Source organism: Lithobates pipiens, unplaced genomic scaffold (genome assembly GCF_037356315.1).
Source record: "Lithobates pipiens isolate NorthernLeopardFrog02 unplaced genomic scaffold, aLitPip1_a1.2 Scaffold_8, whole genome shotgun sequence".
Classification (NCBI taxonomy): domain Eukaryota; kingdom Metazoa; phylum Chordata; class Amphibia; order Anura; family Ranidae; genus Lithobates; species Lithobates pipiens.
Genome location: NW_027507903.1, coordinates 419414608 through 419486696, shown reverse-complemented (window position 1 = coordinate 419486696; position 72089 = coordinate 419414608).

The window sequence follows — 72089 nt, the reverse complement described above, 5'->3', positions numbered from 1 at the left end:
ACCCCGTTTACCCAGGAAGAAGTGTTACGTACAATAAGCTCCTTGAAAACAGGCTCTTCCCCCGGTCCAGATGGTTTTTCTACGGGTTACTATAAGAAGTTTAGCTCCACCTTAGCACCTCATCTGGTCTCCCTTTTCAACTCCCTTAGGAAGGGGTCACCTCTGAGTGTGGACCTTAATTCGGCTTATATTTCGGTAATACCCAAGCCAGGAAAGGACGTCAGTGAAGTGGGAAACTATCGTCCTATATCTCTCATTAATAATGACATTAAAATTATGACTAAGATATTGGCCAATAGGATAGCGAGCTTTATTCCCTCATACATACATAGAGACCAGGTGGGTTTTATTCCCGGGAGACAGGGTCCGGACCAGATAAGACGATCCATCGATGTCATTTCTCTCCTCAATTCCCAATGGGATGGAGGTCCCCACCAGGAAGGGTTCCTTCTTTCAATCGATCTACACAAAGCGTTTGACTCGATCGACTGGGATTATTTATCAGATATACTGCACAGATGGGGATTTGGCCCTTCTTTCCTTAACTTAATCAATTCACTTTACTCCACTCCTTCAGCACAAATACGATTGATGGGGAGATATTCTGCTCCATGCCACATTAGAAGAGGTACCAGACAGGGTTGTCCACTATCCCCCCCTGCTGTTTGCAATTGCAATAGAAACTTTGGCGATAGCTATTCGGACGAACCCTGACATTCGGGGGGTGGTATGTGGGGACCAGATTCATAAATGTGTATTATATGCAGATGATCTTCTTCTGTATATTACCTCTCCCCTAATTTCTTTACCGATGATCTACAAGGTGTTGGGTAAGTTTAGTGGGATTTCTGGACTTAGAGTTAACATGCATAAATCAATGGCATTGAACGTGAACATTCCTCCGGACCGCCTGCTGCAGCTAGTTAGAAACTTTGATTTTGTATGGGCTCCCAAAGAAATCTCTTATCTGGGGATCAAACTGACTCCTAACATCAAAGATCTGTTTAATGCAAATTATCCCCCTATGTTAACCAACTGCAGGAGAGATCTGGAACAGTGGTCGAAGTGTGGTCTGTCCTGGCTAGGTAGGGTACATGCTGTTAAAATGACGCTCCTTCCCCGTACTCTGTACTTGTTTCGCTCTCTTCCCATTCCGATTCGAAAACAGTTCCTTAACAAATTACAATCTGAGATCATTCGCTTTGTCTGGGGGAAAAAGGGTTACCGATGCCCATCTGGAAATTTGATTCGCTTAAAATCTCAAGGAGGGTTGGGTCTCCCTGATCTTTGGAACTATTATTTGGCAGCACAATTGTCGCAGATTTCTATGGTCTTCTCTAAAGGTACAAAACCGGATTGGCTCTCTATGGAGAGGAAAGCAGTCCCACTTCACACTATAGACTTCCTTCTTTGGTGCGATCCGAAGGTGCGACCAGCCATCATGTCACCTACACTATCCCACTCTGTAGCCCTCTGTGCAAAGCTATTCAAACGTAATACTCTGACCTCTCCACTGAAACCGCTGGCCCACATATTTAACAACTCCAATTTCCCTCCTGGGTTGAACATTCAGGCTTTTAAATGGTGGACTGACAAGGGGCTATTTCGCATAAGCCACTTTCTTTCTCCGGGGGGTCCCCTGACCCTTTCTCACTGTAGAAAGAAACTGGAAATGCCGGATACAGAACTATTCAGATTTTCCCAAATATCTCATTTTTTAAAATCAATGTGGTCTGATCAACGGACACCCCCCTCCATCACGCCTTACGAACACTGGTGTGTCAATACTACAGACCAGAAAGGCGGCATTTCTCTGATTTACACTGCGCTCCTGACGAGGATGGGAAAGCCGACCTACGCTCGGGCATGGGAGGAAGACACGGGAAGCTCATGGTCCCTAACTGAGTGGTCTCAGGCAGCCACACGCTCTTTTACAGGTATTTACAATATTTCATTAATAGAAGCCAGCCTCAAAATTTTATTCCGTTGGTATTATGTTCCAGCTAGATTGGCACGGATGTTCCCAGGTACATCATCTCTATGCTTTAGAGGCTGTGAGCTGGAGGGCACTATGATACATATATGGTGGTCCTGCCCACATATCCGTTCTTTTTGGCAGAAAATTTTTCGAACCATCAACATAGTATCCGAAACCAATGTACATCCTAATCCAAACGTAGCTCTTTTCAATCAATTCATACCCAACCTATCCAAACATAAACAGAAACTTGCCTTCTTCATACCATGATCGAGGGTGTTCATGAACAGGTTAAGTTTTGCTTTTTGTATGGCTCTCTCATGATATACGTTTTTTCTCAATTACAAGTATTTCATTTGTTTAATGGTACATGTCTAATGGTCGCCTTCCTTGCTGTTCTATGTATCTTTCTGGCATTGGAGACAATGTTATTCTGTTTAACTATGAAAATACAATAAAACTTTCTTGAATAAAAAAAAAAATAAAAAAAAAAAATAAAAACTATCCCTATTTTGTAAACGCTATAACTTTTGCGCAAACCAATCAATAATCGCTTATTGCGATTTTTTTTACCAAAAATATGTAGAAGAATACGTATGGGCCTAAACTGAGGGAAAAAAATGTTTTTTTTATATTTTTGGGGGATATTTATTATAACAAAAAGTAAAAAATAATGCGTTTTTTTCAAAATTGTCGCTCTATTTTTGGTTATAGCGCAAAAAATAAAAACCGCAGGGGTGATCAAATACCACCAAAAGAAAGCTCTATTTGTGGGAAAAAAAGGACGTCAATTTTGTTTGGGAGCCACGTCGCACGACCGCGCAATTGTCAGTTAAAGCGACGCAGTGCCGAATCGCAAAAAGTGGTCTGGTCTTTGACCAGCAAAATGGTCCGGTCTGCAAGTGGTTAAAAACATTTTAGGCATTGACCCATGTGTCCTGGGGCAGGAGCCAGGTCCCCAAACCCTTTTTAGGACAGTATCTTGCATATTAGCCGTTAAAAGTAGCACTTTTAATTTCGAACGTTCGAGTCCCATAGACTTCAATGGGGTTCTAAAGTTCGTACGAATTTGGGGTCCGTTCGAAAGTTCTGGTGCGAACCGAACCGGGGGGTGTTCGGCTCATCCCTATTTACTAACAACAGAAGCCACCCCTCTATTATAGACCAAGTAGAAATCATTAACAACCTTGGGATCCATGGTTTGTGCAATGCAAGGGATTTGCTGCTGGTGAGGTGGGTTTCTTGCAATAATATAATGTAACATTATTATAATAAATTAAGTAACTTCAAATACTAAAAAAAACTGTTCTCTTAATTTTTTTCAACCCTCTGTCATTCCAGGAATAAGATTGATAAAATTTGTCATCCCTGACCTTTCCAATCAAATAATGCCAGCAGTGAGTGTAGAAACATGACCTATGCAACCAGTATTACACCCCTTTCCCATAAACCATCCAACTTTCTACCCATTCCCTTTTACCTTTCCCTTTCTTTCTTTTTTTTTTTTATAAATGTATTTTTATTGAGAAAAAGATTTCTTTCACAGAACAAGGTATATATGCTTCCGATACATACAATCAAAATTAATATTGCAACTGTAACAGCAAGTACCGCCGCAGGCGGGATATCAAATGTCGGTAACTTAAAATATCACATTAGAGGGGAAGGAACAGGATACACCACGGATTCGCATATAAAGATGCATAGTTAAACCAAGTACCGTATTTTATAGAGGTAACACAGGGGTAGGATCTCGGGAGTGAGCCGTGGGAACAATTTCCTGGAAGCTCATGTCTATACATCGGGGTGTTGCCTCAGGATTCGATGTAGAGTTGTCCCATCTGTCCCATATTTTAGAAAATTTAGGTAGAGAGTCTTGTACCAAAGCAGTCATATGTTCCATTCTACGAATGTTTGCAATAGCGGAAATCAACTGAGAGTGGGTTGGGGGGGAGGAGGACAACCAAAGAGCAGGTATCACTCTCTTGGCAGCTAGGAGGACATATGCTGTCAGCTTCTTAGCGCTTTTTGAAAGCGTCGCAACAGGCAGGCCCAGCAAGTAATGCCTCGGGTCTAAAGGGATGGTGATCCCCAACACGGTATGGAGTAGGGATTGGACCATAGACCAAAAAGGTACAATTAAGGGGCAACTCCAAAAAATGTGATAATGAGTGCCCTCATGTCGTAGGCACCTCCAGCACATCTTAGATATAGAGGGGTCATATTTGTGTAGCATTTCAGGAGTTTTGTACCAAAACATCAGTACCTTGTAGGCTGTCTCTCTCTGCTCCACGCACCTAGAAACCTTGGAGGTGGACAACCAAACATCTTGCCATTGAGAGAGGGTTAAGGGAGTCTGTAAAATAGTGGCCCATTTCCTCATATAGAGGTGAGCCTCCGCGGTGGGAGCAGTAGAATTGTGAAGAATGCTGTATATGACGGATATGAGGCCCTTCTGGCAAGGACCCTGGGAACATAAAGTTTCAAAGGTGGTAGGATTGACCAGAGCCAGGTCAGGGGATCTGGAATGAAAATAGTGTTTAAATTGGAGGTATGAAAATAGGAGTTGGCTCGGGATATCATACTTATTCTGAAGTTCTAAAAAGGATAGAAATTTACGAGATATCGGGTTTACTAGGTGGCGAAGTTGGAAGATACCCGAACTGAACCAGGGGTACATATTCTTCAAGGAGAGACTATCAGGTATGTCTGGATTGAAAACGACATTTAACATAGGTGAGCATGGAGAAGAGAGAGAGTACCTCCCATAACATTTTTTCCATATGGATAGAGTAAATAACATCGGCCCAAGGAGTATGCGTCTAAGCTGAGCCATAGAGGAGGGCAGATCTGACCACAGCATGGAGCAAGGGTGAACAGGACCAATGACACTCATTTCAAGTTCCGACCATCTACTGGTAGCGAAATAGGACGACCAGGAGATAGCCGGCAGAAGGTGAGTCGCATAAAAGTACTTCACTATATCAGGAGCTCCCAACCCCCCATGAGACCAGCAAAGACCACGGTCTGGGCGATTCTGTGCATTTTATTTCCCCATATAAATTTAGTGAAGGCCCATTGAATATTCCGAAGCTGAGACATGGAAATAGCAATTGGTAACGTTTCAAAGAGATACAAAAATTTAGGGAGTATGGCCATTTTTAATACATTAATCCTACCCAGGAGGGACGGAGGGCAAGTTGACCAGCTTCTGAGCAGACTATGTGTTTCCGCTATCAGAGAGACAAAGTTAGCTTCGTATAAGGAATTATATGTAGCGGTCAAATTAATGCCAAGGTATTTAAGGGAGACCGGGCACCAATGGTAGGGGAAGTCATTCTTTAAAGAAGCCAGAAGTGGAGGAGGAATGTGGATGGGGAGCGCTTCAGTTTTAGTCGTGTTAACCCTATACCCCGAGAGTTTACTGAATGTATCCAGGAGTGTATGAAGTTTGGGGAGGGAAATTTGAGGTTTCGTCAAGGTGAGGAGGATATCATCTGCAAAAAGGGACAACTTATATTCCTTCAGTTTGAGAGAAATCCCGCTTATATCTGAGTCTTCCCTTATAGCTGCGGCCAAGGGCTCAAGGCATAATATAAACAACAGGGGGGATAGGGGACATCCCTGTCTAGTGCCGTTACTATGCGTAAAGAGTGGGGATCTATAAGATGCCAATTGGACCTGGGACGTGGGAAGTGAGTACAAGGCCTGCAGGGCTGATAGGAAAGAACCAGAAAAACCAAAACGCTGGAGCGTGGCAAACATGTACGGCCATCCCAGCCTATCAAAGGCTTTTTGTGCGTCTAAACTCAAAATAATGGCAGGGCGGGATGTCTTGTCGAGCAGGTCTATAAGATCGATAGTGCGTCTAGTGTTATCACCGGCACGTCTACCCAGGACAAATCCCACCTGGTCATTATGGACCAGGGCGGGAATCATCGAGGAAAGTCTATTAGCTAAAATTTTGGTGAAGATCTTATAATCGGAGTTAAGTAAGGCTATGGGTCTGTAATTGTCCGGTAGGGTAGGGGATTTACCCGGCTTCGGGATAACCGTTATGTGCGCATGTAGGAATTGGAAATGAGGCACTCTACCTTTCTGTAAAGAGGAAAAAAGATTTAGCAAATGAGGGCTCAGAGTCGGAAGGAAAGATTTATAATAGATATAGGGAAGTCCGTCTGGGCCTGGGGATTTATGGGATGGGAGAGCTTTTACTACCGCAGCCAATTCCTCTGGCGTGACGGCAGCGTTCAGGATATTCACCTGGGAAGAGGATAAGACTGGTAGTTTCAATGAGGTGCAGAAGTCATTAAAGTTATCTTGGGAGAAAGCGTGGTTGGGATCGGAGGTTAGGCAGTTATATAGTTTCTTATAGAAAGCACCAAAAACTTTAGACATTGATAAGGGGCAATAGGTTGGTGTGCCATCCGACTGAATAAGAAGATCGGGGTAGGAGTGGAATGGGCGGGGTTTGAGCTTATTCACCAACATCCTATGAGGCTTGTTAGCGAACTCATAAAATTTCTGTTTTGCCCAGAGTAGGGCTTTGGAGCATCTATGCAAATCTAATGATTTTAACCGTTCGCGTAGGGAGGTCACTGCGCGGAGACGAGACACCGAAGGGGAGGACAGGAGCAGAGCTTCAGCTTTTTGCAACTGAGAAAGAATATCTAGTCTCTGCGCTGCCGAGTCCCGCTTAAGGCGGGAGCCGGCTGAGATACATTCTCCTCTAAAGAAGGCCTTGTGCACCTCCCAAAGGGTGGATACGTCCCGCACAGATCCCACGTTAAATCGGAAAAAGTCAGTTAAACTTTGAGATAAATGAGCCTTAGTGACCGGATCCCGGAGAAGGAAGTCATTAAGTCTCCAATGACAGGTCCTGGGTGTAGAGGAGGAGAGGGTAAGGTCGAGCTGGACCGAGGCATGATCCGACCACGTCATGGGATTCAACTCTGAGGCTACTGCCGACGTCAGTAGAGGTGCCGTTACAAAAATATAATCCAATCTAGAGTACATTTTATGTGGGGGGGAATAAAAAGAAAATTGGCGGTGTGTGGGGTGTTTAATCCTCCAAATATCTAGCAGGTGATGGGATCTAATAAGCTTGCGAAACGCAGTGGATTGACGTTCAGTTTTGGAAGAGGGGTTACCTGGGAAAAGGGTTTGTCTGTCCCTCTTAGCGGACATGGTCATATTAAAGTCCCCGCCAATGATCATGAATGGCTGGGCATAGGAGCCCAGAGCATCCAAGACCCCAGAGAGGAACTGAACCTGGCCCGAATTTGGGGCGTAAATATTAACTATAGTAAGTGAACGGGATAAGTAGTCGCAGTCCAGGAGAATGTATCTACCCTGAGGGTCAAGGAATGAGGACTTCACCCGCAACGGGCAGGTTTTTTTAATCAGTATCGCGACCCCTGCTTTACCAGAGGGATCGGAAGCCATAAAAGAAACCGGAAAATGTTTAGCAGCAAATTTAAGAGAGCCTCCTGGGCGGAAGTGAGTCTCCTGGACTAGGACCACATCTGCGTTGGAGGACTTGAACTCCTTCAGAGCCAACCATCGCTTATGAATAGAGTTCAAGCCTTTAACATTGTATGTAAGTACCCTTAAAGACATTGTGCACCAAGTAGTTGAAGCTTAAAGTACCCATAACCAACATACAATAAACAAATATACCTGAGTAAACCAAGGAAATACTGGGAGCCGTGGTGTATCCTAGGAATGAAAAGCGAGTAGAAACATATAATAACAACAATAATGCATCTAGAGATTGAAAAAGACAACAGCCAAAATGGGCAAGAAATGAAAAAAAGGCCAAAAAAAAGGCCTAAAAAGTAAAAAAGTAAACTATAAGTAATAGCAAAAAGGCCTGGGGGGTAAAAACCACCCAGGAGTCCGCAGCCGCAGCCGCGGAACAAAAGGAGGCACATCAGGGGTACCTGCTCATCTAGAGGGACCCCGCCACCTTCCAGAAAAAAGCTATAGGCAGCGTGAACAATATACCATAGTCCCAATCAACAAAAACAAAAAGAAAAGTCACAACCCGTAAATAGGGGTGCGAATACCCCCTGTCAAGAGGGGAAAAAAAAAAAAAAAAACACAAACATGGCGAAATAGGGTCCGAAGCCAAGATAAACCAAACACAGCACTTAAATGTTCTCTTCAAGGAGGTAGTCTGGGATGCAAGTTCCGCTGGGGAGTAGAGAAGGATTTCTGCGATCTCTGACGAGCTGGGGTCCAAATCCGTGTCGGGATGGCCGTGGGTCTGGGTGTCGTTGGAAGCGGGACAGGATCTTCGTCAGGCAGTGGTGGCAAACCCAGACTGCGTATGAAAGCTTCACTTTCCTGAAGGTCCCTCATGGAGTATTGAATCCCATCTTTAGTAGCCGAAAGACGAAAGGGGAAACCCCAGCGATACGGAAACTGGTGAGTCTGCAGATGGGCAGTTACAGGGCGGAAGCTGCGACGTTTAGCCAAGGTAATGGGGGATAGGTCACTGAAAATTTGTATCTTGGCCCCTTTAAATTCCAGATGAGACTTGTTACGGGTGGCCACAGTCAGAGCTTCTTTGCTGTCGTAGTAGTGGAAGCGTACAATGATGTCTCTAGGGTTGGCCCCGGCTGGGGGCTTTGGGGCTAAAGACCTGTGGGCCCTATCCAATCTCCAATCAATGTCCGGGATTTTAGGGGCGACAACATTGAAGAGGCTGAGAAGGTAAGGTTTAATCTCCCCCTCACTAACGGTCTCGGGGACTCCTCTGATGCGTAGGTTTTGGCGGCGTTCCCTGTTCTCCAAGTCCTCCTGTTGGGACTGGAGCTGTGAGACAGACTGCTTCAAACCGGCATTATCCTCCTCCAAGACGTGTACATATTGCAATAAATCGTCAAATTTGGTTTCCAGGACGTCAGTCCGTTCCCCAATCTGGGCCAGCTCCCCCCGCAGTTCATGGACGAGTTTGCCCATTTCCTTCGAAACATTACTGGTCAAGTCTTGCAGGAGAACTCGCAGTTTATCATCGAGTACTTCAACTGTAACAGGGGCGGACATCGTGTCAAAGTGGCCCTTTGACAAAGGGTTCGGATTATCTTGTACGGACAGTTGGGAAGCCACTTGTGCGTATGTGGAAGAACCCGGAGTTGGAACAGGGGAGGCCGGCCTGCTTAGGAAGCGATCTAAAGTCTGTGAGGGCCGCAGTTCAGGAGACAGGGATTGAGGGAGGTGTTTCGGACCGTATTTCACCATGAGGCGTTGGGACTAGGCATACATTCAGTTACACGTGGAGCTCCCCATGTAAAGGTAGCGACTGTGAGCTGTAGGGGAACATTGAAAGGCGGCTAGGGCTCGTAGAGAGTGATCACATGTCTGTCAAGTAAAGGGACCCGGGGTGTGACCCCAGAATAGGACGTTGCAGATTAGGGGGTAGTGGGGGGGTTGGAGCCCAGGTAACACTATATCACTGGAGTATGAGAAGAGTCTAGGCATAAACCAGGATGCGGCTGAGAGAGATGTAGGCCTCAGGAGGGTGGGTGGAGGGACTGGGTGCACCAAGATGGCCGCTGGTGGGGCCTAGGGCGTGTGTGCAGGACTCAGAGAGGCACCAGAACCAAGTGGGCAGCGATCCAGTGGGGGACAGGCTGAATTGAGAGTGGGGGCAATGTTCTCCCTGCAGGAATTTGTGGAGCAGCTGCCAAAAGGGGTTTTCAGGAGGACTGCTTTAGGCCTCGGGTGTACCAAGATGGCCGCCGGGTCTCACCTCTCAGGGCGCAGCTCTGGATCCTCTCCGGGCCTCCGGCGGGCGCTCATCCGGCTCCTGTCTCAGGCGAGGGGGTCCGGTGGGTCCAGTAGGGAGATGTGCCGTGGGATCAGTCTCTGGATACGCCTCGAGAGCCGCCGTCCGGAGGTCTCGAGGCACGGAGTAGGCCGCAAGATGGCGGCGGAGACCGGCCTGTCTCGCCGCTCGCAGCCCCGGGGTCCGTTTCGGCGATGGATCGGCCGAAAATAGCAGCTCCGCCCGGAGCTCGGATGGTCCCTGGGATGGATGGATAGCCTGGAAGGGCGAAAAAATGCCCGGCGGGCACGGATGGCTATAGATGCTGAGAGGTCTCTGCGGAGCTCAGCCAAGGCACATCCGTCCGTCTCCACTTCCGGTCACGCCCCTCCCTTTCTTTCACCCCCCCCAAATAAATAGACCACGCTAGAGTTTGGAGTATAAAATGGCCACAGCAGCCTTTATTTTAACCAATCTTCAACCAAAATAAAATAAATAGAATAAATAACTTTTATTAACTTTTATAACTCTAATAAAATACTATATTGCAACAGCAATTACAACTCCCAGCCATTTGGTCTTTGACGGTGCCTCAGTTGTCCTTTTAACTTTTTGTTTCACCAATACACTGCGGGACCAAATTTTACCATACCAGGCCTCCGGCCGTTTATCAGCCCGGAGACAACCCCCTTTTCCGCAGTGCCACCAAAAACCCGTATCCCAGCCTACCCTTCCGCTGGGATACACCAAAAAGGGGGCACATACCACATATGAGTCCCCCCACCACTTCCATCACCTCCGTTTCTTTACCCCGTCAAAGACCAAAGGCACCGCCACAGCCCGCAAGGATGACCCCCTTAGCCTTAAGGGCCCCTCCACACCCGCAGGGCACGCTCAATCCCATCCTGCACCCCCAGAGCCCACAGGTCAGTCCCCACTGCCGTAAGATGCACCCCATCCCCCCGAAGGTACATGCCCACGTTCACCTCCAACTCCGTGTGCCTCACCACCAACCCACCATTCCGCTTAATAAACCTCCCCAGGGCCTTGTTTACTTTAATCCTGGCCTTATTGATCCGGGTTACCGATCTGGCCATCCGCCAGGCAGTCCTTGCCACGATGTCGGACCAGACCAGCACCATGTCCGGAAAGTCCCTGCGAAGCATCAAAAAATCCCTTTTGACATCCGCCACAAGATCCCTGGTTGACCGAATCCCCAAGTCATTGCCCCCCACATGTAATACTAGCACATCCGGGGGCCTATCTAGTCCGGCGTACCGATAAACTTCCGGCACCACCCTGCTCCATTTCATCCCAGGGATCCCTAGCCACCGTACACACGCCTCCCTCCGAGAAAACCCCAGTTGCCTTCCGTCCGGCCTGACATCAGCTCTCCTGGCACCCCAAAAAACGTAGGAGTGTCCCAATATCCAGACGAGGCGTTCGCGACCTCCTTCTGAAATGACAAAGCGAAATACTAAAATAACATAGGAACCCCCCTCCGAATAACCATGGCCAACCACACCCGTGTAGCCCCACCCTTGCACACCCCGGAAAAACACACCCGAGGAAAAAACCCCTCCAAGCTCCCACTTACACCAGATGCGGCCTCACATAGGACTTAAACCGCCTCGATTCCCATCTCCCAATTTTCTTGACCGCTGCCTCATCCAACCCACATCTGGCGGCCTCCGTGGCCGCCCCAATGCGGAAGGAGTGGGAGGCAAATTGCGACTCGTCAAACCCCCCAGCCCGGAGACATTTTCGGAACACGGCCACAAACTGAAACCTAGACAAAAAGGACCCATCCTCGTGCATCAACAAAGGACCCTCCCCCCGAGGCCTACATTCCAAAAATTCCGAAACCACTCTCACCGGGCACAACCCGGAACCCGGCAACGTGAACAACCAGATATCCACCCCTCTGCCCCTCTGATCCGTTTACGATCTACGCAAGGTCAAACGCACCCTGTCCGCCCGCAGAGCCACATCCTGCCCCAGCAAGCCTCCCCCAACCGTCCTCGCCGGACTCACCAATTCCCCCACCCGAAAAGCCCCAAAAAACGCCAATGAAAAAGCAGCGCGGAACAACCGGGCCTCATAACGCGAAGCACATTGTTCCTCCAATCGCTCACAAATGACCTGTAAAACCCCGAAGGTCACCGGTCTCCTCCCATCCTTGTGAGGATTACCCTTGCGATACCCCTTGAGGGCCTGTTTCACCCCAAAACCTTTCGTCCAATCCTCCTCACCCCGCAGTTTGAACCAAAAGGCCAACGCCGCCAACTTCTGCTCAATAGAGGCCACCAACCCCAATTGCTCCATCACCCGGGAAATGAAATACACCACCAACAAGCCCCGTTCCCTTCCCCCACCCAGCTCGGCGTCTGCCAGCCGTGTAAAGTCCAACCATTCCTTCCACACCTTACTGTATGCCACCCACGTTGCACCGCTCACCGACCTCCGGATCCATCCCGCAGCTACTCCAACGCAACTTCCTAGAGCCACCCGGGCAGGGGATCCCCTCTCTCGCCGCATCTGGAGCCAAAGCCCGAAACCTCGGCCACTGAAATCGAGACAAAGCATCGGCCACATTATTGTCCACTCCCGGAATATGGACAGCATATAAGAAAATGTTCATCTGCAAGCAGCGGAGCACCAGGTGACGCAGCAGCCTGACCACCGGCTGCGAGGATGCCGAAATCCGATTGATCACCTGCACCACGCCCATGTTGTCGCAATGCAACCGGACCTTCAGATCCCGGAATGCCTCCCCCCAAACCTCCACCGCAAACACCACCGGAAACAATTCCAGTAGCACCAGGTTTCTCGTATACTCCGCCTCAACCCACGTCCGGGGCCAAGCTTCCGCACTCCACTGGCCCTGAAAGAAGGCTCCATAGCCAGTGGACCCAGCTGCGTCCGTCAGCAATTCCAGGTCGAAGTTACTCACCGGCCCTTTCATCCAAACTGACCTTCCGTTGAATCCCTCCAAAAACGTCTGCCAAATCCGTATGTCCGCCCTATGCTCCCTAGTCAACCGAATGAAATGTGTCGGAACCTGCGTCCCAGCCGTAGCTGCCGACAACCGCCGGCAAAAAACCCTGCCCATTGGTATGATTCGGCAGGCAAAATTCAACTTACCTAAAACCGACTGCAGCTTCCGCAGCTGCACCTTCCGCAGGCCCACCAACTCCCTCAACTCCCTTTTCAGCCCCTCCACCTTGTCCGCCGGTAGCCGACATTCCATCATGTCGGCATCTATCTCAATGCCCAAGAAACACATAACCGAATCCGGCCCCTCCATCTTGTCCGCCGCCAATGGCACCCCGAATCGATCCGCAATGTGCTGCAACGTGGCCAACAGGATCGCACACACATTGGAACCAGGAGGCCCAACCACGAGGAAATCATCAAGGTAATGAATCACCGACGCCCATCCCGACACGTCGCGCACCACCCATTCCTCTCCGGGTGCAACATCAACAGCCGAAAAGCCGCCTCGATGTCGGACTTAGCCATAAGGGCCCCCTTCCCGTACCGCCGAACCCAACCCACCGCGGCGTCAAACGACGTGTACGACACCGAGCAGGCTTCGGGATCAATAGCATCGTTCACCGAGCCCCCTCTGGGAAAAGAAAGGTGGTGAATAAGCCGAAACTTGTTAGGTTCCTTCTTAGGCACCACCCCCAATAACCCCGGGATTCCTCAAGGCCGACCGCAAGTTCCTCGCCATCGGCGGAACCACGTCCAAAGAACACGGAATCCGGAAACCCACCGAAAACCCCTCCCCCAACACCCGCGCAGTCTCCCTGTCCGGATACCTATTTAGGAAAGGACGCATCCTTTCCACTCTCACCGGGGTTGTCCCTCTTGAAACCAGGCTCGCCGGCACGCTTGCCCTTCTTAAAACAACGGGAGAGCGAGTGACCACCCCCGCACCCGGAACACTCGTGCCGAAAACGACAGGACTCCCGAACTTGCAGGACCCTTCGTTAAACTGCCAGCACACCCCTGATTTCTTTCCGGTCGGAAGTCCAGAGGTGGAAGTTCCCCCGGCCCCCCCATGAAAAAACGGCTGAGGAGCCCTCGCCGTCGACATCAAGCGCATCCAGAGGCTGATATCCTTGTGGTCCCACCGAATATCCGGACGCACAGCCCTCCGCTGCCGAAACTGCTCGTCATAACGCAGCCAAGCAGAACCCCCATACACCCGGTGCGCTTCCCCAATGGCGTCCATATAACAAAACAGAGCCGAGCAGTGCTCCGGCGCCGTGTCCCCAATCACGCTCGCCAATATGGCAAACGCCTGCAGCCAATTAGAAAAAGTCCTCGGTATTAAACGATACCTCCTCTTCTCCTCATCATCCTTCTTAGAACTATCCGGTTTGACCCGATCCAAATTAAATTTCTCCAGGCGCAGCAGCGAAAATATCTCCACATACTCACCCTTCTTGATCTTGTCCCTCACGTCCTACTTGAGATGCGCCCCCAAGGGACCCTCGTAGCAAACATACACCTCACATCTGGCAGCGTCCGCCAAACGCACCACATCCTCCCGCGCTGTCACCTCCTTTGCCGACTTGTCTTCCCCCGAGGTCGTTCCAGCCACCGGCGCCCCCGCCCCCAGCTCGGAACTCACCTCCAGCACAGTGGCCGCAGCCGCCGACACAGGACCCACCCGCACCGCACCCAGTGCCTGCAACTCAGTACTCACCTGTATCGGCCCCAGCCCCACGCCAGCCCCCGGTAGTGCCCCGACCCCCCGAGACACCCCCCCCCTCGTGCGGAGAACCCATCCCCGCCCCCAGGTCCCCAACCCAGGGCGCAATCTGCGGGGGCCCCCCAGCATCACCAGCAGCGAAGCGCTGAATCAAATCCTGCAAACCCCTCAGCAACGCCTGCAACGACTCTCGGGTCCCACCGGAGGCGGGTAGGACACCCGCCCCCTGCGGCACCGCGGAACCCCCAACCCCCCCCCCCTCCAGGCCAGCCCCAAACGCCCCTTGGAAAACAGTAGAAGAAGATGAAGGCAAACTCTTACCTGGCTGCCTGGGTCTGCTCCCTCCAGCCGTCTCACCGGATGCTCCAGCCGCCTCCTCTCGATCGTGGACTTCCGCCTCCGAACCCGACAGTTCAGCTTCAGAGCGCACTTCTGCCGCAGGTAGCACAGGCGTGGAAAACCCTCCGGTCGCCGAGCGGCCCGGGGGCGTGTCTGCATTGCTGGTTGTCGCTCCGCCGTCGCCATAGGCCCGACCGTCCGCCATCCCGCTGTGCAAGGCACCCGCACTGCGTCCCCGCGCGGGCCCCGCTGGCCTCCCTCTGTGTCCAGGCGTGGCTCCACTTCCTGCCCTCCCCGGCCTCCCAGCAGCGTCTGGTAGCTGCCGCGCAGGCGTGGCGCTGCCCCTCCTGCGACGGGTCTCCCCCTGCGGTGACAACACTGTCGCGGCCGGGGGAACCGTGCTCCTTCCTCCCTCTGCCCGCGCCAGTGGGGAGGGGGTGTCCCCAGACTGCAAACCCCCACTCCCCGAGCCCTGCCCAAGAAGAGGATTCCGCCCGGACCCCTCGTGCCCCAGCAGAAGACCGTTTAGCTGGGGGGGGCGGCGGGTCCGCTATCAGGCTCCTAGGCTGGCGCAGGGCTCTGGCAGATGGCCCAGGCGAGAAGCGCTCCGGCGGCCTGGACCGCCGAGCACGTGGCGTGGAATCCCCCCCGAAGCAGGCCCCCCCGCCGCCTCCCGCGTGATGGCGGTAACCTGCCATTGGAGCCAGTCTGTCCCCCTCGTGGTGGCCGCCGCACGCAGCCGCTCCAACAGTTCAGTAACGTCCGCCATCCCTAAAAACAGTTCCGCCCGTACCCGAGCACCGCACCGCAATCTCCGTAGAAAAGCCGACCCCCCCGCACCGCTCACCGCTCCCGCCGCGTGACCACTCCGTCCCAGCAGAACAAACGATCCGGCAGCGCGTCCAGCAACTTCCAACTGCTGTGACCAACGCTTGCCGTTCTTGACTCCTCCCCCTTTTAAATAAGGTTCCGCCCCTCTCCTCGGCTTACAGCTCCGCCCCCTCCTTCCCTCCTCTCCTTTCTTATTAACCCTATAGGGGTTTTCCTAGTGCCTAGGTCATGCCAGCCCTGCACCTACGTTCCTACGTCTCCGTGCTTTCCTGGAGAGTAAATTGTACATTTGAGGCCTGGTACTCCTCTTTGGCAGCTATAGTACAAAAACAGCAAAGTACTGTTTCACCCAAGCACAAAACACTAAAGTGGAGATAACATGCAAAACAAAGGGGGCCCTGAAGAGCTCAGAACAAACACCACAAATTAATGACCATGTTAATCATTACTGGGGTCCTAACAGGGACACTGTGAATCTCCAGGTGGAATGGGATGCTTTTAAAGCCTCCATAAGAAGTCAATACATGTATTTGATTAACCACTTCAAGTCTAGACACTTTTTCTTTTTTTCTTTTTTTTTTTTTACTTTAACTTTTTATTAGGCATTACATTAAGTGATAGCTGTCATTGTCAGTATAGATACAGTTTGATAGTTCACTTGCAAAGTTGAACATTGTAAAAATACAACAGCAAATCATAGTAACAATGGTGATTTGTAGGATAAGCACAGATCTTAGTAGCTTAAAAAGGAAGTAGAATGCAAAAACCCTTTCCTGAGTACTGTCACATTTTCAGTTCACAATTATGCAGGCATGCAACAATGTACCCAAATGACATTTTTGTAATTTTTTTAGACAGACAGAGCTCTTTTGGTGGCATGTAATCACCACTAGGTATTTTATTTTTTGATATATAAGCGAAAAAAAATTACCAAACATCTTGAAAAAAAAAATTATTTTTGTAATAAAAAATTTCAAACAAATAATCTTAAAAATTAGGCCAAAATGTATTCTGCAACATTATTTTAGTAAAAATAACCCGAAACAGTGTGTATTATTTAGACCGCTGGCTGCTATCCCTCCGGTAACTTCAGCCAGTGGTCTGACATGTCCCCTTGTAGTCCTTTGAAAACAAGCAGGGAGGAAGCAGACATGTAGTGGGTGGAGGGGGTCTCACAGCCCCTGGTCTGTGCCACCCATGGAGGAGGTGTCCACCTTCTCCTCTTTCCTCCCTCCTCTGCTCCCTGACAGTCACCACCCCTCCACTCCATCCCCACAGCACTGCCGACCCTCCGCCTGCTATCAGTGCAGAGCAGGGATTATTATCAGAAATCACTTGTATGACACAGCGGGGATCTCCCACTGTGTCAGGTATTGTATATGAGAACACTGATCGCTGATGTCCTGCCTCCTGCCTGTATAGGAGCAGTGCGCTGTCAATAACAATACAGGTGGAACATCAGCGATTGGTGTTCTCCTATACAATATAGCACACAATAGGAGATCCCTGCTGTGTTCTACAAGTGATTTCTGATAATAATCCTGCTCTACACTGGTGGTCCCTGACATGGTGGTCCCTGACAAGCAGCACCGGTGGTCTCTGTTATGGTGGTCCCTGACATTGTCTTCCCTAAAAAAAAGCGGCACTGATGCACCCTGGCAATCAGCACTGGTGGTCCCTGACTGGTGGTCCCTGACTGGTGATCCCTGTCAGGATGGTCTCTGACAAGCGGCACTGGTGGTCCCTGATTGGTAGTCCCTGACACGGTGGTCCCTGACATGGTTGTTCGTGACATGGTGGTCCCTGACATGCGGCACTAGTTGTCCCTGACAAGTGGCACTGGTGGTTCCTGACATGATGGTCCCTGACAAGGTTGTCTCTGACATGGTGGTCCCTGACAAGCAGCACTGGTGGTCCCTGACATGGTGGTCCCTGACTGGTGGTCCCTGACATGGTGGTCCCTGACATTCGGCACTGGTGGTCCCTGACATGGTGGTCCCTAACATTTGGCACAGGTGGTCCCTGACGTTGTGGTCTCTGACATTCGGCACTGGTGGTCCCTAACATAGTGGTTCCTGACATGGTGGTCCCTTACTGGTATTTCCTGAGATGGTGGTCCCTGACAAATGACACTGGTGGTCCCTGACATGGTGGTCCCTGACAAGCGGCACTGATGGTCCCTGACATGGTGGTCCCTGACTGATGATCCCTGACATGGTGGTCCCTGATATTCGGCACTGGTGGTCCCTGCTGACATGTAGCACTAGTGGTCCCTGACATTCGGCACCAGTGGACACTGATAAGCTGTACGGGTTTGCATTTATATTAAATGCATTAAATGTATTCATTTAATTAGAATGTATTTATTAAATTTCATTAATATTTTTATATGCATTTATATTAAAATGCTTTGCATTTATAAGGCTGTAACCCACCATACCATGGGTATAACTTTGACAGTAAAACAACTCCCTGAATTCTACTGCAGCTAACCACATGTTCTTGTTTTTCTTTACATGAGGGTAATAAATGGCTATTTTAACAATCAGGACTCCCCTAAACAAGCATTTTACATCCTTTTGAAATGTTGAAGAAATCAACTTTAACATGCCAACCTATTATCTAACCAACCACGACCACCTCTGTCATGAAACACCTCGGTCCCATACCAATAGAGACATAGAGGGGAAGATTAAACCGGTTTTATTTCAGACTGAGCTGTTTACATGTGCATGGTGAACAGCTGACTATCTAGGAGTATTAGAACTCCAATCCCTTTTGTGATTATATAGCTCATTGAGTGTAAAAGTGGAAATCAATTGAACTGGGTTCTGTTAGGACAAAAATTTGGTAACTGCTATTGACATCTTTAATTCTGCTTTGCTAACTAGATAGTCACTGACCTAGAACAAGCATAGATCTTTCAAAAAAGCATAAGCATGGCAGCCCTGGGTCATACACCACCAAAAACATGTCAACAATAGCAGCTCCAATTTTACTTACCAAATCATTTTCTTTATGGAAACACTCTAGGCACACCTCCAAAGCTGAAAAATCAAACTGGATATAAACCAAAGGAAACAATATTCACTTATTTATTACAGGTATTAATATAGCACCAACAATTTAGACAGCAGTTTACATATACATTGTACATTCACAACAGCCCCTGCCCTCAAAGAGCTTACAATCTAAGGTCCCTAAGCCCACGTACACACGATCAGAGATTTTGCCAACCAAATCCGTTGGATTTTGCCCGTCGGATTTAGTCCGACGGATTGTGTCCGAAACTGTTGCATACACACGGTCGGGCCAAGTTGGCGAAAAATCCGATCTTTCAAAACGTGATGACGTAATTTCATTACAATGGGACTACATTCAGGCTAGTAGCCAATAGCTTTGATGTAGGAATTTGATCTGAGCATGCGTGGCACTTGGTCCGATGAAAATGCTCTACACATGATCGGATTAGGTCCGTCCGGCCCAGTTGGTCGGGAAATATTTCCAATATGTTGGAAAATTGGGTCGGACGGAGATTCGGACGGAATCAGTCCAATGCATACCACACACAGTCGGATTATCTGACGACACGGTCCGATAAGACTCATTCCGACAGATTCTCTGACCGTGTGTACAAGGGCTTACTCACATTCAGAAATGCATATACTAGGATCAATTTATAGGGAATCAATTAACCTAGCAGCATGTCTTTGGAGTGTGGAAGGAAATCAGGTATTTACTCACTATTGGTGCACTTATAGAGAGAATTTGAATGCTACCGTATTTTCTGTTGATTTTATTATTTGCTGTTCTTATTATTATAAAGTTTTTATGATTGCTTGGCAAGCAGCTATTTGTATTTTTTTAGGTGTTTTGTGCACAGTTCTGGGCTATATAATAAATTAAGAATGCTGGTTGAAAAACAATATTTAAAAGATAAGGGAAACTGAATCAGGTTAAGGATCACTACAGATAAAAAAACATTGTGAATTGTTTTTAACCACTTCAGCCCCCGAAGAATTTACCCCCTTCCTGACCAGAGCACTTTTTCCGATTCGGCACTGCGCCGCTTTAACTGACAACTGCGCGGCCGTGCGGCGTGGCTCCCAAACAAAAGTGACGTCCTTTTTTCCCACAAATAGAGCTTTCTTTTGGTAGTATTTGATCACCTCTGTGTTTTTTATTTCTTGCGCTATAAACAAAAAAAGAGCGACAATTTAGAAAAAAATCATTATTTCTTACTTTATGCTATAATAAATATCCCCTAAAAATGTATAAAAAAAAAACTATTTTTTTCCTCAGTTTAGGCCGATGCGTATTCTTCTACATATTTTTTGTAAAAAAAATCACAATAAGCGATTATTGATTGGTTTGCGCAAAAGTTATAGCGTTTACAAAATAGGGAATAATTTTAGGGCATTTTTATTTTTTTTTTTTAAATGATGGCGATCCGCGATTTTTATCATGACTGCGACATTATGGCGGACACATCAGACATTTTTGACACATTTTTGGGACCATTGTCATCTATACAGCAATCAGTGCTATACAAATGCACTGATTCCTGTGTAAATCACACTAAAAGTGAAGGAGTTAACCAGTAGGTGGCACTGTAGGGGTTAAGTGTGTCCTGGGGTGTGTTTCTAACTGTGGAGGGCATGGCTGTGTGTGACACATCACTGATCTCTCCTCCTGATCACAGGGAGCAGAGATCAGTGACACTGTCACTAGGCAGAACGGGGAGATTCTTGTTTACCTTAGCATTTCCCTTTTCTTTCTCCCCATGAGGCGATCACGGGTATCCCCATGGCAATCAACTGCACAGGACTTGTGACCTGACTCACGGAGCTTGCCGGTGGCAGGCGAACGCCCGCTGGCCGCCTCTTAAAGGGCAGCATACAGGTACGTGATTCTGCCTGCATGAGCCCTTCTGACGACATATATAGGCATGAGGCGGTCGGCAAGCGGTTAACTTAAAACTGAACTTCTGCCTTAGGCCGACCATACACAGTTCGAACTGGAAATGGGCAGACTGAATGTACCAAGCTGATCGATCTATCAACTTGGGTACAACCAGCCTGCCAGCTTCTTTTACAATTGTCGCTAGTGTCTGCTATAGTCACTAGCGATAATCACTGTCTTTTCCCGGTGGGGAAGACAATTTCTGATTCCTCTGTCAGCACTGTCTGTGTTGATGTTGGGATCGTGTTAATTTTTTTTCTGCAATCACAGTTGCATCGTGTATGGCCAGCCTCACCTTTGGTCTTCCACAACTGTACAAGTGTCTCCCGTGTACTTAAAATGCTTAGTCTGATTTCAATGCGGCAAGTCAGACACATTCTATCTTTTTTTGGCCTTAAGAAGCCCAGTATAATCTAGCACTTTTCTTCCTAAACTTTCTTCTGCATCTTGTCCCTCCACTTTCTTATTAGAATTCAGTTCATATAATCATGGAGGCTCAGCATTATCATGTGAGCATTATCTATGAAGGTATGCAAATGTAGTTTGACAAAAATGGCACTTCTTCATAGTGACACCCACCCAAAAAGACCTTTTGATATTTTTCTAACTATTCCCAAGGGCAAGCCGCCCATTGATTACATCAGGACTGAGGGCTCTTGAGAGGTGTACTAAGGCAGGGGGCTGAGATGTTTTCAGGAAGCTATGTATCACACCATGCTGACCGCTCCCATCTTCCATATTCTGCCTGCATTGATAATTACAGAGACCCAGTGCTGACATCACTGAGTCTAAACTTATGTATATAATGGAAATGGAAAAATGTATTCAAACGTTTCTTTAGCTTGTTGATGAAGGAGGGGGAATGCAACATATAAGTAGATAAGACTTCAAATTAAAATTTTCAGATACCCGGTACTTGAATTAATACCCGTACACACTATCATATTGTCGGACGAATGATCGTCCATTTATTTTTTTTGCATGCTAATCTCACGTCGAATCTGATGAGTTTAATAAAGTCACAAAAATTCCCACACGACAGAAAAAAAATTCATAAGTAATGTCATGTGTTGTAATGCATTTGTATTGAACGATAGCTGTACTGACTAAATGAAAATCATACGATCTGGCATCGTACGAAAAAAAAATTCCATGCATGTCCGATAGAATAATATCAGATGACCTGTCCGATTATCGTATGATCGATTCGAATGCAGCATTTTTCGTACAATTTTCGGATCGTGTGTCGTGCTTTAGACTGTAAGTGTGGACAATAAGTGCACCTTTTGTTGCTCATATACTATACATACTGAATGATATTCTAACAAAATACTTTGTGTGCATGATAAATATGTTGTAGAAACTCCATAGATTATAGTATTTAACATGAATTACAACCTTGCCCTTTAGAAAGGATGTATTATCACTTCCGTCAAAAAATTGAAAACAAGGGTTTGTTTCTACAGTAAGTTTAACGGGAGGCATTCAAATAATTTCTTTTTATGTCCATTCAGCTTAAACACCAATATAAATTAACACCTTTCATATATGTATCATCTTTTCACGTGTAAGCAAAAAAGATCATTGCTGTGAATTCACTTTTTTGTTAATTTCAACTGCCAGTGAGTGGCATGAAAAATGTACAGTATTCCACATCAAATTACATTACTTTGAATGCAAATGAGATTGCAACACTAATTTTACAACATTTTGTCTTTCTTGCACAGTTGACTTAAAACTTGATGTATGTAACACAGATTTGAGGAATTTCTTTTATTTCAAACATTATGACTGGCAGTTCAATTATTATGCAAAGCAATGCCATATTGTTTCACACAATGGAGACTTGTCTAAGTGCCAGATCATTTTATGCTATTGTTTTAACAAGCCTTTTCCTAAAGATGATTGGACAGTCATCGTGCCTGTTGAAAGTAGTTTGAGAACTTAACTCGATGCAGAACGTTTCATCAGGACTTTAAAAATTAGCAAGTTTGGCATTTAAGTGCTTAACTACTGTCAGGAACAGTGAACTTTAAAATGCGTTACATTTTATTGTTGAAAAACTGGAGTTGTGAGACTGAATATTAACAAAATTATTTAAAGAGCATTATTCAATGTCCCATAGCAACCAATATATTTGAACAATTTATTGTACCTATTCCATCATTTAATGGTTCTTGTGGCTTACTTTACTTACTGCAATTGCACATACTGTACATATTCTGGTAACTGTCAAAATTTAGCAAACAGTAATTTTTGCTGACTAGATACACCTCTGAACATATTTTCAAGTTTGTCCTCATTACAGGGATACCAAAGTGAATATTTTAGTCAACTTGCTTCTCATGTGTTGTGTTTATTTTATGACCTCATATTTCAGTTTCAATTTATACACTACTTATATTTGCAGCATATATGGAAAGGCTCTACTTCACAAATTGCAGAATTATGATAGAGTACTAAATGTGCTTCATTTGTAATTGTGGACACCCAAAAACCTTTTTTTTTTCTTAGCTGACACTCTGGATTCATGCAGTATTCTGAGAGACCCTGAGGTATCCATCTAGAAAATCATTACAATGTGGATGCGATATGCTTCAATGCATCTAACCTACCAGGCACACAACCAAACTATATTTCTTGTTATTAAAATAGTGTCTGCCCCCCAGTTTTTACACCATATGTGGCAATTTTTGAAACCGGTTATACAGTTTCTGCAAAGTACATCATTTTTGAGACTGGCGTGATCTCTTTTTTCATTTTAATATCTTACTCACAGTGATATATTTTCTTGACATGCTTAACGTGTAGAAATGGTATTGCTGGTTTTAAGTATCACAAATTATGCAAAAAAAAACAGGTAGAAAATGTTTCAATAAAAAAAATAAAAGTTGGCATTCATTGTGCCTAGTGGGTTAGATGCCCGAAGCAGTGAATCACATTACACCCACATTGTAATAAATGTGGAAGTTCCCACATAAAGACAAAATAAATAAAGATAACAAAAAAACAATTGTGTAGCCTATATATTGTTGAACAAGTCACAATTCTGGTCAATTTCAAAGCTAATAGGCAAAGCATTGTAAAACAAATGGCATAGGGAGCTGCACACTGCCATGGGAAACATGTGGTAATGCAAATAACATTTAAATAGAATACAGCAGGGAGAGTGTTGTCGTTTTTACGTGACTGCAAGGGCAAAATGGGAAAAACACCATTCCTTTCTAATACATGTTTGAGAAATACCCAATAAGCTGTGTGAAGCTCAAAAAAGTATGATTCTCACTGACAACATCAGTGATACTGTATTCTGGCATCACATATTTTACAAATACATATGTGTAATTGAATTTTCAAATGTTACATTTACTTTGCTTAACTGGTTCCCGACCAGCCTCCACAGTTATACTGCGGCAGGTTGGCTCCCTTGGGCCAGCTGTTGTAGCTGTACATTGGCTCTTTAAGATACTGTAGGAGTTGCGTTCATGCGTGCACCCGCATTGTATTCCCGGAGCTGATGCAAGTGCGGTCCCAATAAAATCGCTGATCACCACCATTACTAGTAAAAAATATATATATTTTTTTTAAAAATCCAGAAAATTATCCCCTGTTTTGTAGATGTTATAACTTTTGCGCAAACGAATCAATATACACTTATTGCGATTTTTTTACCAAAAATATGTAGAAGAATACATATTGGCCTAAACTGCCAAAAATATTTTTATTTTTTTAATTGAGATATTTATTATAGCAAAAACTAAAAGATATTATGTTTTTTTTTTCAAAATTGTCGCTCTTCTTTTGTTTATAGCGCCAAAAATTTAAAAATGCATTGGTGATCAAATACCACCAAAAAAATTTAAAAATGCATTGGTGATCAAATACCACCATCTATTTGTGGGAAAAAAAGGATGTAAATTTTGTTTGGGTACAGCATTGCACGACCGCACAATTGTCAGTTAAATTGACGCAGTGCAAAAAATGGCCTGGTCAGGAAGAGGGTAAATTCTTCTAGGGCTGAAGTGGTTAAATACAGCAGTAGTACCCCAACCTTGATAATCTCAGCTTGAAAACAGGTTTTCCAGGTAGTTTTGGTGGCAACACCTGTTTTTTTTATGTAGCAATATTAGAACAGAATTAAGCTGTGGAAGTAGCAGCAACAATATAAGCAGTTTTACTGGTCAACAATTGATGAAAGGGTGACAAGACAGGTTTTATAGTGAAACACAATTTAGACAATATTGTTTCTGAGACAAAACCCAGACATTTTCTGCAGACTCTATTCACACTATCTCAGCCTTTTTACTAGGCTGCAGTTTCAGAAACAGAGAACTGCACAGTTTTATTGTAAAATAAAAAATAGAGGCTATTATTTCAGAGACAGCAGACAGGCATTGCATAGTATTTAAGCACTTGAAGTAGGCAACATTTTAAAAAGGACACAGCATGCAATTTTTCATAAAATAAATCCTCATTAAAGTGTATATATTTCCCAGGTAAAAAGGAAAATATTGTACAGAATACATAGACAGCTTTTTAAGCACTTGAAGTAGGTAGCATTTTGAAAAGAACACACAGCATTCAGCATTTTATTCAAAAATCATCATTAGGCCACTTGGAGTAGGCCACATTTTGAAAATTACATACCGCATGGAGCATTTGGGAAAAACATTAAAGAGTATATAATTCACAGGAAAAATTCAGACATATTCTACAAACTCCAATGACAGGATTTAACTATAGCAGATTTACTGCTACAGGGAGGCCGTTCTGTGCAGAATCACGCACACATATATATACCCGACACCCGCTGATCGTCAAGGAAAGAGTACACATAAACTCCGGTTAGGCACACATTTAACCCTTTGATCCACTCTGGACGCTTAGAAATCCATGGGGTTTGAAAGTTGTCCACATCCTCCCTGGAAAATCATAGATCACATGGTTTAGCAACTGCCTGTGACTATTATCAGAAGCCAGAACTTTCCAATGTGTTCTGAAAAACCTCTTAACCACTTGCTGACCAAGCCTTTTCTGGTGCTTTTTGTTTACAAGTTTAAATTTGTATTTTTCGCTAGAAAATTAATTAGAACCCCCCCAAAAAATATATTTTTTTAACAGAGACCCTAGAGAATACAATGGAGATCATTGAAATATTTTATGTCACACAGTATTTGCACAGTGGTCTTTTAAACGCATTTTTTAAAAATACAGTTTGATTAATAAAAATTTTTTTTTTTTGTAGAATGTGAAAATTATGTTACGCCAAGTAAATCGATACCTAACATGTCATGCTTTAAAATTGTGCACACTGATGGAATGGGGACAAACTATGGTACTTAAAAGTCTCCATAGGTGTTGTTTTAAATTTTTTTTACAGGTTGCCTGTTTAGAGTTACAGAGAAGGTCTAGTGTTAGAATTATTGCTCTTGCTCTAACGATTGTGGCAATACCTCACAAGTGTGGTTTGAACACAGATTACATATGCGGGCGTGACTTATGTATGCATTTGCATCTGCAACCAGCAAGGAGGGATGCAGAAGTTTTCTTTCTTAATTATTATATTTTACACCATGCCTTTATTCATTTTTTGATCACTTTTTTCCTATTACAAGATATGTTTATGTTTTAAAAATAAGAATGACAGGTCGTCTTTATTGATAGATCTGGGGTCAAACAAAAAAAACCCAGATTTCTCATTTACCCTTAAAAGCAAAATAGACACATTTTTTTGACACTTTAACCTTAAAAAAAAAAAAATAATAAAATCATGTCTTTATGCATGAGAACCAGAAGTGACGTCAGAGGTTGATCTGGTCCTCCAAGGGCATAGAGCCGAATGGGGGCTATCTTGCACTTGATTTACAGCCTAGCCATCTCTCGCATCGACCACTTCCAGGCTGACACAGGGTTTCGGTAAGCTCAGAAACAGCACCTCTCCCACCACCTCTAAAAGCGATCCCAGGGCAAATCTGCCACCAGGATTACTTTTATCCAATGCCAAATTGCCCACATAAAAAAAAAAAATTATACCAGGGTTATGGCAGCCTGCTATAGCAATATTTAACATCAACGTACTGATGTATATATACTGTGGGAGGTCTGCAAGTAAGTTGTTGTGGCATCCACCACCATTGCTGTACTGATTTTAGTGATCAGAGAATTGAAAGATACATTGACAATGAAAGGGGACACTGCCATCCTACCCAGATCCCAGGGACCTATCTGTGTACCATACTCACACAAGTATTAAAGCCTGCTGCTATAAGTGCAGCTAAATCAACATAACCAACAATGAGTTTCAATGTGTGAGTGTGTTGCACATTAGGCTGTTGTCAGGTGACTTGTGCTGGGTATGCCAGGCAAACACTCACTGAGTAGCCTAAAGTAGCCAATCTTCTGTTAAATTGTTATCCTCAAAAGGCAAAGCAAGATTGGGAGGCTTTCCTTTATTGGGAAAAAAGGAAAAGGGGAGAGACCCAAGGAGTTCTGTGGGAAAAAGGGTTAGGCAAACAGCGGTCTCCTCCTAGATATACAAAAATACTTTATTGATATCAATAGTGTAAAAAGTAGTGAGCAGACTACATGAACAGTAAAAACATTAAAGCAATGTTGCCACAGACACATACACGGGCAGATATGATTGCATGGATGGTATAATGAGTCGGCAGTGGTCACAACTAGGAACGAGCCCGATGTTCGATGTTCTAAAGGCTTATATGTAATTTATTGCCATAAAAAGTGTTTGGGGACCCGTGTGAAGTGTGAAGTGTGTCGTGTTGACACCATCAAGCCTCGTCGCGTTTCAGCTAAACAAATGGGCATCATCAGGAAGATCTCCTCCGGTAGGTGAGGGGGTATCCTCCATGTGTAGGTAGTGTAAAAGGAGGGATGGACAAAGATCCCCTTAGTTTATTGGTACTGTGTAGCACCTGAAGACACCCAGATCCTGATGAAGGCCCATTTGAAGGCTTGATCGCATCATCAGGACACACTACCACCTACCATCTGTTTCGGGGATTCGAGCAACAACCGTAGCAGCGGTCTACCTTTGTTTATGGGCCGATTTTCTGAAAAAAATCACTTGCTACTCACACACCGGCTGCCAGGCCACAGGTACTCTGACATGTGAGTTCAACTATTTTGATTTTAAGATTTTAAAATAGACCTTTTTTTATTTTAATTTTAATTTATTTATTTATTTTTCTTTTCAAATAGTTTTTATTGGTATTTTGCACATAGTACAAATATTTGCACATACACATTATAAAATAAGATAAACAGATAATTCCTTGCATTTTCTATCTTTAGTTATATACCTAACTGAGTATTAGAGTACAAAGCTATTACCATAAATACATATTTCAAAAACTGGTTACCACAGAACTTTAGCCTATATTCACATCTAAACTTTCATGTGGTATCCAATACAGTTTCAAGTATCTGTCCAAGCATAGTGGGTATGGAGGTATCATTTATACAGACTGAAGTTGTAAAATTGTTTACGGGTCTGTTGCTCTTGTCCCTCCCCTGACCCTCAGACGCTCAGAGGGGGGTCAAAAAGTTTGAGTAGTCCGATTAAGTTAGAGGGAATTGTTTAAAGTCTATTTCAGAAGTTGTTCAAGTTATACTCCTGTGTCCAAGGTATCCATTTTATGTCAAACGAGTCAATTTTCACAGATATAGTTTGTATTCACTCTACGTATAACTTCGGCTATATTGGGAGCTGTTGTTTTTTTCCTATTATTTTTTATTGTCATTCGGGCTGCTATTAAGATATTGGAGACTATTGTTAAGAATTGTTTGTCAAAACTGTCTAACTGAATTCCAATAATGGCCGTAGTTTGATTTAGGTCAGTGCTCGTTTTAGTGATGTGTGAGATTAAAGGAGACACTGATTTTCAGAATGTTTTAATAATCTTGCATGACCATAAAATGTGGAGTAAGTCACTGGTTTGTCTACAATTGCGCCAGCATACCGCAGCTGCATCTGGGTATATACAGTTAAGTTTGGCTGGTGTCAAAGACCAATAATAGGTTATTTTTATAGCATTATCCAAGTGAGAGGTACAATGGGAGTAGCTCAAAGTTACATTAGGGGTTTATTCAATTCTGATAAAGGATACAATCTATTTTAGAATTTTTTCCCATTTAATAATTTGAGGAGGTTTGAACGTGGCCTGTTGGTTGTTTAGGTACTTATAGAACCACAAAATTCCTTTCTTGGGTGGTGCTAAATGCTGATAGTATGTCCAGATTGTATTATTCTCTTTGATATAGAGATTGGAGTGATTTCTATGGAGGTGTTTTATTTGTGCTGCTTTATATAAGGTTTGCATATTCTGGGACTTTAGCATCTCGTCTAAGGACAGTTGATCCATATTGGATCTGGGGACCATTGAATGAGGGGATGAGGTATTCATAGGCTATTGTGGGAATGGTTATGGCTCTGAGGGAATAATTGTAGGAGAGTTTTGTTAATGATGTGTTCCAGGCCTCAACTGCAGCCAGGATAAAAGCTGCACTGTCTATATAAACTTTCTGATGTGTGGCACTCGCTATCAATAAAGAAGTTAGGTTTCTATTTAAGAAGATACTCTTCTCTATATTGACCCAGCGCTTGATAGGTGTAGGTTCTAACCATGCTTTAAGTTGGTCAAGAATTGTTGCCCAGTAGTAAAGCTGTATGTTCGGTAGTCCCACTCCACCATGTTGTTTTGCTCTAAATAGGATGTTTTGTGCCAGTCTTGGCTTGCCTGACTTCCGGGCATATGCATTAACCACTTTCAGACCGGACCAATTTGCTGGTCAAAGACCAGACCACTTTTTGCGATTCGGCACTGCGTCGCTTTAACTGACAATTGCGCGGTCGTGCGACGTGGCTCCCAAACAAAATTGACGTCCTTTTTTCCCCACAAATAGAGCTTTCTTTTGGTGGTATTTGATCACCCCTGCGGTTTTTATTTTTTGCGCTATAAACAAAAATAGAGCGACAATTTTGAAAAAAACGCATTATTTTTTACTTTTTGTTATAATAAATATCCCCCAAAAATATATAAAAAAACATTTTTTCCCTCAATTTAGGCCGATACGTATTCTTCTACATATTTTTGGTAAAAAAAATCGCAATAAGCGATTATTGATTGGTTTGCGCAAAAGTTATAGCGTTTACAAAATAGGGATAGTTTTATTGCATTTTTATTAATAATTTTTTATTATTTTTTTTTTTACTAGTAATGGCGGCGATCTGCGATTTTTATTGTGACTGCGACATTGTCGGGGACCCATCGGACATTTTTGACACATTTTTGGGACCATTGTCATTTATACAGTAATCACTGCTATATAAATGCAGTGATTCCTGTGTAAATGACACTGGCAGTGAAAGGGTTAACCTGTGGGTGGCAGTGTAGGGGTTAAGTGTTCCTAGGGGTGTGTTACTAACTGTGGGGGGGTTGGGCTTTCATTTAGTGTACACTGATCTCTGCTCCAATCACATGGAGCAGAGATCAGCGTCACTAGTTGCTAGGCAGAATGAGAAAATGTTGTTTATACAGCATTTCCTCCATTCCGCCGCTCCGTGAGACGATCACGGGGATGCCCGCGGCGATCGAGTCCGCGGGTCCCGCGACCGGACTCACGGAGGTCCCGACCAGCGTGGGAGCGCGCCGCCGGCGGCGCGCTCCCGATGGCACGGCGGCAACGAATATTGGACGTACATGTACGCCAATATGCCTGCCCGTGCCATGCTGTCGACGTACATCGTCGTGCGCTGGTCGGGAAGTGGTTAATATACTTATTTACAGTGGTGAAGAAACTAGTGGGGGTTTTAATAGGTATAGTACAAAAGATATAGAGTATTTTGTGGAGGGACAGCATTTTGAATGCCACTATAAGACCTAACCATGAGATTTCAGTTTTTCTGTAGTTAAGTAAGTCTTGCTTGATATCTTGTAGGAGTGGAGGGAAGTTTGCTTCATATAATATAGATATGGGGGAGGTTAGTTTGATACCTAGATAACTAATTTTATTGTTATCCCAGGACTAAAGGAACTCTCTTTTTAAGTACTTGATAGTATTTTTATTGATATTAATGGGGAGAATTGAGGATTTCGCTATGTTCACTTTATAATATGAGATTTTACCAAGATTCTGTCAGGGCTGGCTTAGCCCTTCCTTCTCTGGGCTGGCTGCTCAGCTGTCGGCTAATTGACAGCTCTCATCTCTCTCTACAGTTACCCAGCTGTTCCTGATCCTGCTCGTCTGACCTGCCTACTTAAAGCTGTCCAGCTCACTTCATCTCTGCCTTCGGCTTGGTCACATCACAAGAAACCATCTCCTGTGTTCCTGCTTAAAGACTGGCTTATAGACATGTGCAGAGTAAAATATTTCGTTTCGGAATTTCGTTTTCGTCCGAAAACTTAATTTATTTAGTTACTCCCGAAATTCGTTTTTATTTATTTCGTTTTTCGTTCAAAAATTGCATTCGTCCAAAAATCCACATGAATTACGGTCGAATCTGTCTTGGAAGGCTTATGGTGTCTGTCGAATGTATAAAGAAGATTCGACGGAGCTAACTATATAGCATACTTTAGAACCCTATTAAAGTCTATGGGACTCCAACATTCAAAATCTAAAGTGCTAATTTTAAAGGCTAATTTGCAAGTTACTGTCCTAAAAAGTGTTTGGGGACCCGGGTCCTACCCCAGGGGACATGTATCAATGCAAAAAAAAGTTTTAAAAACGGCCGTTTTTTCGGGAGCAGTGATTTTAATAATGATTAAAGTGAAACAATAAAAGTGTAATATTCCTTTAAATTTCGTAGGGGGGGGGGGGGTTGTTTATAGTGTGCCTGTGAAGGGGCGCATGTTTCTGGTGCTTAGAACTGTCCCAGCACAAAGTGTCATTTATGCAGGAAAAAAATCCTTTAAGATCACTCGCAGCTATTATGAATTGTCGGCTCCGTAATACAGAGAACACTCATTGAAAGTCATTGATAAAAAATAAATAAATAAATAAATAAAAAAAACAGCGTGGGGGTCCCCCAAATTCAATTACCAGGCCCTTCAGGTCTGGTATGGATATTAAGGGGAACCCTGCCTCAAATTTAAGAAAAAATTTGACGTGGGGTTCCCCCTAAATATCCATAACCAGACCCTGCAGGTCTGGTATGGATATTAAGGGGAACCCCGTGTCAAATTAAAAAAAAAAATTGACGTGGGGTTCCCCCTAAAAATCCATACCAGACCCTTTATCCGAGCACGCAACCTGGCAGGCCGCAGGAAAAGAGGGGGGGACGAGAGAGCGCCCCCCCCCTCCTGAACCGTACCAGGCCACATGCCCTCAACATTGGGAGGATGCTTTGGGGGTCTGTGAACCCTCAAAGCACCTTGTCCCCATGTTGATGAGGACAAGGGCCTCATCCCCACAACCCTGGCCGGTGGTTGTGGAGGTCTGCGGGCGGGGGGCTTATCAGAATCTGGAAGCCCCCTTTAACAAGGGGACCTCCAGATACCGGCCCCCCCCTGTTTGAAATGGTAAGGGGGTACAAAAGTACCCCTACCATTTCACAAAGAAAGTGTAAAAAATGGTTAAATAAAACAAACACACTTTTGAAAAATTCCTTTATTAAAAAAAAAAAAAAAAAAAAAATTCCAGATTCCAGCGGCGGTAATCCACTCTTGCTATCCAGCGACGGACGGTCATCTCTCCAGCGATGGCTCATCTCATCCAGCGCAGCGAATCCTCCATCCTTCTTCTGTCTCCGTGGAGGAGACACTGCAGGCATTCCGGCGGCTGACGTTTCTTATATACGGAGGGCGGGGCCACCCGTCACCTGACCCCGCCCCCTCTGACGCAAGGGGAAACCCGGGGTTCCCCGTGACATATGGGTGACCCCGCCCCCCTCTGATGTAACGGAAACCTGCCTGTGTTACATCAGAGGGGTGCGGGGTCACCCATACGTCACAGGGAACCCCGGGTTTCCCCTTGCGTCAGAGGGGGGCGGGGTCAGGTGACGGGTGGCCCCGCCCTCCGTATATAAGAAACGTCAGCCGCCGGAATGCCTGCAGTGTCTCCTCCACGGAGACAGAAGAAGGATGGAGGATTCGCTGCGCTGGATGAGATGAGCCATCGCTGGAGAGATGACCGTCCGTCGCTGGAGAGCAAGAGTGGATTACCGCCGCTGGAATCTTTTTTTTATTTTTTTATTTTTAATAAAGGAATTTTTCAAAAGTGTGTTTGTTTTATTTAACCATTTTTTACACTTTCTTTGTGAAATGGTAGGGGTACTTTTGTACCCCCTTACCATTTCAAACAGGGGGGGGCGGGATATGGGGGTCCCCTTGTTAAAGGGGGCTTCCAGATTCTGATAAGCCCCCCGCCCGCAGACCTCCACAACCACCGGCCAGGGTTGTGGGGATGAGGCCCTTGTCCTCATCAACATGGGGACAAGGTGCTTTGAGGGGTCACAGACCCCCAAAGCATCCTCCCAATGTTGAGGGCATGTGGCCCGGTACGGTTCAGGAGGGAGGGGGGGCGCTCTCTCGTCCCCCCCTCTTTTCCTGCGGCCTGCCAGGTTGCGTGCTCGGATAAAGGGTCTGGTATGGATTTTTAGGGGGAACCCCACGTCAATTTTTTTTTAAATTTGATGCGGGGTTCCCCTTAATATCCATACCAGACCTGAAGGGTCTGGTTATGGATATTTAGGGGGAACCCCATGTCAAATTTTTTCTTAAATTTGAGGCAGGGCTCCCCTTAATATCCATACCAGACCTGAAGGGCCTGGTAATTGAATTTGGGGGACCCCCACGCTTTTTTATTTATTTATTTATTTATTTTTTTATCAATGACTTTCAATGAGTGTTCTCTGTATTACGGAGCCGACAATTCATAATAGCTGCGAGTGATTTTAAAGGACTTTTTTCCTGCATAAATGACACTTTGTGCAGGGACAGTTCGAAGCACGGGAAACATGCGCCCCTTCACAGGCATACTATAGACAACCCCCCCTACGAAATTTAAAGGAATATTACACTTTTATTGTTTCACTTTAATCATTATTAAAATCACTGCTCCCGAAAAAATGGCCGTTTTTAAAACTTTTTTTTGCATTGATACATGTCCCCTGGGGCAGGACCCGGGTCCCCAAACACTTTTTAGGACAGTAACTTGCAGAATCTTTTCTCTCTGTCAAATCTTTTTTCTCTGTCGAATATTTTCTCTATATAATCTTGGACTAATAGAGGTAAGGTTAGGCACATTCGACCACAGGTTCTATAGACACAGATTGTTGTCAGAGTCATGTCGAATCTCCTATTCTATATCGAACTGTTGTAACAATGAAAACGAAAATAAAGCATTTATTTATGTCGGATCTTTCGTTTTTCGGATTTTGTGCTTTCGTTATCGTTTGTCAAAACGAAAACGAAAATAGCTGAAATTCGGACGAAAATGCATTCGGACGAAAACGAATGCACATGTCTACTGGCTTACTGACATCCCTTCTGGCTCCTTATACTGCTTGCTGTTCCTCCACTTGGATCCCTGACTTCTGGCCTGGCTGATTACCCGATCTGGTTATTGAACTCTGGCCTGGCTGACTACTCGATCTGGTTACTGGAATCTGGCTATGCTTTGACTACGCTTACTCTATTTACCTTTTTATTTTTTATTATTAAACAAGTGTGATTTAATTGTTTTTCTGTCTCGGTCTGGTTAATGGTTTCTGACAATTTCTCGATTTCATCTTGTACCGTCCTCAGGGAAGGAGCCACATTAGTCAGAGTGAATAAGATGTCATCCGCAAAAATTCCAATTTTGTGGGTATAATCTGCAGTAGTAATACCTGTAATACTTGAGTTTAGTCGAATAGTTTCAGCAAAAGGTTCCATTATCAGGGGGAATATTATGGGGGACATGGAGCATCCTTATCTAGGTCCATTTGTGATCTTAAATGGGTCTGACAGTGTATTGGACATATATACTTGGGCTGAGGGGCAGGAGTATAGTGCTGAGATTGCCTTCGATATGGTGCCTAAATTCCAAACTTACTAAGGGTAGCTTTGAGGTACCCCCACTGGGCCCAATTGAAGGCCTTCTCAGCATCTAATGTTAAAAAGGCTGCCTATTCCTTTTGGATTCTAATATAGTGAGAAAGTCAATCGTTTTCCTAGTACTGTCTGAGGCTTGGCGGCCTTTGACAAAACTTACTTGATCCATATTTATTAGGGAGAGCGTAATTTCCACCAATCTATTGGCTATAATTTTGGAAAAAATGTCAAGATCCATATTTAGAAGCAAAATTGGGCAAAAGTTTTGCGGAGAAGTTGGCTCCTTCCCTGGTTTGGGCAAAGTAACAATGATGACTTTAACCACTTCAGCTCCGGACCAATAAACACCTTAAGGACCAGAGGTCTTTTTGCAATTTCGCACTGCGCTGCTTTAACTGGTAATTGCGCGGTCATGCAATATTGCACCCAAACAAAATTTGCGTCCTTTTCTTCCCACAAATAGAGCTTTCTTTTGATGGTATTTGATTGCCTCTGCGATTTTTTTTTTTGCGATATAAATGGAAAAAGAGCGAAAATTTTGAAAAAAAAAAGATATTTTCTTCTTTTTGTTATAAGAAAAATCGAATAAACTAAATTTTAGTCATACATTGAGGGCAAAATTTATTCAGCCACATGTCTTTAGTAAAAAAAATGTCAATAAGCGTATATTTTTGGGTTTGCGCAAAAGTTATAGCGTCTACAAACTAGAGTACATTTTCTGGAATTTACACAGCTTTTAATTTATGACTGCCGATCTCATTTCTTGAGGTGCTAAAATGGCAGGGCAGTACAAATCCCCCCCAAATGACCCCATTTTGGAAAGTAGACACCCCAAGGAAATTGCTGATGGGTATGTTGAGCCCATTGAATATTTATTTTTTTTGTCCTAAGGGATTGAATAATGACAAAAAAAAAAAAAATGATATATTGCTCACACATGCCATAGTTATATGTGGAATTGCACCCCAAAATATATTCCGCTACTTCTCCCGAGTATGGGGATACCACATGTGTGGGACTTTTTGGGAGTCTAGTCGCGCACGGCACCCCGAAAACCAATCACCACCTTCAGGATTTCTAAGGGTGCAAATTTTTGATTTAACTCCTCACTACCTATCACAGTTTCGAAGGCCATAAAATGCCAAAATAGCACAAAACCCCCCAAAATGACCCCATTTTGGAAAGTAGACACCCCAAGCTATTTACTGAGAGGCATGTTGAGTCCATGGAATATTTTATATTTTGCCACAAGTTGCGGGAATATTACAAACTTTTTTTTTTTTGCACCAAGTTGTCACTAAATGATATATTGCTCACACATGCTATGGGCATATGTGAAATGACACCCCAAAATACATTCTGCTGCTTCTCCTGAGTACGGGGATACCACATGTGTGGGACTTTTTGGGAGTCTAGTCACGCACGGCACCCCGAAAACCAATCACCACCTTCAGGATTTCTAAGGGTGCAAATTTTTGATTTAACTCCTCACTACCTATCACAATTTCGAAGGCCATAAAATGCCAAAATAGCACAAAACCCCCCCAAATGACCCCATTTTGGAAAGTAGACACCCCAAGCTATTTACTGAGAGGCATGTTGAGTCCATGGAATATTTTATATTTTGCCAAAAGTTGCGGGAACATTACAAACTTTTTTTTTTTTTTGCACAAAGTTGTCACTAAATGATATATTGCTCACACATGCTATGGGCAGAAGTCAAATTACACCCCAAAATAAATTCTGCTGCTTCTCCCGAGTACGGGGATACCACATGTGGGGGACTTTTTGGGAGCCTAGCCACGTACGGGACCCCGAAAACCAAGCACTGCCTTCCGGATTTGAATATAAAATGCTACCAAAAAACCTGTTAGCGATGTCAGGGATCAGGCCTGACTCTGCGATCGCTGCAGTTATGTGTTTAGTGTTTTGTAAGTGACAGTGATCGATCGATACTGCACTTGGGTGGGCTGGGCAGAGGGGCAAAACGCAGGTGCTAGCAGGTATTTGGGCTGATCCCGCTAACAATGCGTTTTTTTGGAACCCTAAACTGCTGGGGACGCTAGTATAGATCTGATCAGATCAGATATTGAGCTGTTCAGATTCTATACCACTACGGGAGGTGTATGCTTTGCGTGTGGGTGTTAGCGGTACTGGCACTAACCTAGCGCTGCCTGGGGCGACGCAGACCCTGACCCTAAAACCTAATTGATATCACCCGCCGGGTGATCAGGGGGTTAAACCTTTATTGGGTAATAAATGGTGGGTGCCCTGATGCTATAAAAAACAAACTAACCAGAGTCACCCGTAACACTTATACGGTGATCAGTGGTGAAAGGGTTAACTAGGGGCAATCAGGGGGTTCACATTTTTATTAGGTAGTATATGGGGGTCCCTGGCGCTATATAAAAACCTGACGGGGAACCTAAATAACTAACTGGCTAACCAGCGTCACCAGTGACACTTATACTGTGATCGCTGGTGAAAGGGGGTGAAAGGGTTAACTAGCAGCAATCAGGGGGTTAAAACCATTATTGGGTAGTATATCGGGGTACCTAGCGCTATAAAAACCTGGCGGTGAACCTAAAAAAATAACTAGCTACCTAGCGACACTAGCGACACTGATGCAGCGTTCAGAAAAATTATCGCTTAGTGACACTGGCAAAAGGGGGTGAAAGGGTTAACTAGCGGAAATCAGGGGGTTAAAACCATTATTGGGTAGTATATCGGGGTACCTAGCGCTATAAAAACCTGGCGGTGAACCTAAAAAAATAACTAGCTACCTAGCGACTGTAGCGACACTAATGCAGCGATCAGAAAAACGATCGCTTAGTGACACTGGCAAAAGGGGGTGAAAGGGTTAACTAGCGGCAATCAGGGGGTTAAAACCCATTATTGGGTAGTATATCGGGGTACCTAGCGATATAAAAACCTGGAGGTGAACCTAAAAAAATAACTAGCTACCTAGCGACACATGCAGCGATCAGAAAAATGATCGCTTAGTGACACTGGCAAAAGGGGGTGAAAGGGTTAACTAGCGGCAATCAGGGGGTTAAAACCATTATTGGGTAGTATATCGGGGTACCTAGCGCTATAAAAACCTGGCGGTGAACCTAAAAAAATAACTAGCTACCTAGCGACTGTAGCGACACTAATGCAGCGATCAGAAAAACGATCGCTTAGTGACACTGGCAAAAGGGGGTGAAAGGGTTAACTAGCGGCAATCAGGGGGTTAAAACCATTATTGGGTAGTATATCGGGGTACCTAGCGATATAAAAACCTGGCGGTGAACCTAAAAAATAACTAGCTACCTAGCGACACATGCAGCGATCAGAAAAATGATCGCTTAGTGACACTGGCAAAAGGGGGTGAAAGGGTTAACTCTAGGGGCAATCAGGGGGTTAAATCTTTATTGGGGGGTGATAGGGGGCTACCCTGGACCTAACACTAACTGTCCTGACAGTTTTTACTGTCACAACTGACACTGAATGCATTGATCAGTAAAGAAATGATCAATGCAATCAGTGACACTGTGACTGGGGGGGGAGGGGGATCGGGGGGCGATCGGGGGGGGGATCGGGGGGGGTTTGTGTGCCTGTGTGTACCTACATGTCAGTGTAGTGTTGGTGCACACTTACTATTAGTCTTCTCCTCGTAGTCCGGTCAAAAAGACCGCCCAGAGGAGAATGACATCACTTCCTCCTTCCTGTGTAAACAATACACAGTGGGAGGAAGCTTCTCATTGGCCAGGAGCGATCCAGAGGGGGTGGCCGAAAACCAACGGCCATCACCTCATCACAGAGCGCTCCTGGAACGAACCGGACCGCCGTAACCAGCGGGAGGGGGTCCGATCGGACCCCCCACCCGCTGGAAGGCAATCACGTACATCTACGTGATTGTGCCTGCCTGTGCCATTGTGTTGACGTACATTGGCAATACGGCGGTCCTGAAGTGGTTAAGCATTTCCTCAGGGAGTGAGCCGGAGGTTGAAACTTCGTTGAATAATGTTAGCAAATGTGGGGTGAGGATATCCTGTAATGCTTTGTAGTATTCTGAGGGTAGGCCACCCGCTCCTTGGGACTTCATAGTGGAATTTAATTGTGAAAGCATGTCTTCTTCTAAGGTTGGGAGCTGAAGACCAGCCAGATATTTTGGAATCGTGTCTTCTGTGCGTTGTATAGTATCTGGGTCAGTCTGGAGGTTATATAGTATTCTCAGAAAGAATGTGTTATGTCTCTTGGGTGGAAAATCTTAGAGTTAGTTCCTGGTTTTAGAGGATACGCTATTGAATTTTTTGTGCGGCGTGCTTTAAGTTGGTTAGCTAAAAGCTTGCCAGCCTTATTTCCTTGTGAGTAGTATTTAGTTTTGAGTCTATATGTCTGTTTCTCCTGATCTGAGAGCATAAGAAGTCTCAATTTGTATCTACACTTTATTAGGTCTGTGAGAGAGCTTGGATTGTGAGTTTGCTTGTGATGTGTTCCAAGAATTTGTATTTTGGCAAGTAGTTTCAATCAGTTGCAACCTACGTTTCCTTTCCCTAGATGCCAGCTGTATCAGTAGCACCCTGACATAAGCCTTATGAGTACACCATACATTAGACATGTTTGACTCTGGTGTTAAGTTGAGTTGGAAAAATTCCTCTAATTGCACATTCAGTCTTTCCCTGTATGTTTTGATTATTAAATAAAAATGCTTTGTTGCCCCAGAGACGAGTCGGAAGGGCTCTGTGGTTTTCTGTCAGAGTTAATTTGATGGGAGCATGATCTGACCAAGTTGTTGACATAATTTCAGATTTAAGTACTTTATGTAGTAGGTTTAGGTCTGTTAGAAAAAGATCGATCCTTGAATATGAACCGTGGGGAGCCGAAAAGTAGGTGAAATTTCTTTCAGTTGCATGCATACACCTCCACGGATCATATAAAAGACTCTTTTAAAGCCGTGTTTCAGCCGTAAAAATTTTTTTTTTTTAAGTCAGCAGCTAAAACAAAAGTAGCTGCTGACTTTTAATAAGGAGACTTACCTTTCCAGGACGCCTGCGATGTCAGTGCCGAGCCTGACATGTCCCTCGGCTGTCGGGTCCCAGCACTGCCATCCTCACTAAGGAAAACAGGCAATGGAGCCTTACGGCTTCACTGCCCGTTTTCTACTGCGCATGCGCGAGTCGCGCTGCGCTTTGTAAATGGGACACGCTGTTGGGTAGTTCTCCTACATGGGGATGTGATTAGTTATGCTCCAAGTCACTTTGTGCCGCTATAAGAAGCCTGTGTGTCCCAGAGCTCTGCTATACTGCAACCATCTTCTGCGTTGCCGGCCACGCCCCCTAAAATAAACCCTTTTTAAACAGTATTGGGCAATGAAGTCCCTTTTTTCATATCTATTTGTATGAGGTATATCCACTCCAGGAACCGTCAACTTAAGAAATTCTTCAGGGGTCTCCCCACACGCTTATCTGACCATAATAGAGATAGTTGGTCCATATTGAGGGGTGAGCTTACATCCATGTGGGGGCATCTCGCCTGAGCACCAAGAAACATAGATTTCATTATTTTTGAGAAAGAGCACCAATTATTACTCGATTAGGACTGTTATTTAATGTGACTACAGTGTTTTCATATTATGATATGTTATCTGTTTATTTACTAATATTTAGCACCTAGCACAGTGTATTCATTTATTTTTATTGGTTTATTTGCACAGCAAATTTTTCACTGCAGGTGCTAATTGAATAAATGCATTATACATATTTTTTGTCACATCTTTGGCACTTTGGTTATATATTTATTATGTTTTTTGGTTGTGTATATATTGTGTTTTCATGTTTGGCACATTTCTTTTGATTTGCTTGTTTTTTTGAGTAAAGGTAGATGAAGGACACTCTGGTTAAATCTAAGGCCCACTTTACATATATAAGTGTTCCAGTAATTTATAGTAAAATGCAGTAGGTTGTGCATTCTACCACTTGTTACTGTAATACAATTATAGTATATGACACTCTATGCAGTTCCTTGCCATGCCATTAAGTTAGGTGCCAGAGGACCCACACTTCAGAATATCACAATGCATACACTATGCATTGTAATTAGGGATGTAGTTCAGATTCACTGCTACCACTGGTGTATTAACATGAACATTTTGCTGGACAATATTTTTTGTAAGCATAATGCAGTGCCTAGCATTTCAACAGTGGTCAGAAAGGTTACAATGGCCAATAATAGGTGTTTTGTTATATGCTATACCCCTCTCTAAAAAAGGATAGGCTAACAGCAGTCATTTCACAATGTGTGGTGAATTAGATTAAGGAGAGCTAGTTGCTATACAGTGCTAATTTGCACTAAATTACTGTGGATTGCAGTGTGGTGGACTAAATAGTCTTGTGTATCCCCACTGTGTCCTGAGACCCAACGGTTGCTGTTTATATGTGGCCCCGTGCACCCCCCCCCCCCACACACACACATTTTGCAATTTCATAATAGCCGTGCAAACTGGCAATTAGGTGTCAACAAATTCACACGATCACTGCCTTAAAGCAGAATGATGATATTGGTCATGTACAAGCATTCATCCATTTAGATATTGAAAATAGTGCCATGACCCTAGGGGGGATATCATGATGGGAGAAGCAGATGACATTTATGTTCCAGCATATGAAGCTTGCTAGAAAATTGGCTCCAATGATGAGGAGGGGGGATAATAAGTTATTGGACAATCTGTGGGTGCCACCAATTAGAGAGGAGGGGATTTCTGAGGAAGGCACAGAATACCAGCAAGAAAGGATTTTGTGCAGGGACTGCTTGCAGATGACTGATGACTGATTTGAGTGTCAGGGGTGTGGCCGCAGCCATCTAAGAACATACAGTTGTATACAGGAAGTTTGACTCCGGTGTCTCATCTCCAAGCACATAAAACATTTTAATGGATTTTTACAGGATTATAGGGACACATAGGGACTGCTTCCTTTATAGATCCCTCTCTTCGCCACGTAAACTAATCCTTTATATTATTGCAGCACCCTCCTAGTTAGGCTGCTAGGTAAATTAGTTTTTTTTTGCTCCTTCTGTAAGCAGGTGAACAGGGATTGTTTGGTCTGGCCAATTGAGTGCTTCACGGGCTGTGAGTTTGATTGCTTCCTCTTCCCTTTAGAAGATGTTTCTGGAGTTTAGGGAGGGAACATTCAAATGATCAGCCTGAATATAGATCAGACCCTAGCCAATCACAGGGAAAGTGTACCCCAAATGTGTCTGGTATGCTGTTAAAAAGCCTGGAGCCTTGAGGAGTTTGTCTTTTTCCCTTCTGAGGGAAATGATCTGTGAACTGAGAGGGGGGAGGGTTGCTTGCCCCCTGGAATCCTTTGAACTGGATAATGGACTACTATTCCAGAGGCTGCACCTATGAACTGATCTTGTTCCAGGATCCTGTGCGTGTAACCTCTTTATTTGTGATTAAACCTTCTTTATGGCCCCCAGCCATGAACCTAAAGACTATTCCAGACTTCCTTGACTTGTGCTTAAACCTACTTCAGGGTGCCCAGTCGTGAACCTGTACACTATTTAAGACTACTTTTACTTGTGTACAAACCTATTTCATGGTCCCCAGCTGTGTGAATGTTCCAGTTTCCATGTACATGGGCTCAACCTACTTTATGGTCCCTAGCCATGAACCTGTAGGAAGGTTGCTTAGAGTGAGCTAGTTAGGATGGCTGCCTGAGCCAGGGGGAAAGGGTTAAGGCCTTGCTGCCATTATCCAGCTAGTTTTGCAGGCTTTTTGGCTCGGACCCAGTGGCCCTGTATCAGTATAAAAGGGGTCAGAGGTCAGAGCCAAAAAGGGTGGAAACAGAGCAGAAAGTTGAGGTTATGAGAGCTAGCCATGAGAAGAAAACACTGCCTCAGCAGGACTCCAGCATCTGGAAATCACCACTATGGACTATTCTTTTAAGGACTGTTTCTGTGCAGGTTTGCTGGGGCAGCCACAAGGTTTAGTTAGCAAAAGGATGCTTTACAGTAAAGTTGTTTCAACCACTTTGAGCCTGGTCTGAAGTTATTAAAAGGGGTGCATGTTGGATCCTGGCATATTTCCAGAGAACATGGATCTGTAAAAGTGCTATGGGGGATGAATAACATCACTACAAGAGGTTAACTTGGCAAGAGAAAATTAGAGGAGGTAGTTTCCCTGGGTAACCGAAGAGAAGAACAGCTACAGCAACCAGTCATTTGGCGCTGTACCTGGTTAGGTGACAGGTCTTCCGGTAGAGAGAGGGCCAGTGTGTTGGCTCCCTCCCTAGCAGTCCTTCTTCACTGGGTGCAGACTAGTTTTAGAGAGATTTAACATTTGATAACAAGGTGTGGGGTGTGAGGTGTGAGGTAACAGAGGGAGCAGGACTGGTGGAGTAGGCACAGGCTCTGCACATCCCTTCTAGTGCAAAACCTACAAGTACAGTATGTAGCAACATGGGACAAACCACCTGTCAGAGTAACTCTGTACTTCAACACTACACACAGTAATGCTCATCTCTAAGTCGGGGAACTGCCTTAATGATAGTTTCTTCACATGACTGCAGCCCCAGCTGGGTTCAAGGCTTTTATTAGCGCACTCCATGCAAAGTGTACCTTCATGTCTATGGGTGCAGCAGACCCTGCCCACAAACCTATAGACCAGGGGTGTCCAAACTACGGCCCTCCAGTTGTTCAGGAACTACAATTCCCATCATGCCTAGTCATGTCTTTGAATGTCAGAGTTTTACAATGCCTCATGGGATGTGTAGTTCTGCAACAGCTGGAGGGCCGTAGTTTGGACACCCCTGCTATAGACTGTTCTAGTCTACCGGTTATTTGTATTGCTGTCTCTGAGTGATGTGTCCTCTGATAACTATACCTAACAATTTGGATTATCCCAAACCACCCCAATCACTTCATGTTACCACTTCTATAAGCAAATAAAAAAAAAAAAAAATCCCCATCCCATTCAATGAGCCAGAATGCATGGACTGTTCCTGTGTGTCTGTCTGCCACTGCACTGCTTTGGGAAAGAACCTGTTAAAACTACAGCGCCCTTTACTGCAGTAGGGTACATTACTTAGAAAGGAAGTGTGCTGGTATCTCAAAAGGGAACTCCTGCATCTGCTCCACACGGAAAAACTCAACACCGACTTCAAACATGCGAAAACCAGACAGCGTTTCTATTCCAAATGGTGGGCTTTCATGTGTTCAAACCTCTCAAGTGCAGAAACTTCCAACTTCAAAAACTTCTCTTTCTCATACTATGCTCCCACTACCCATCCTCCTGAGGAAGCTGACGACCCAATCCTCGACCCTCCCAATGTGGATCTAGCCGCCTCAGAGGCCCGAGCTCTCCCTCAACACACTTACCCTGTCTCACCTCTGTCAAACTCAATGGTACATTTGGCAAAGCTACCCGAGTCTGTCTCTGTCCCTGTCTCTATCTCGGTCTCTTAACCTGAACGCAAGAAAAGCGGTTTCACCTTTGACTCATTCACACTTGTGTCTACAAAGACTTTTGAACAATACTTACCCCCCCTCCCGCCCCCGTATTCTTACTTTAGTTTATTTTCTCTTTATGGTACCGCTTGTAGCCTCCAAGGGTCCTTACTCTAGATCCATCCAGTTTTGGTGACATGGCAGTTATATTCTGAGTTACCTTTCTTCTATACTTATCTTAGTTTCATGTACACACCCGCCCCTTGTCCTTATATAAGTCGCCGCGCACTGTGTCCCTGGCATTGCGGCCGGAGAGAGCGTTGAGTCAACATCTCCAGAAGAAGAAGAAGAATGGAAGGTGGCGGCGGTGGCGACGGCGACAGAAGACCGGGCCACCGCTAGTAAAAGAGCTGGAAGAAAAAAACGGTGGCCTGGCAAGAAGAACCGAAGAGGGGGACAAGACCCCCCGAAGTCAGAAGAGAAGGGCGACGAAGAAGAAAGCCAGGCTCCTCCGCTAGTAAAATAGCTAGCAGAAGATAGCGGAGGAGTCCGGCGAGAAGACCCCCGAAGATGGAAGACCCCCGGAGCTGTGCAATAAACTATTTTAACCCTTGTGTGTTGTGTTTTTTTGTACATTTTTTTCACAGGTGAATGTGTAGGGGTACATTGTACCCCATACTCATTCACATAGGGTGGGGGGCCGCTATCCGGGGGCTCTCTTATTAAAGGGGGCTCCCAGATTCCAATAAGCCCCCCGCCCGCAGACCCCGACAACCAACGGCCAGGGTTGTCGGGAAGAGGCCCTTGTCCTCATCAACATGGGGACAAGGTGCTTTTGGGTGGGGGGCCGCGTGGCCCCCTTCCCCAAGGCACCCCCCATGTTGAGGGCACGCGGCCTGGTACGGCTCAGGAGGGGGGTCGTTCGCTCGTCCCCACCCCCTTTCCTGACCGGCCGGGCTGCATGCTCGGATAGGGGTCTGGTATGGATTTTGGGGGGACCCCACGCTGTTTTTTTCGGCGTAGGGGATTCCCCTTAATACCCCTACCGGACCTAAGAGTTTGGTATGCCCCCGAGAAGGCATGCAGGCTTCATGAGTGAGGTGACATTATCGGCGCTCTCTCGCTACTATAGGAAAATGACATTTTCCTATTGCAGCCAGTGCGAGAACCAGCGCAACGGGATATCGCGCTGGTTAGAGAAGCCTGTCGCCGGGAACCAGTGCGACAGTATTGCGCTGGAAACACAATATCGGTGGCACCTACTGTATGTTGCACATGAACCACTTGAAGTCCGAGCCATAGCGGAATGATGGCTACAGCGTTGACCTCAATTTCCGGGAGGCCATCATGGGACATCCTCCCCTTCCTCGCTGCCTGCACGTGCTCACGAGCGTGCATCGGGGAAATTCTGTGCTGGCCGTGTCCCTTGGACACAGCCAGTCAAAGATTGCTGTAAATCACAGCAGCCGTTTACAGCACGATCGGCGTAGCCAAAGAGAGATGATCTCAAATGTAAATATATGAGATCATCTCTCATTGCTGGCTCTTTCTCCTCAAACAGAGACTGTGTGTGAGGAGAGAGAGGATATCTGACAGTAATCTGTGCTCCAGTGAGTGAAAAACAAAAATTACTGTGGTAAACCAGTGCCAAACAGTGCCCAAACAGTGCCGATCAGTACAGTTCCTATTTGGGATCTGTACCCACCTGTGTCAATCGGTGCCCACATGTGCCATTCCGTGTCCACCTGTGACCACCTGTGCCAATCTGTGCCATTGGTGATCAGTGTCTGGACATCTGTGCACATCTTTGCAATCAGTGCACACCTGTGCCACCTCATCAGTGCCAACCTGTGCCACCTCATCAGTGCCCACCTGTGCCAATCAGTGCCCATCTCTTCTGCCTCATCATTGCACATCTGTGAAATGAATTAGTACACATCTGTGCTGCCTCATCAGTGCCCATCTGTGCCACCTCATCAGTGCCCATTGATGCCACCTCATCACTGCCCATTGGTGCCACCTCATCAGTGCCCACCGGTGCCACCTTGTCAGTGCACGTCTATGCTACCTCATCAGTGCCAATCTGTGCCACCTCATCAGTGCATACTTGTGCCATAAATCAGTGACCATCTGTGCCACCTCTTAAGTGCACATCTGTGCAATCAATCAGTGCCCATCTGTGCAGCTTCATCAGTGCCCATCTGTGCTGCCTCATTAGTGCACTTTTGTGTAATCAATCAGTGCCCATCTGTGCAGATTCATCAGTGCCCATCTGCATTGTCTCATCAGTGCCCATCTGTGCTGCCTCATTAGTGCACATCTGTGTAATCAATCAGTGTCCATCTGTGCAGCTTCATCAGTGCCCATCTCGGCCGCCTCATCAGTGCACATCTGTGTAATCAGTGCACATCTGTTCCACCTCACCAGTGCACATCTGTTCCACCTCATCAGTGCCCTTCTATGCCACCTCATCAGTGCCCATCTGTGCTTATCAGTGCCGCCTCATCAGTGCCCATCAGTGCAGGCACACACCTGTGTAGTCGCATCACCACCACCAACCACGTCCAAAAGATGCTTTTCCGCAGAGGAGGCATAACAAATACTTTCCCAGGCCGACGAGAGCAACAGGGAGCTCTCTTATTCTGATTCCCTTTCAAATTCCAATTCTGAGTCATATGTAAATTATGAGCCAGTCCTTGGTAGTGGAACACTGAGTGACTCAAAGGAGGAAGATATTTGGCCTGCCAAACAAAGGCATTCTGCTGAGGAGGCAGTGCCATCCACCAGCACCGCAGTACCTCGGCAAGAAAGGCCAAGGACCCATGCCAGCCTTCCCTATGCCCTTCAGAACCGCTTATGGCTTCCTCCTAATTCAGGAGAAGTCAATATTCCTCCTTTCACTGCCCAGCCACAGCCAGGAGTCCAGGTGGATGGAGAATTTTTCCCCAATCAATTTTTACAGAGGACATGCTATCAACAATTGTGGCCCAGTGCAACTTTTATGCACAGCAATTTATTTAAAATAATCCAACGTCCTATTATGCCTGTCCCTATGAGTGGCGAAACCTAACGGTGGAGAAGTTGAAGGTTTCTTTAGGCCTCAAATTTTGTATGGGACTCACCAAAATAAACACTTTGAATTCTTATTGGTCAACCCACCCCATCCACGCATGCCAATCTTCTCCAAGGTAATGCCCAGAACCAGATACCAAATGATAATGAGGTTCCTTCATTTTAATGATAATACCCAGTGCCCTCCCTGAAATGACACAAATTATGACAAGCTTTTCAAAATTCTGCCACTTCTAATTAATTTTTCTGACGTATTCCCCCAGCTATTTACCCCAGACCAACACATATGTGTATTAGTGGCAGGCTTAAAATCAAACAATTTATTCCCAGAAAAAGAGCCCGCTATGGGGTGAAGGTATGTAATTGAGTCACAGGGTACATATATGCCTTCAAAGTGTACAAAGGGAAGGACACCCAGCTGCAACCCCCTAATTGCCCAGACTACTTGGGATCAAGAGGAAAATTTGTTTGGGACCTAATATATCCCCCACTGGAGAAAGGCTACCATTTATACGTAGACAACTTCTACACATCTCTGCCCCTGTTCCACAACCTTCACCGGAAGAAGACGCCAGCATGTGGCACCGTAAAAAAGAACCGGAAGGGCTTTCCTCAAAGTCTTGTCAATAAGAAGTTGAGAAAAGGAGAAACACAAGTCTGCGAAACAAGGAGATTTTGGCAGTGAAGTGGAGGGACAGAAGGGATGTCTACATGTTGTCTTCGATCCACAATGATACCTTTGTTTAAGTCCCAGAAGAAATGGCCCCATCCAAAAACCAAAATATATCTATGAATATAATTTGTTCATGGGGGAGTCGACTTCAATGGCCAAATGCTCGAACCACAAGACGGACATACCATTGGTATATAAAAGTCGCAATTTATTTTTTTCAATTGCCCATTTACAACTCATATGTTATCTACCGCAACTCCACCCAAAACCCCAAACACTTCCTTGGCTACCAGAAGGAAGTTTTCATTGCCCTTATATTCCCAAACGGCCCACCAGAAAACATCCGATCAGATGTTTTTAGTTGACTCTCCGAACACCACTTTCCAGATAAACTCCCTCCCAGACAAACAGGCCAATGGCGTAAAAAAAAAGTAAGATGTGTGCCAGAGCAGGAGTCAGAAGTGACACATCTTATTACTGTGCCCAGTTTCCTTCCCAACCAGGCCTCTGCATAGGTGAATGTTTTCGCGGTTACCATACTTCAATGAATTATTAGTGAAGTATGGTAAACTTAATCCTCAGTTCCTGCCTTCACACACCTTCACACCCCGTATGCCACTGCCTGCTCTGTAACTGACCCTGGCTTGTTATTCGACCATGCTTCTTTCTGCTGATTCTGTACATACCTCTGCCTGATCTGGAACTGACCCTGGACTGTTATTCGAACATGCTTCTGCCTAACGATACTGTACATACCTCTGCCTGATCTGGAACTGACCTTGGACTGTTTGACTATGTTCTTTGCCTGCCTCATGGACTGATCTTATACCCTGCTATTGGACTAGTGGTATTCAACACAGGGGTCTCACATATATGAGGGGCTACAGAATTGTTTTTCTGGATGAAGAAAACTATTTTTTATGTTTTATCATTCCTAGGGTCTGGCGACTCGGAGGCTTCAAAGAGATTTGGGTAGGGGAAGCCTTTACTCCTGTCCACATTCTGTCCTGAACGAGGCCCTACTTCTACCCGCTGCCTGTAGGATTTACTGCCATGATGTCTCTGCCTGTCACACTGACCACACCACATGTTCCTGTCCTACTACCAGCTACCAGGACCAATTTTTTTTGGCACCTCTTACAATATCTCTGTCTGCACTGACCCTGGACTGTATATGGACAGTATCCCTGCCTGCTGCCTGGACAATTGTGTTCGCCGTTGCTGACCAAGTTCCTGCCTGCTGCCTGGACCAGTGCAATCCTCCTGTGTACAACTGCACTACTACAACCACAGGTAATATTTTATTTACACTTTGCTCAGCATAATGTATTTTGGAGTGTAATTCTTGGTGTCCATGCTATGTGTCCCTGGAACACCTGACAGTGTTCCTTGCATGTTGGATCTCTGTATGTGGCCAAGCTGTGTATAAGTCTCACACATGTATTGTTGCCATACTCAGGAGGAGTAGCAGAATGTATTTTGGGGTGTCATTTTTGCTGTATAAATGCTATGTGTTGGAGATATCTTATAAACAGACAACTTTGTGTAAGAAAAATGTGTTTTCATTTTTTTTCCACATATTCCAAGAACTTCTGGAAAAAATTAACTCTTCAAAAAACTCATTATGCCTCATAGATTGTACATTGAGGTGTTAGCTTTCCAAAATGGGGTCATTTTATGGGTGTTTCCATTGTCCTGGTGCTCCAGGGCCTTCAAAATTGTAAAAGGTGGTTGAGAAATAAGATGTGCAATTTGTGCTCCTAGAACACTTGATGGTGCTCCCTGCATGTTGGGCCTCTGTATGTGGCCAAGCAGTGAAAAAGTCCCACACATGTGGTATCATAATACTCAGGAGGAGCAGCACAATGTATTTTGGTATGTGTTGGAAATATCTTATAAACTGACAACTTTGTGTAAAAAAAATGCATTTTCATTTTTTTCAACATTTTACAAAAACTTATGGAAAAAAATGAACTGTTCAAAAGACTCATTATTGCTCACAGATTGTACACTGGGGTGTTAGATTTCCAAAATGGGGTCATTTTGTGGGTGTTTGCATTGTGCTGGTGCTCCAGGGCCTTCAAAAGTGTAATAGGTGGTTGAGAAATGAGATGTGTAAATTTTGCTCCTAGAACACCTGATGGTACTCCCTGCATGTTGGGCCTCTGTATGTGACCAGACAGTGAAAAAGTCTCACACATGTGGTATTGTAAACTCTGGAGGAGTATCAGAATGTATTTTGGGGTGTCATCTAAATGCAGTGTGTTGGAAATATCTTATAAACCGACAACTTTGTGTAAAATAAAAATGCGTTTTCACTTTTTCCACCTTTTCCAAAACCATTCAAAAGACTCATTATGCCTCATAGATTATACGTTGGGGTGTCTACTTTCCAAAAAGAGGTCACTTGGGGGAGCATTTGTACTTTCCTGGCTTGTTAGGGTCTCAAGAAATAGGTAGTCAGTACATCAGATGTGATAAAGGTTTTATGATTTGCTTGTAGACTCTAAAACTTTCACACAGACCAAATAATTTCCACAAATTTGGGGTTATTTTCACCAAAGATATGTAGCAGTATAAATTGTGGCCAACATTTTTGAAGAAAAAATACTACTTTGCAAAATGTTATCACAGAAATTAAGAAAAATGTGTTTGTTTTTTTTCATTTGTAGCGCAAAAAATAAAAAACTCAGAGGTGATAAAATACCACCAAAAGAAAGCTCTATTTGTATAAAAAAAAAGACAAAAAAATAATTTGGGTGCAGTGTTGCATGTTGCATGTCTGTCATTCAAAGTGTGAGAGCACTGAAAGCTGAAAATTGGTCTGGACAGGAGGGGGGTTTAAGTGCCCAGTAAGCAAGTGGTTAAAAGGGTTCCACTTCTCAGAATAAGGCATACTGTATATGAAATGTGGTGGATTGCTAAAGAATATTATAAACTGTACAACCACTTGCCGACCTCCTGTACATATATGTCGGCAGTTTAAAGATGGATATCTCGGTAACGGCAGCAGCTGCTGCCACAACCGAGGTGTCCATCTTTAGAGCCGGCGGTTCTGTTTATGATAATGGTGGTCTCTGTGGCAGATTTACGCCACTTCCGGTTATACGTTTTAAAGGGCCATTTTTCTGTTGTCATTTTTCCAAATGACAACTTTTTTTTTTTATTGTATTTAAGTCCATACATGAGATCTGAGGACTTTTTGACCCCAGATCTCGTATTTATGAGGACTTGCCATGCTTTTTTCTATTACAAGGGATGTTTACATCCCTTGTAATAGGAATAAAAGTGACCCAATTATTTTTTTTTTTTAAAACAGTGAAAAAATAAATAAAATAAAATAAAATAAATAAGAATTATGTTTTTTAAAGGGCCCCGTTCCAACGAGCTCGCGCACAGAAGTGAACGCATACGCGGGTAGCCCCCACATATGAAAATGGTGGTCAAGCCATACATGTGAGGTGTCTCTGCAATTATTAGAGCAAGAGCAATAATTCTAGCCCAAGACCTCTTCTGTAACCCAAAACATGCAACCTGTAGAATTTTTTAAACATCGCCTATGGAAATTTTTAAGGGTAAAAGCTTGACACCATTTCACAAGCAGGCGCAATTTTGAAGCGTAACATGTTGGGTATAAATTTACTCAGAGTAAAATTATCTTTCACAATATGAAAAAAATGTGCTAAATTTACTGTTTCATTTTTTTATTAAAAAAAGTGATTTTTTTCCAAAAAAAGTGTGCTTGTAAGAACGCTGAACAAAGTGTGACAAAAAGTATTGCAATGACTGCCATTTTATTCTCTAAGATGTTATAAAAAAAAACATGTATAATGTTTTGGGGTTCTAAGTAATTTTCTAGAAAAAAAACTTGTTTTTAACTTGTATACACCGAGTCTGAAAAAGAGGTCTGGTCTTTAAGTGGTTGGTTAAAGTAGACCTTTTAGTACAATGCAAGGTTCACATATACTGGCTAGGCCCCATCTCCCTTTGGAAACAATCTGATGATAGTAATTACAAAACATACCTATTAAGTAAAAGGTATACTTTCCTTATCCCTAGGTTCTGCTTGTGTTTGCCCTTTGGGGAAGATTCCTAGAAAATTCAGAGCAGGCAGAACCTCACAAGAAGATACTCCAATGCATTTCAAGAGTGTCTTCTCACAAGATTATGGCTCTAACCAAAAGGAGTGATATCACCCTTGCGTGCTGAAGATGGGGGTAAAGTGGCTTAAACAGGGGGACGAGGTCCTGATGATGTAATCAGGCCTTGTATTATACTGCAAGGTCCACTTTAATAGAACACTCTTGTAATAAATATTATACTCTGATTATTATGCGGTTAATACATGTAGGGTTATTTTTTTCATGTACCAGTTTAATATTTTTTTCCACATGTTCCTGCACAAAAAGCTGTACATAACTGTGATAAGTGTTGGAACACGCTATAACATTGCCAAGGGGTTTGCAGAATGGTTACCTTTCAATCATCTGATTTTATATTTTCTTAAAAAAAACTGTTGTTGCAACTGTTCAGTTAGTTTATTATTTTCTGGACAGGTTGGTCTGCATGCAAATATTGGGAAAATATAACAAAATGTATGTGAAATCAACATAGCAAAATATGATACTAAATATTATTATTACATGTATTAACCACCAACAGTTGTCAAAAAAACATATTTTTTGTGATGGTGATCTTTTAAATGACAGAGAAACAAAGCATAAAATACAGTGCCTTTCCATTTTAGAATAAAAGGGCATAAATAAAGCTGTGACTTAATCTTAACAGATCAATAGATGACAAAGAGTACAATATATTACCTCATATCTAGGCCAAATGATGCTACTCACTGATAGTTACCTCACACTAGAAAGTCAAATCTATACTGCAATTGAGGGGATGATAAATAGCGCTACTCAGGCCTTTCCCAGTGATATTTTACCTGTCCTGACAAGCTGTCACAACAAAAGTATGAGGTTATATTTTCTTACTTCAAAATGCTGTCCTATGGAAGAATGCATATTGAACAATGAACACGGACGTGCATCATAAAAATAAAAGTAGTAATGCATTACTGTAATACTCCCAATGGGGTCATTTCTATATATTCCTTCACAAAATGCAAAATGTTTATGGAAGCAACAAAGATTTGGTAAAACTTTTCCATTATCAACCACAGTGCCTTTTGTAAAAGAGTGGAGGAAAAAATGGGTATTTAAGTCATGCATGGACCTTTTATGGCACTAAGCATGGGCTCTTCTGAGAGTGGTGTATAAATATAAATATTTATATATATATTGTGGAGTGGTGACCCCGTGTAACAGGTGGTCTCTAGGAGTCTAATGCCTTGTACACACAGTTGGAAATTCCGATGGAAAATGTCTGATCGGATTATATTGTCGGAAAATCCGATCGTGTGTGGGCTCTCTTGGACTTTTTCCATCGGAAATTCAGATGGAAAAAATTTGAGAGCAGGATCTCAAATTTTCCAACAAAAACATCCGATCGGACTTTTTCCAATTGTTTGTAGAGAATTTCCGATCGGACAAAGTGCCAGGCATGCTCAGATCAAATTACGAGACCAAAGCTATTGGCTACTAGCCACAACGTAGTCCCGTCGTAACGAACGAACGCCATCACGTTCCGAACAATCGGATTTTCTGACAACTTTGTCTGACCGTGTGTTTGCAACACCAGTTCAGGACAAAATCCGTCTGAAAAAATCCAACAGATTTTGTTGTCGGAATGTCCGACCATGTGTACAGGGCATAAGGCTGCAGGTGGCAGTACTGTTACTGTTCATGTGAATCTTTTGAATAAAATTGGGCTGCCATGCCCTTAAAAATACAGTTTGTACTGTCTGATGTTCATGAAATCCCATAAACTGCTTGAGCACAATCACCATGGATCTTTACAATATATATATATATATTTCCTGTTCCTTTGCATGTTTGTCACACTTAAGTGAACTATGAATTCTGCTGTCTACCAAGAGATCCTGAAGGAGAATGTCCGACCATCTGTTCGTGTACTCAAGCTGAAACGAACTTGGGTTCTGCAGCAGGACAATGATCCTAAACACACCAGCAAGTCCACCACCGAATGGCTGAAGAAAAACAAAATGAAGACTTTGGAGTGGCCTAGCCAAAGTCCTGACCTGAATCCTATTGAGATGTTGTGGTATGACCTTAAAAAGGCCGTTCATGCTCGAAAACCCTCTAATGTAACTGAATTAGGACAATTCTGCAAAGATGAGTGGGCCAAAATTCCTCCAGGACGCTGTAAAAGCCTCATTGCACGTTATCGCAAACGCTTGGTTGCAGTTGTTGCTGCTAAGGGTGGCCCAACCAGTTATTAGGTTTAGGGGGCAATCACTTTTTCACACAGGGCCATGATCGTTTGGATTTTTTTTCACCTTTAATAATAAACACCTTCATTTACAAATTGCATTTTGTGTTTACTTGTGTTGTCCTTGACTATTGTTTAAATTGGTTTGATGTTCCGAAACACTTAAGTGTGACAAACATGCAAAGGAACAGGAAATGAGGAAGGGGGCAAACACTTTTTCACACCACTGTATATATATATACTTTCTTTCAAATATAGAAAGCATATATAGTGCACTGCACGGCTGTGCTGCTGACCAATTCTGCAGCTGTCGTTTCTCAGTGTAGGGAGGGACAGTTTGATTTTTGGAGCAGGGACAGTCTGCAATTCACTAGCTACTAGCTAGCTACTATTAGGTCCACAAAGGTCCTTTTAAGGACTGGTATAGGTGTACTATTTGGTGTGCAGTATATAGGGGTGTAATAAATGTATAAAATACTTGCACATATAGAAAGCATAGTATAGTGCATTTCCACTGTGCAGCATTGTGACTGCTGAGCGGTTCTGCAGCGATACTACAAAGAGTGACAAACACAATTAAAAAAAAAGTATTATAACTGGTGCGATAGACCAGTGGCCCCCAAAAACGACAGATTGAAGCGGGGTGTTATATACCTTCTTCCACATACATACTGCCCTTCTCTAGAGACTTTTGCCACAGGATCATTTAAAAAATGACAGGCAGAGGAAGAGGCAGGCCCTTCCGCAGGGGTGGTAGGGGTAGGGCAGGAGCAACAGGCTTGAGCCAAAGTGGCAAATTGCAGAAGGTGCGTGCGATTATGTCAAAGGACGCACCAGACTTGGCTGAGTGGCTCACTCAGCCTTACTCTTCTGCACCCTCCTCATCCTCTCGATCTGCACCCTCTTCACTCTCTGCTGTGGGCACCCCCAAAGACACTACCACCACCACCATATACCTTCCACTTGAGTCACAGGAATTATTACAAGACATTTCCGATGCGCAACCATTCTTGGCATTGGATCAGGAAGAGGAGGTAGCAACAACCGCCACTCAGCAGTCTGACGACAGTACCCAGATCAGCCCAAGGAGGTTGGTCCCCGCTGTTGCTGCCTATTCCGAAATCTCTAATTATAGCGGTGGGGAAGGTGACGTTGATGATGACGTGTCTAGTGATGTCACGTGGGTGCCCACAAGAGAGGAAGATGAGGGGAGTTCAGAGGGCGATATGGACCAGCAGATAGGGAGGAGAAGCAGGTGGAACTTAGATTGCACACTGAGAATTTATCAGGAGCGAGGCATCAACCATGTACGGTCACATCTGGTGCTCCCAGGATACCGGCACATGGCTCCGCAGTGTGGGCTTTTTTTAACGTGTCCACTGCTGACAATAGTGTTGCCATCTGCAATCTTTGCAGTCAACGCATACGTCGCGGTAAGCCCAACACTCACCTAGGGATGACCGCCTTAAGAAGGCACATGAGCTGCCATCACCAAGCCCAGTGGGAGCAACTGAACCCACAAAGCTACACTCCAGGCTCTCACCGCCCAGCCTCGTCTTCTACTTCTCCTTCTCCTCTCTCTTCACAATTGTCCTCCACTCCACCTTCCATCATGCCATCCTCACGTTTTTCTGGAAAAAGGCAGGCTTCCGTGGGCCAAATGTTCGAGCGTAAAAAAATGATGACACCAGATAACCCTCTTGCCCAACGGTTGGCGGCTGGCTTGTCAGAACTGATAGCCCGCCAACTACTGCCATATAAACTGGTGGACTCGGAGGCCTTTCGAAAATTTGTGGCCATTGGAACACCACAATGGAAGGTCCCAGGAAGGAAGTATTTCTCACAGAAGGGCATCCCAGAGCTATATGGCCATGTTCAGCGGCAAGTGATTGTATCTCTGACACACAGTGTCGGTGCCAAGATACATCTGACCACAGACACGAGGTCTAGCAAACATGGGCAGGGAAGGTTTATCACTTTTACTGCCCACTGAGTGAACCTTCTGACAGCCGTCAAGCATGTAACCTGTGGCACCCGTGTAGATTTGGTTTTACCGCCACGGATTGCATGCAGGCCTGCCTCTTCTTCTCCTCCTCCTACTCCATCCTCCTCCCTCTCCTCCTTGGCTGACTTCTCCTTTTCTGCTGCTAGCATTTCTTCCGCTGCGCCGCCCAATATCCCCAGAACCTATTCAACATGCCAGGTGAGACGTTGCCATGCTGTGCTGCGTCTGTTGTGCCTGGAAGCCAAGAGCCACACTGGCCCTGCACTCCTTTCAGCTTTGCGTTCACAAGCAGATCAGTGGCTAACACCGCTCAATTTAACAGTTGGTAAAGTGGTGTGTGACAACGGTGCCAATCTGCTTAGCGCATTGAAACAGGGCAAAATAACACACGTGCCATGCATGGCACACGTCTTAAACTTGGTCGTGCAGCAATTCGTTGCCAAATACCCTGGGGTCCAGGACATCTTGCGGCAGGCAAGGAAAATCTCGGCCCATTTCAGAAGATCTTACACGGACATGGCTCGCCTTGCTGACATTTACCGGCGACACAATCTGCCGGTCAGATGTCTTATTTGTGATTGCCTGACGCGATGGAACTCAACTGCTTATATGCTTGATAGGCTGCTCCAGCAGAAACGTGCAGTTAATGACTACCTGTACGAACCCTGTGGCAGAACAGGTTCTGGGGAGCTTGGGTTTTTTTCACCACGCCAGTGGCTGCTCATGCGTGATGCATGGAGACTTCTGCGGCCATTTGATGAGATCACCAAACTGGTCAGTCGCAAACCATGGCGCCATCAGTGACATGGTACCTTATGCCTTCTTTATGGAGCGTGCCTTGCATCATGTCATTGATCAAGCCATGGAGGAGCAGGAGCAGGAAGATGAGGAAGTCACAATGCTGGATGAACTCCCAGGGGGGGCTATTCTATCTGAGACAAGTCAACAACAGGAGTCTGAAGAGGAGTCAGAGGAGGATGGTGTCGGGTTGGATGAGGAGGAGCAAGAGAGCATGCTTTAAACCTTTCTGGGTTTGTTGTGCATGGATGGGGAGAGTAGAACGAGGAGGACGACATTATTCTGGATGATGAGCAGGAGCCAGGCCACCACACCACTTCCAGTTTAGTGCAAATGGGGGCCTTCATGCTCCAGTGTTTTAACAGGGAACCCCGTATAAAAAGCATAAGGGTCAAGGACCAGTACTGGGTGGCAACATACTTAGACCCCCGGTACAAACACAAAATGGCGGAAATGTAACTACTGTCACAGAGGGCTGTCAGAATGGAGCACTTCCAGGCCTTGCTTCGAGAAATGCTGCATTCTGCTTTTGTGTGCGCTGGCAGAGGAGGAATTCCCACTCCCAGAGAAAGAGTAGCGGGTACCAATCCAACAGTGCCTGCAAGAAGAGGGCGGTTTGAAGATGTGTTGGTGACTTCTGATATAAGGTCATTCTTTCAGCCGACCCATCGACAGGTCTCATCCGGATCCAGCATCAGGGAACACCTAGACCGACAGGTGTCCGACTAAATCGGGTTAATGGCCTATGTGGACTCTCTGAGAAGTGATGAACCCTTGGACTACTGGGTGGGCAGGCTAGACCTCTGGCCAGAGCTTGCTCAATTTGCAATGGAACTGTTGGCTTGCCCCTTGTCCAGTGTCCTGTCCGAAAGGACGTTCAGCTCAGGAGGGGGGCTGGTGACCAATAAGCGCACTCGCCTAGCTCACGACATTGTTGACTACCTCACATTTATAAAAAAATGAATGAGGCATGGATCTCGGAGGAATTCAACACATGTGACCAGTAGACCATGTATATGCATAACTCTACAAATGATTTATTTAATCGAGCACACGGACCTTTTTTCTACCTTTGGCTCACTTCCTTGTACAAAAAAAAGCACATCGTACTATATGCCCATACCCTCCTGTTTGAAGAGGTTGAGCGGTGTCATATTTTTGGGTCCTGCAGTGAGTTGCTGGTATCAATGCTGCTGTCAGTGCTCTCTCTATCTCAGTGCTGGCGTCAGTGCTCTCTCTCCATCTCGGTGCTGGTGTTTTGTCAGTGCTCTCTATCTCGGCTCTGGTGTCAGTGCTCTCTATCTCGGTGCTGGTGTCAGTGCTCTCTATCATGGTGCTGGTGTCAGTGCCCTCTATCTCGGTGCTGGTGTCAGTGCTCTCTTTCACAGGGCTGGTGTCAGTGCTCTCTATCATGGTGCTGGTGTCCGTGCTCTCTCTCTATCTCGGTGCTGGTGTGGTGTCAGTGCTCTCTATCTTGGTGCTGGTGTCAGTGCTCTCTATCACGGTGCTGGTGTCAGTGCTCTTTATTACGGAGCTGGTGTCAGTGCTCTCTATCATGGTGCTGGTGTCAGTGCTCTCTATCACGGTGCTGGTGTGGTGCCAGTGCTCTCTATCTCTGTGCTGGTGTCAGTGCTCTCTATCTCGGTGCTGGTGTCAGTGCTCTCTCTCTATCTCGGTGCTGGTGTGGTGTTAGTGCTCTCTATCTTGGTGCTGGTGTCAGTACTCTCTATCACGGTGCTGGTGTCAGTGCTCTCTATCACGGTGCTGGTGTCAGTGCTCTCTATCACGGTGCTGGTGTGGTCTCAGTGCTCTCTATCACAGTGCTGGTGTCAGTGCTCTCTATCTCTGTGCTGGTGTCAGTGCTCAGTCTCTATCGCGGTGCTGGTGTCAGTGTTCTATCTCAGTTCTGGTGTCAGTGTTCTATCTCAGTGCTGGTGTCAGTGAGGGAGATAGCAGCGGAGAAGCCAATCAGCAGGCAGGCAGTGCCAGCACCATGGCTGAGGATCAGCACTGGACTGGCACCTCCAGACCACTGCAGTAGAGCTCTGCATAGGTGGGGGTAAGGGCCGGGCAGAGGGAGGGGCTCAAGCACAGGTTGGCACACTGGGACACTGGCACAGGACTGCGCTGCCCTGACTGTGGCACTGATCATCTCCTGCACCCCCTTCATAGCCTGGCCTGACCTTGCCTCTCCTCCATGGCCTTCATGCACTCCTGAATTGTCAAAATTTCACAGATAAAAAAAGAATGCTTGTCGTTGTCGATCCCAGATTCACTTAATACTTTTGTTATGTCAGTGTCCATGTTGTGGGCCTATGTGTTCACAATTAGTAAGTATTTTGGGGCTGAAAATATGACCTGGAGGTTTTTAAGGTTCGCCTGCCATTAAAGTTAATGGGGTCCACCGCGAACTGTGCGGTTCACGAAACGTCCCATCGGAAGTTCGTCCATCACTAGTGTGGAATTTAATCTCAGCATAAATACAGCTGTTTTGTGAAGCCCTCAGTGGTTTGTTAGAGAACCTTAGTGAACCAATAACATCATGAAGGCTAAGGAACACACCAGACAGGTCAGGGATAAATTTGTGGAGAAGTTTAAAGCAGAGTTAGGTTATAAAAAAAATCCCAAGCTTTGAACATCTCATGGCTCACTCTTTAATCCATCATCCGAAAATGGAAACAGTATGGCACAGAGTATGGCACAACGGCAAACCTACCAAGACATGACCGTCTACCTAAACTGATAGGCCGGGCAAGCAGAGTATTAATCAGAGAAGCAGCCAAGAGGCCCATAGTTACATAGTTACACAGAATCTATACACAGGCTGTCTGATTCTCTGGGCCATCAGGGAGAAGCAGTGTGTGATTCTGGCTCTTTGATTCACATGGACAATCTCATCATGGTCAACAAGGATGAGTTATTCAGAGTGATTCTTCTTTGTTCAAACAGAAGGAAGAAATAAGAAGTTTTGCAGTAAGGATTTGTACAAGGAAAGTAGAAGTAATAGTCTGCAGAAGAGTTATTCAAATAGAAGAGATTGAGGTGCAGGCAGCATATTCAGTCTTTCTTTGCAAAGGCCATGGCCACTGAATAATTACATCTAACGTGCAATATGTTAAATACTATGGGCATCGTATGTCACCCTCTTTCCCAAGTTCAAGTAACATCCCACAATAAAAGCAACAAGATTGTGGAATTGACTGTTCTTTGAGTTTATTGATTGTGGGGTAGATGGTAGCAGGGTGATTGGCGGATTGCTATGTAATCAAATCAGCAGCCATTACGAGGGTCCTGCTACATGTACATATTATCTATTAGACAGATCTTACATAAATACCCTATAGAAAAGGGAAAGATTGCTACTCATAAGCAACTCTATCACTATAAGGTATGTTTTTCATCTCCTTAAAATTATTGACTTACATGCAATTATACTGTATCCCTAATAGGTATCAGTGTAGACAAAAGTAAGATATACATAGTTACACTAGGAAGATGGATGTGTAGTGTCATATAACAAATAGACAATTAATTAGTGCTTAGTGTTATTTACAACTGTAGGCTAATGGTCATATATGGCAATGATCAAAGTTATCTACAAGATAACAAGCTGCATAAAGTACATTGCAAGCCTTTGAAGTGACTATCACAAACAGCCCTTAGTGCTCTTCCTTACTTTGTTCATTATAAGCAAAAGTCACATATCTTTCCTCGTCTTATTGATTCATTTGTTGAATACTGGAGTTCTAATGAAAAAGTGTTTTCCCCCCAAGCACTGGTGCCTTGTTAATAGCCGATCTCCTGATGCGCTAACGAAAGGAAACTATCCATCCGGTACTGTGTGTCATCTAATAAAGCAATATTTCGAAGTATGTGGATCCATCCTAAATCCACACAGCTAAGCTTAGCACTTCTGTTCCAACTATCCACAGTTGTCAGAAATATCCAGCCTGGCCTAAAATCTTGGAGGAAAAGCGGATTAGATACATATGAAAGTCGGTCTTATTTGCTTTGTAAAAGAGTGATGTGCCTATCCAGTTGCTTATGGCTGTTTCTGTAATCTCAGCAATGGCTCTCAAAGTTTAACTAAAGCCAATACACATTTTTTTAGCATTGGATAGATTGAGAATGGTTTATAACCTCTGTTGAGTTTTTATTTTTGTCTGGGGTCCCGGGAGGTAGACTAGACCTCATTTTCTGTTCTGGTAACTACTTTCACAACAAGGATAGTAATTGTTGTCTGTATCTTACTTCCTGTCTTCGTGAACATTTTTATTGAGGCAGGCACTATTGGAAATAAAGGAAACCAATAAAAATGAGCAAAGGTTTTGCTGTTTTTCATACTATATGAACAATAAAATTTAAGTTTCACAAAGATATGTCACTGTATGAAAGTGATTGATTTACGGATAGATTTGACACATTTTCAATGATCTATACAACTAAATATACAGTGCCTTGAAAAAGTATTTATACCCCTTGAAATTTTCCACATTTTTTCATGTTACAACCAAAAACGTAAATGTATTTTATTGGCATTTTATGTGATTGACCAAGGCAAAGTGGCACATAATTGTGAAGTGGAAGGAAAGTAATACATGGTTTTCAACATTTTTTACAAATAAATATCTGAAAAGTATGGCGTTTGTATTCCGCCCCTTTTACTCTTATACCCCTAACTAAAACCGAATGGAACTAATTACCTTAAGAAGTCACCTATTAAGTAAATAGAGTCCACCTGTGTGTAATTTAATCTCAGTATAAACACAGCTGTTCTGTGAAGCCCTCATAGGTTTGTTAGAGATCCTAAGTGAACAAACAGCAACATGAAGGCCAAGGAACACACCAAACAGCTCAGGAGTACAGTTGTGGAGAAGTTTAAAACAGGTTTAGGTTATAAAAAATATTCCAAGCATTGAACATTTCATGGAGCACTGTTCAATCCATCTTCTGAAAATTGAAAGAGTATGGCACAGCTGCAAACCTCCCAAGACATGGCCGTCCACCTAAACTGACAGGTTGGGAAAGGAGAACATTAATCAGAGAAAAGGCCTATGGTAACCCTGGAGGAGCAGCAGAGATCCACAGCTCAGGTGGGAAAATCTGTCTACAGGACAGCTATTAGTCGTACACTCCACAAATCGGGCCTTTATGGAAGAATAGCAAGAAGAAAGACATTGTTGAAAGAAAGCCATAAGAAGTCCCATTTGCAGTTTGCAAAAAGCCATGTGGGGGACACAACAAACATGTGGAAGAAGGTGCTCTGGTCAGATTGAATAAAAGTGAACTTTTTGGTCTAAAAGCAAAATGCTATGTGTGGCAGAAAACTAACACTGCACATCATCGTCAACACACTATCCCCCTAGTGAAACATGGTGGTGACAGCATCATGTTGTGGGGATTCTTTTCTTCAGCAGGGACATGAAGATGGTCAGAGTTTATGGGAAGATGGATGGAGCTAAATACAGGGCAATCTTAGAAGAAAATCTGTTAGAGTCTGCATAAGACGTGAGACTGGGGTGGAGGTTTACCTTCCAGCAGGACAACAACTCTAAACATACCACCAGACCTACAATGTAATGGTTTATATCAAAGAATATTCGTGTGTTAGAATGGCTTAGTCAAAGTCCAGACCTAAATCCAATTGAGAATCTGTGGCAAGAATTTAAAATTGCTGTTCACAGACGTTCTCCATCCAATCTGAAAGAGCTTGAGCTATTTTGCGAAGAGAAATGAGAAATGGGCAACAATTTCACTCTCTAGATGTGCAAAGCTGGTAGAGACTTCCCCAAAAAGACTTACAGCTGTAATTACAGTGAAAAGTGTTTCTACTTGACTAAGGGGGCTGAATGCAAATGCATGCTGCACTTTTCAAATATTTATTTGTAAAACATTTTGAAAAACAGTTATTATTTTCCCTCCACAATTATGTGTCACTTTGTGTTGTTCTATAACATAAAATCTCATTAAAATATATTTATGTTTTTGGTTGTAACATGACAATATGGTAAAAATTTCAAGGGGTGTGAATACTTTTTCAATGCAAATGTTCCTTTGTTGTAATTTCCCCCACCCCCATCTTATGCTAGTTATGCTTAGAGGTAGTAAAGGAGTTACCGTACTCCATTTTCCAGCAGGGTCCTTCCAGCAGGACAACCAGTTCCCTGTAGCCTCCTCTGTTAAGGTGCTCCCGACCAGGATCACACATTCACCCCCACCATGCACAAGTCCACAGACAGTAGAGATGGGCCAAACAATCCCCGGTTCAGTAAGTATTAAAACTCTCGAACATTGCAAAAGTTCAGGTGCAAACAACAAACCCCATTGAAGTCTATGAGACTTGAACAAGAAAAATCAAAAGCCCCCATTTTGAAGGTTTATATTAAAGTTATTGATCATAAAAAAAGGGTATGAAGGCCCAACTACTGCCCTTGGGGACATGTACCAATTAAAAAAAAAAAACTTTTAAAAAAGATTGTTATTAAAGGAGCAGCGAATTTAATGATGCTTAATCACTTCCAGCCCGGCCTGTAGCAGAATGGAGGCCAGGCAGTGGTTCTGTTATCCTGACTGGGCGTCATATGACATCCAGCAGTATAACATGCTGGCGCACGCCTGTGGGGGTGTGTAGCGATTGTTGGTGCTGTGTGTCACTCTGGCACACCGCATGTCAGATAGTGGTAAGGGGCCTTTGATGGAGGCTAATTGCCACTTGATCAGCCATGACCAATCACAGCTGATCACAGCATGAATCAGTGCCGGTAAATGTCTTTCCTCGGTTTGCGCTGACAGGGAGAGCCGATTGGTGGCTCCCTCTGTCAGAAGGGGGGTCTGCACTGATAATCAGAACATTTATTATCAGCGCAGGCCCTATAAGAGGTTCCCATCGGTTGCCAATCAGTGCCAACCAGCTGTCAGTCTGGGCCCCATCAGTAATGCCTGTCAGTGCCCATCAGTGCCCATACATTTGCCAATTAGTGCCCATCAGTAATGCCCATCAGTAGCTCCTCATCAGTGCTGACAATCCAGTGCCATCTATCAGTGCCCATCAGTGCTGCCTATCAGTGCCCATCAGTGCCACCTATCAGTCCCCATTGGTACCATCTATCAGTGTCTATCAGTGCCCATCAGTGCTGCCTTTCAGTGCCGTATATCAGTATAGCTTATCGGTGCCCATCAGTGCTGCATATCAGTGCCACCTATCTGTGGCCATAAATTCTATATATCAGTGCCGCCTCATCAGTGCCCATTAGTGCAGCCTCATTAGTGCCTGTCAGTGAAGGAGAAAACACAATTTTATAACAGAAACAAAGAAAACCTATTTTTTCCAAAAATGTGGTCTTTTTTAGTTAAGCAAAATATAAAAACTGTAGAGGTGATCAAATACCAGCAAAAAAACGCTCTATTTGTGGGAAGAAAATGATCAAAATTTAGTTTGGGTACAGTGTTGTATAACCACTCATTTGTCATTCAAAGTGCGACAGCACTGAAAGCTGAAAATTGCCCTGTGCCAGGTGAAACAAAAAAATGAAAAACATCCTTTAAATACAGTACCTGCAGGGGGTGGGGGGTTCTTCTAGTCTGCCTGTAAAGGGGTGCATCTATCTGTACCATGGAAACAACCTGCTTTGGCAAAACTGACATTTATAAAGAGAAACATTTTTTTTTACATTTAAATTGATTTTCCCTGCAAGCTTTCTTTATTTTGTAAAGGCCCCTTTCACACATGCGGATGGTATGTCCGTAATTCATCCATCCGTTTGCGGATGAAATACGGACATACATTCATCCCTATAGGATAGCGGGTGTCTGCGGATGAGCATCCGCAGACACCCGATTTCGTCCGCCTCCGCAACAGTCCGATTCTGCAGACGGAGGAAAATCCTATTTTTCTATCCGTCTGCAGAGCGGATCGGATGAACACGGACAGACGGTCCGTGCTCATCCGATCCCCATAGAGGAGAATGGAGAGCTGACAGGGCGGTCCCCGCACAGTGTGCGGAGACCGCCCTGTCCGCAGCCAGCTCAGCGGGGACAACGGAGCGATCCCCGCTGAGCGAGCGGATCTTCACGGGGCGGATCATTACTGATCCGCCCCGTGTGAAAGAGGCCAAACAACTATTTGGGCCAGTCTGTATGATGAGGCCACAATTTAGTGCACTCGGAGAAAGATTGGAGATTTTTTGGATAAATTCTGCTGTCTCTTTGGCAGACTTTGGATGGAAATAACACATTTTTGCACCAAAGTGAGTAAGCCTTATGTGAAGAAGCCAAATTATAGTACACTTAGGCCAAGATTATTATTTTTTTAAATAAAGTCTGGTGTCTCTTCTTTGGATAGAAGTAACAGTTGCAGAAAAATTGGTCTTTGGGTGTTTGTGGTGCCTTCAACCCCTAACCTTCTAGAGGTACTCTTGATGAAAGCAAGAATTGGCCATATTGTAAACATTTAAATATGATGCCCCTGTAAAACAGCTGTGGAAAAATTTGTCTTTGGGTGTTGTTGGTGCATTCACCCCGTAACCTTTTAGAGGTACTCTTGATGAAAGCAAGGATTGACCTTGCTGTAAAAAAATTTAATTTGATACACCTATCAAACAGGTGTGGAAGAATTGTTCCCTGGGAGTTAATTGTGCCCATGAAACCTATACCAAAAACTTACTTCAAAGCTAGGCAGCCTAGACATTCTTGCAGTGATTTGAGATCCCAATAACACTGAGGCTACTTTTACAGCACTAAAAATAGCTTCTGAATGGCACCTGAGCCTCTTCTGTCTCTCTAGAGTGAAACCCTGAGTGCTTTTACACTGGAGCGGTGTGCTTGCAGGACAGTAAAAAAAAGTCCTGAAAGCCGCATGTTTGCAGCGCTGTAGGAGCGGTGTAGAAATCAATGGGCAGCGTTGCCAAACCGCAACCGCAGCAGCACTTTGCTGGCGGTTTTCACCATTTTTTGGCTGCTAGCGCGGGTTAAAAGGGCCAAATAGTGCCACTAAAACGACAGTAAAGCGCTGCTAATAATAGCTATGCTTTACCGCCGACATCTCAGTGTGAAAGTAGCCTTAATCAGTGAAGTCAACATCAGGGGCTTGAGAGCTGCTGCTAATCCAGGACTTATTCATTTTGACAAATGTCAGCCAGTCAATGGAGTCTGTGGACAGATGCTCTCTCTTATCTGTCACAAAATCTCCGGCAGCACTGAATTCCCATTCAGAAATCATGCTGGATGGAGGGCAGCCCAGAAGATTAATTGCATACTAGGCAAGTTCTGGCCGGTATTCTATTCTCATGACCCAGAAACTCAGTGGTCGTCAAATGGAAAGCTCTCCATGTTTGTTTTCACCCCTAGATAATCTTCCACCATATGATGCAGATGTTGTCAATGGGATCTTGAAGCTGACAACCCTGGGTGCCGAGGACTTCAATTTTTTTAAAAAATGCATCAGTGAGGCAGCCCATGTCTCCACTGCTTCTACTTTGACTACAGAAGCCTTAAAACTAGCTTTTCTATGTGTCAGATACCTTTTCCGAGGCCAAAATGCTGAGAGAGGCTCCCCTTGTGGCTAAGTGCAGTATACCCCTGAAGGTCGTACAGGAGGTATAGGGCTCAAAGAAGCATGGGTTGTAAGGGGGGGACTCTCTGAGGATCCTAATGTAAGTAGGGGGCTCTCTGAGGATCCTGATGTTAGGGGAGGCTCTCTGGGGACCCTGATGTAAGGGGGCTCTGCAGTATGTGACAATATTATATATATATATATATATATATATACACAATATATGTGTGTATATTATATATATTACACACACACACACACACACGTATATTATATACATGTGTATGCCCGCCCAAGCATATGAATTTCTTTACTCCCCTGCTATGGGCTCCAGCCCGAGATATTTTGTAGACCTAGCAACACCACTGGTGGAGGCCCTTCATGGTTGCTTGCACTGGGGCACTTAAGATTCTAGTTATGCCTCTGACTGCACTACACGAATACACTACACTGAAACACTATACCCACACACTATACTAACACTAAACTAACACTCTACACTCACAATAGTCACAATAAGTGAACACACTAACTCACTAGTAGCAAACTGAGCCCTGCTCTATCTATCTCCACTCCAACACACTACAAAATATTTCTATGGGAAGTTACCTTTTATAGTGTGGGGTGGGACTGTGAGCACTGAGCTATGATTGGAGAAAGTCATCATTACTTTGTCCAATCAGGGCTCTAAAAGTGCTAATTGGTGATGCCTTGCACCTGACTGGTGGCCAGGTGCAAGGCTTCATCCAATTAGGGCCCTAGAAAGTACTGTGAAGCATGCAATGCCTTGTGTGGCACTCAGCGGGCAAACATCCCATCAAGCTACCCTCAAAATTGGGTGTTCGCTGAAAGGGCGAACAGGAGATGTTCAGGCCTAACTTTTGCTCTGCTCGAACTGTTCGCCCAACACTAACAGACAGAACCTTTTGGGAGAAATGGTCAGTATCATAGCTGGCCAGAATGGATGATAGGCTAAGTAATACAGCCTGATCCTCTACTCCTAGATAAAATGAGCAGTTAAATCTTGGTGCCATCTTAGATAGAATGTTAGTAGCCCTGGCAGACTCAGAGCTGTACCTCAAGTATTCCCCTTTGCTCTTCCACTGACAGTTACTTAAAAATAATTTTATGAAAAGCAAAAGTACTGCAAGAAAGACAATTACTATCCATACTAGCAGCATTAGTCCAAAATCCCAACTTTGTAATAGTGCTGAGCATTTAGAATAGGCTGCAAAGATGAGAGCTGACTTTGACCTAGTCCTTGCAGTCCAGGTGTTTTTCTGCTCCTGTAACAGGTATTTATATTAGTACTAAGAATTAACATCATTAAAGAAAACCCCCAAAGCAACGCTTACAGCTAGTTAGCCATGATGTAATTGACTTTAACTGGAGAAGTTCCATTGAACTTTCTCAAATTTCTATTGTATGTAGATGGACAGTGCTTTTTGTTCATGGAAATCAATGAAATCATAAAAATATAAGTATCTAAAAGATCAATTTTTAACAACTCTACAAATAATGAAACAGGTTAAAACTATAAACAGCTCTTACATTTCAAATTATCCTGCCATTCCATTTTATGATGCACATGTCTGATCTGATATAATGATTTACTTGCTAGTTCAATTTAATATCACTGCAGGACAAATACATTTTGAAAACTATGAATAAAATTGTGAACTGTTTTCGCTTCAGCAGGCCTTTTGTCTTTTTTTTTTTTTCTCCACAAAGTCAATTTTGTTATTTTACAAGGAATTTGATTGACTTCTATTTATGTTTTTAGATCTTTGGGAAAACAATTCTGCTAATTATATTTTACCATGAAAGCATCAATAAAGCCAAGATAGTGTACATTTGGATAAAGATGTGTTGTGCACCGTTAGTCAGCAACACAGTGTACATAAATACTGTCATTCACATTGTCCTTCCAGGTACTGTTCTCCCATAGAAAGGCACAGTTCTGCATGAACGGTGCAGAAATATTTGCATCTGTGATTTCTAGCAGTGCAGAGAGCGGAGTGATCTTTGAAAAACGGATTTTGCTCCTATTTTTTATCCTCAATGCAATATTGCTACTACTTAATGGCCCTGTAATCTATTTTTCATTAAATCCTTTTACTGTGTTTTTTTTTGTCCCATTGTAGTGTCCTCTGTGAGCTCTTGAACATCTCCTTTCCTGCCTTACTTTAGTTTCTTAGGATCGAGCCGCACACTACAAATAAAAAGCAAGTTCTTTTAACAGATTGCCAGACTGGGGTGGACTGACCTTTTGGTGATCAGTGTTAGTAACTTTGAGTTTCTGATTTGATAATTTAATAAATATAAAACAAATCTATGATAATTCTGTGCTCTTGCCCCACAATGGCACTGTGATTTTAAAGGGAAAAAGATGTAATTGGATTTCAATGACATTTTCCTCTACGTATATATTTCCTTATGATATTTTAAGCTTGGATTGTCTTGGAACATTTCCCTCCATGTGCCTGTATTGTCTTCAAACCATTGATTTACAGATACAGTACATTCTGGGTTGCATTACATTTTTTTGCATATATTTAAGAGCCCTTTAAGAGTTGTGAGCCACCCCACTTGCCTTTGGCTGCTTGGCCTGTCAGCTAAAAGCTGGGTGGCAGGTGTATAAATAGTTTGGAGGTTCTAGAGTCTGGAAGTTGAGTAGTACCAGGTGTTATCTTTCTTGGAAGAAGAAGAAACACATGCTTTCACAATGTAAGTATGGAAGACATTGGTATCTCCATCTTTGAGGAGCACAATAGTTTGTCCTCCATGAGAAAGAGATTTAAACTTCTGTATTTAGATACTTCATTGACAAGCAGAACTTTAGCTGAAGAAGGGATGCTTAAAATGTCAATATATCAGAGCTTCTACTGTCATTGCTTAAAGACTCTGTGCTGTTCCATGACTGAGTGTCAAATTGCAGTCATTCAATTCAGTTAAATTGTTATTTTTTAAGTAAAGTTATAGTTTTCTATGTTTCACCTAACCTGTGTAGACATTATGGTATTCCTGTGGCAATGTGCCTAGACAGCTTCCAGCACAGGACCCCTTGGTCAAATAGCAGGAATAGAGTAAAAAAAAAATGGCATGGACCTCCACCCCTAAAAAAAAAAAAAAATTGCCATGCTCGTTATGTCTGAAATAGACCTTAAGGGGGAGCCTATGAAAAAAAAGCAGCATGTGGTCCTCCCCCCTCCCAAATTCCAGAACAGAATTATTTTTTTATTTATGACTGATTGAGTACCCGTTACTCATTCACATAGGGGCATTATCTAGAACCCCTCTTTTTTAAAAGGTGCTTCCAGATTCTAAAAAGCCCTCTGTCTACACAGTTGTGGGGAAAAGGCCCCTGTCTTAATTAACATGGGTCAAGGTGCTTTGTCAGGGTTTTTATTTACAGTAGTCTTTTTTTTTTGCTTTTTGTGGGGTCCTGTATTACCAAACCTAGTAAGTATGGTATAAATTTTGAGGGGACCCTACACTTCTTTTTTACTCTATACCAGTTGTTTGCTTACATTCACCTGTCTGTCATCTCTGGCTAACAGCTGAATGTGCAGAGTGGGGAGTCACCACTCTATTGGTTAATGTTAAGTATTATGGTCAAATGTTCTTTATGGTTTTTTTTTCTCTCATGAGTTGTGTTGCTAATGCTATTTTAGTGATTTTGATAGTATAAACATGGAAAAAACATTTTTAAGACCATATATTGTTTTAGGTGCTCGGCCTCTTTTATTGATATGCTAACGAATCTGTTGGACTGGTTTATGAAACTCAGCACAGGAAATGATGCTACAGGAAATGCCGTAAGCAGGAAGTGGGGGGGAGAGGAAAGCACTTGAATAAGACATGTAGTGAGAGACAAAGGAACAGTTGTTTGCAGAAGATTCCATCACCAGGAAGAGGAAACATTGAGTTAAGTAGCTGTTTAGTATACTTATTGCATGCATCAGTGTTTTTCAACCTTTTTTCAATCAAAGCACCCTTTGCAACTGTAAACAATCCTAGGGCATGCCAGCAGTCTGAGGGATCATTGACACCAGGAGATGAATCCAAGTGCAGGCGCTTTTTTTTTCATGTTCCTGCGCATTACATTTTTTAATGAGCAAAACATACACATTTTCTAGATAGATAGAGGTGTCATTAAGACTTAATGGCACCCACGCAACTGCAAATGGCAGCAAACTTTTCTGCAGTATAGTTGTGAACTGTGAACAATCCTGGGGCACACCAGGAATCTGAGGGCTCATTCACACCAGGAGATGCATCCAAGCGCATGTGCTTTTTTAAGTATTCCTGCACATTGTATATTTTAACCAATTCCTTCCTCATATGACATCCGCAAATGGAATCTCCCATCCTGGGCGAGCGTCATATGACATCCTCGGCTTTCAGGTGGTATAGCCCGCCGCATCACTGAGGAGCTGTGCGCATGCCCAGTAGCCTCGATATTCACTGGGCACCTGCGATCATTCATGACAGAGCAGGAACGTGGATCTGTGTGTATAAACACACAGATCCACATCCTGTCAGGGTAGAGGAGACAGATTGTGTGTTATATAGGAACACCGATTGGTCTCCTCTTCTAGTCAGTCTCATCCCCACACAGTTAGAATCACTCCCTAGTCAACACATTTTACCCCTTGATCGACCCCTAGTGTTAACTCCCCTGCCAGTGACATTTATACAGTAATCAGTGCATATTAATAGCACTGATCGCTGGAAAAATTTCAGTGGTCCCAAAATAGTGTCAAAAGTGTCTGATCTGTCACATTCACAATAAAAAATGCAGATTACCGCCATTACTAGTAAAAAAAATAACAAAAATGACATCAATAACCTATTTTGTAGGAGCTATAACTTTTGCGCAAACAAATCAAAATATGTTTATTGTGATTTTTTTTACCAAAAAAAAGTAGAAGAATACATATTGGCCTAAACTGAGATTTTTTTTTAAAATTAGGAATCGTTATTATAGCAAAAAGTAAAAAAATATTGTGTTTTTTTTTTTGTTTATAGCGTAAAAAATAAAAACTGCAGAGGTGAGAAAATACCACCAAAAGAAAGCTCTATGTTTGGGGGAAAAAAATTATAAACATTTAATTTGGGTAGAGTGTTGCATGACTGCGCAATTGTCATTCAAAATGTTACATTGCTGAAAGCTGGTCTGGGCAGGAAGGGGTTGAAAATGCCCTGTATTGAAATGGTTAATGAACACAAACATAACATACACACAATTACTAGATACATGGGGGTGTCATTAAGAATTAATGGCACTCACACACGATTGCAAAGTTTTTCTGCAGTACAGGAAAACATGCAATTTGGCATGGGTTACTTCACTGCACCTGGTGAGCTTTAAAATGTAGTCTGTGAGGCAGAGTTCAGTGATTTACAGTTGTAACTCTTCTCCCCCAAATCCCCCTGGATCCCCCAATCCCACGCAAGCACAATCCCCCCAAATTCTTCCTCCTCACACAAACGTCCCAAATCCCCCTCCTAGCACAACCACTTAATTTCTCCTTCTAGTACAAACCCCCCCCT